Raw genomic sequence first — 72089 nt, 5'->3', positions numbered from 1 at the left:
ATGTCCCGCTCCCTGACCAATCAATACATCAAAACTCCCCTTCTTCTCAGCCTTCCCAACATCTTTTACCACTGATGTGTAATGTGTTGTTATTTGTAAATATTGTAGGTAATGGTGATTATCCATGTTAAATTTTTCCGATACCTCCGCCCAGCTCAGAATTCTCCCCTCCTCTGTTTTCAGTAAGTCACCCAACCTCCGTATCCCCCTCTGCTTCCATCCTTGAAATAATTTGTTTTGAGACCCTTGAATAAAATTTGGATCCTCTCACAACGGGGTAAATTTTGAAAGACAATAAGGGAGTCTATACAGTTTTCTCAGTGCTCTCCAGGCCCCCACCGTGTCCTTTATTAAACAGCTCTGTTTCACGTACGTTGGTATTTTATCTAGCTTCATATGTAGTACCGCTACCAAGTTAAAAGGGCTTGTTAGCTCCCTCTCCAGCTGAACGTTAAAAAAGAAGGTTGTCCCATTGATCCAGTCTTTTATATGTCTGGCAAGCGCCGCTAAATTGTACAATCTAATCATGGGCATTTGTACCCCTCCGTCTTTTTTCTGTAGACACAGCTTTGAGTAGGATACTCTTAGTCTCTTTCCCTGCCAAAAAAATTTACAAACGCTTTTTGCAACTTGTTGATATCGGTGTGTTTCAGCAGTAAGGGAATAGTTTGTAGAGGATAGAGCAAGCGGGAGAAGCTGATCATCTTTATCAGATGTGCTCTGCCAAATAGGGACAGGGAAAGATTTTTCCACCTGTCTAGCTCTTTAGTTATTTTTCAATTAGGTGTGGATAGTTAAGTCTATATAATGACATTGAGTCTCTGCCTATTTTAATTCCTAAATAAGTGATGTAGTGCGGGGCTATGGCTACTTCTATTCCCTCACCTTGCCTATTTCCCAGGGATGTTAAATATAGAATCTGACTTTTACTGATATTTATCCTGTAGCCTGAAAAGGAGCCAAAGTACGTCAGTTTGTCTATTACCTTCTTCAGATGGTTGTCTGGGTCTGACATAAATAAAAGCATATCGTCTGCAAAGCAGGTTAGTTTTATCTCACTATTCCCCACCTTGATTCCTGAGAAATGTTCTGATTTTATTAAGTATTGGGATAGTGGTTCAAGGGCCAAGTCAAACAGAAGAGGGGACAGGGGGCACCCCTGCCTGGTCCCCTTCTGCAGCTGAAAAGATTTTGACAGAAAGCCCATTGTGGAAATTCTAGCTTCAGGCGTAGCGTAAAGTGCCTCCATATAGTTCCGAAAAGTACCCATTATGCCAAATTTATCTAATACTAGCCCTAACCAATGCCAATTTACATTGTCAAAGGCCTTTTCCGCGTCTAAGGCCAATAACGCAGGGTTCCCCTTTATTAGGCCCGGTCTTTTTGTTCCATCTAGTACCGCCAACACTGTGCGAATGTTGAATACTGCTGACCTATTTCTAACGAACCCCACTTGATGTGGTCCTACTATCAATGGGAGGATCAATGCTAGCCGGTCTGCCAGGATTTTAGAGATTATTTTAATGTCTTGATTTATCAGCGATATGGGCCTGTATGATGAAGGGTCCGAGGGGTCTTTTCCTTGTTTGTGTATTACCTTTATATACGCCATATGGCCAGACTGTAGTAGAATTTTATTTTGGAGAGTGTAGTTGAAAACTTTTACCAAAGTGGGCATAACATCTTCCTGTAGTATTTTATAAAATTCCCCCGTCATTCCATCAGGGCCTGGGGCCTTGTTAATTTTAAGGTTTTTCACAACTGTTCTCACTTCCTCCTCGTTTATTGGGGCATTTAACATTTCCCTGTCCGATTCCGTAATTGTGGGTAATGACAGATTGTTTAGGAAGTTTCCTCCTTCTGTGTCATTTGCTGGCCCTTTTTCATATAGTTTTTTGTAGAATTCTCCAAATATGTCATTGACTTTCTTTGGGTCATTGTGGCTAGCCCCAGATGGGTCCCTCAAATGAGTTATGGATGTTAAAGGAGTTATTCCCTTTGCCATTCGTGCCAGAAGCGAACCTGCCTTGTTCCCGAATCTAAAATAATGTGATGCAATTCTCTGGCCCCTCATCTTCTGCCCTGTCCACCCACAAGTCAAATTCTGCTTTCTCTTTTATCCACTTGTTCCTATTACCAATAGATGGATTATTAATGTAGTTTGCGTATGCTTCTCTGGTCCTTCTGCTGGCTTCAGTGTATGCTTTAGTTGTTTTGTTTCGCAATGCTTTCACATATCCCATTATTCTTCCCCTTAGTACTGCCTTAGCTGCGTCCCAGTATAAATGGGAGTTCTCCTCATGTGCCTTATTATCCCATGTATATTCCTGCCACCACATTTTCACCAGTTTTTGGAAGTTCTCGTCCTGGGCTAAGTGTGAAGGGAATCTCCACAGTATGTCTGTTCCCTTGGGGTAGGTTTCTTCTAGGTCTAAGAGTAATGGGGCGTGATCTGATATCACCAGATCGTGTATGTTGATCCTCCTCATTTTGTTGAGTAGACCCTGTGTTAGTAGAAAATAATCTATTCTGGACCATGTGCTATGGACGTGGGAGAAATGAGTATACTCTCGGTCTGCCGTGTGTGAGTTTTGCCAAGCATCTATTACGCTAGTATGTTCTGTGAATAGATTCAGCACCCTGTCATGTGTCCTGGCTACCATGCGTTTGTGTCCTGTGCCCGACCTATCTTCTCTGACGTTCATTATCGTATTAAGATCCCCTCCTATTATTATTTTCCTCTCAGGGTCCTCCAAAACCTGCCTCTCCAACTCCTGGAAGAAAATCTTATTACTCTCATTTGGTGCATATACATTATAGATTTTGAGTCGTCCACATGGGATATCAAGCAAAGCTTTTTGTATTCTCCCATCTCCATCATTTTCCTGTGTTATTACCTTACAATTTGCCTGCTTATGGAGTAGTATTAACACACCTGCTTTATTATTTTGGGCTGAGGATCCCATCACTTCTCCCACCCACATTTTGCACATTCTGGTGAAATCCTGATTTTTCAAATGGGTCTCCTGAAGTAGGGCAATGTCTACTTTAAGCTTCTTTAAGTGCCTCAATATCATTCGTCTTTTGTGTGGCGACTGCAGGCCTTTAACGTTCCATGACACAATTTGCATCCTTATATATTACTTGAAATCTTACTTCTTATCCTATCTTAACTAAAACCTTCTTAAAACCTGTCCACCCCGTCTCTCTCTGGTGGTGCAAAAAAAAAAAAGTCAATTAAACCAAGAAAATAACACCGCTATCCTATATCCTTTGTAGGAAAACACAGTTGCGGACTTCACTTTTTTCCCGCATGTATGTAGGGACTCCTACTGATCCCTCTTTCGCTCCTCAAAATATGTTCACTTTCTTGAGCTTCCACACTTTACTTAAAGGCATGCTAAACATAGCTTCAGAAATATATACAAGTATCCCCAAACCCTGAGGACTGAAAGTAGGTTGAACCTCGACCCAGTATATAGAGGCTCATTCCCAGGAGAGATGAAGGAAAAGAAAAGAAAGAAAAAGGAAACAAGAGGAAGAAAGGAGAGAAGAATGGAGGAGGGATCCAGAGGATGGTTATGGGAAGGAGAAGGGTCGTAAATGTGGAGAGGTGTGAATGGGATGGGGGAGATGATTGGGACGGATGGGGTGGGAGGTAGTTTGTGGGTGGGAGAAAGTGTGTAGTCAGGGGGGGCAGGAGAGGGTTTGTTTGTGGGTGGCAAAGGGGGTGTGGGTGGGAGGGGGTGGAAAGTAGTTTGTGGGTGGGGGAGTGTAGTTGGAGGGAGTGGGAGGGGAGTGTGGGTATGGGGGTAGAGGGAGGCAGTTATGTGTTGGAGGGGGGTGCATTTGGGTGATGGGATAATAATGGGGTTGGGCAAGCCAGGGAAAGAAGGAGGACAGAGGAAGAAAGAAAAAGAAGAGAAAAAAAAAAAAAAAGAAAGGGAAAAGCGGGGGTATGGAGAGGGACTGTGGGTGTCTGGGTTATGGTAGAGTTAACGCTTTCAGGCCCACATCATGAACTCCAGACCCCCATACAAATCCCCCTCCCCCATCGCTCCTTTACAAACAGCATCAATACTCCACATTAAACATTAGCAATTTTGCCCCTGTATGGGCTATTTTATGTCCTCACCCCCTCTGGGGAGTAGCATCCCCACTCTTTGCCAGGGGCGACGATTTTGCAAAAGTCTTGTCCACATAGCGTCTTGCCTGATCAGGGGCCATGAATGTCTCTGTACCTCCTCCTGGGGCAAAGATTTTAAGGATGGCCGGGAATTGCAAAGCAAATTTTATCTTCTTTCTGAAAAGCTCTGTGCAGACATCACTGAAGGCTCTTCTTTTCTTTGTGACCTCCGCCGAATAGTCACTGAATATCAGAATCTTATGTCCCCTTACCACCATGGGGGATGTCTTCTTCCGAAATGGTTGTAAGATGTTAGTTTTATCCACAAAGTTCAAATATCTGACAATCACTGGTCTGGGTCTTGGAGGTGTGTTTGCACTTGTGTGCTGGGCTGGGGGTCCCACTCTGTGTGCCCTTTCAGCCTTGAGTGTATCAGCAATCCCCAGGGCGTGAGGTATGTCCTCCATGCATATCCCCATTAGCTGGTGAGGGGTGATAGTTTCTGGGAGCCCGATGATTCTTAAGTTGTTTCGTCTGGAGCGATTCTCGAGATCATCAATTTTATCTGCAAGTTGCTGGTTCAGCCTGGTGACTCTTTGCAGCTCGGCCTGCACCTCTCCCAGCTCATTCTCTGCAGTGCTGAGTCTATTCTCCACTGTAGCCAGTCTTTCTGATTGCTGTGAGATGGCTTCCTGCATTTGCTTCAGGGGATCAGACACTGTCTGCTCCAGCATTTCCTGAAGCTTGGGGGTTAACATCTTTACCACCTCATCTGCTAGGGACTTGTAAGAAATGCTGAGACCTGCAGTGCTTATCTCCTGCTCACCCCCTCCCTCCTGCTGGGTAAGCTGATTACCAGGTTCATTGCTTTTCCTGGGCTTGGTTACCTCCGGAGCCATTTTAGCATTAGCCCGGCTGCTCCTTTGTTGGGCTGGGGAAGATCCCTGTCCTGCCATCCTGTTCTTGTGCACATACCTCTCCATTATGTCTGAGGGGCATGCACACTGTCTTATCTCCTCTTTCCCACCTCTTATCAGATGGTTTGTGTGCTTGGGACTGCAGGGGCTTGATAAAGAAGCAGGAGCTCTTCTCACACGCTGCCTTCCATGCGAGCGCAGAACCCGGAAGTCCCTCGTTTATTTTTATTTTTATTTTCATTTCCATTTATTTTTATTTTTTAATTTTATTTTTGTGGTGCACCTGTTTTTGTGTGTACATGTAAATGGGAATCGCTCTCCCCTTTCTCTCTTCCTTCCTTTCTTCTTTTTCTTCCTTTTCTTCATGATCTTTGCAGCTCATTGCACATGTCTATGAGTCACCGCTCTGATACCATGTGGTTGTTTGACGTCAGAGCTGCTAATGTGGCAGTATAGAGTCTTCTATAAGTGATCAGGCTGTAAGCTGCATGTATGATTTCTTTTTCCCTGAAGAAGGAGACGGTCCTTGTCTCTGAAACGCGTTGGATTGACTAAAATAAAAAAGAGATTTTCATCTTACTGATATCAGTGATGCTTTAGCGCGGCATTAAACCCGTTTTTTCCTATATGATTTTTTCCCCCGCTGTTTCCTGAACAGGGCCGCTGCTGGGACCACGCGGACACTCACATGCTGAATAAGGAATTGTGACTGTCACAACCCCACCAGATGAGTGTACCTATCCTTACTTCTTGTACGTTTTATACCGGGTAAGACCCTATTGTGCCTTCTGTTTCCCCATTTTAGCATTTGCCTAGTCCTTCAGACACCGTGATCTGGCTTCCTGACCTCATCTCCTTGGGACATCTTCAGCAGAGGGCACCTAGACGCTATGGATTATTACAATAATCGCTTGTCATCCAGAGAAAGACTTATCCTACAAACTGTCGGAACTCCAGAGGATCTAGATACTGATGCCTGCATGGACCCCGGGATCACCTTCTCAGCAGAGGATACCTGATTTGTTGATCATCCCTGAGCTGTGTGTTACTTAATCAATTGTGCGGTTTACACATTGATTGTATGTATATGCTCACTATGTGGTTACATGCTAGCTACTTACCATGCGGCTGCTCTCCTAAATTTTAAATGTGTGTGTGTATATTTTAACAACTTTTTGTCACTATGTTCCAATAAAATAATATGTGTAATTTTGCAGTATTAACAAAAAAACACAAATCCCCAATAAAACACACTTTATTAATAGATCATTAAAATACACCCAAAATACACCAAAAATTATTGATGTAAAAATCAGCAAAAGGTCAGGATGACCAAAGCAGAGGGAATATAAAGGGGGGCCCTAATTAACCCTAAGGGGAATTTCCAGGCCGGCAATCCCTTTTCCTGTCCCTATACAAAAAAATAACCCTAATAAGAAAATAGATGAAAAGACACCAAAATAGGGTTAGTGTAAATCCCTCAAAAAATACAAAGAATTTTTATTTCTTAAATAATTTATGTATATTTACAAACTGATAATACATGAGGACTGCGTAGGGGAAAGTCCCCTTAGGGACTTATTGGAGATATGAGTTTTTTTGTTAATACTGTTTAGTACTCTGCCCGCTTCTACCTTTTTTGTTAATTCTTAATTTTGCACTATAAAAACTCAGAGACCTCTATGTATTTGAAATATCGTATGGAGTTTGTGCTATCCATGGGGTTCCACTATGTTGTAGACCCCGGTGAACCACATTAAATGGCTTTATGGAGCTTTTTCCTAAAGTCAAATTTATTAAGTGGTGTGTGCCTTTTAATTAATTTGGCTTAAGGCTACTTTACACGCTGCGATATCGGTCCAGATATCGCTAGCGTGGGTACCCGCCCCCATCTGTCAAATCGCTGCCCGTGCCGCACAACATCGCGCAGACGCGTCACACATACTTACCTGCCCGGCGACGTCGCTGTGACCGGCGAACCGCCTCCTTTCTAAGGGGGCGGTCCGTGTGGCGTCACAGCGACGTCACTGAGCGGCCGACCAATAGCAGTGGAGGGGCGGAGATGAGCGGCCGGAACATCCCGCCCACCTCCTTCCTTCCTCATAGAGGCCGGGAGGCAGGTAAGGAGAGGTTCCTCGTTCCTGCGGCGTCACACATAGCGATGTGTGCTGCCGCAGGAGCGATCAACTACATCATTACTGCTGCATTAACAATAATCGAGAATGGACCCCCATGTCACCGATGAGCGATTTTGCACGTTTTTGCAACGATGCAAAATCGCTCATCGGTGTCACACGCAGCAACATCGCTAATGCGGCTGGATGTGCATCACAAATTCCGTGACCCCAACGACTCCGCATTAGCGATGTCTCAGCGTGTAAAGCCCCCTTTACTTACCCACCATGCCCCTTCATTAAGACTGGCATATATGACGACGGCCTTAATTAATTAGTAATATTTAAACCCAAATTTTGTGCTTAGCATATTGTGGATGAAGCCACACAGTGCAGTGCACTTTTCATTCTACAATTTTTGTGCTAATTTAAGGATGACCTAAACTTTGTGGGACCATTGAAAAAGATCTCAGCACATAATTTGAATATAAACATAAACAATACTTTTTCATAATTCACTTTTTTCATAATTAAACAGTATGAAAATAAGCAAACTTTTAAATGCCTTACTTTTTTATTCTGCTATAGTTCTCATGCAAAGAAATTCGCCTTCATCTTTTATAGTATAAAGCTTCTTTCCATGGAGCTTGGCCACTAAACCTGTTAGCAGTGGGTTCTATTGTCCAACGGAAAAAAGGCAGAGCTGTCCTGTTTAAAGCTACAGCAGCCCAGAGGTTTCTTTCACATATTTCCACTTGCCTCAGAGCAATATAGTGAGAAAATCATTGTATAATTGGGTGAGATCCTGTTGCGGTGAAGAAGCAATGGCTAACAACCTCTTCTCACTACTTTTGTCTTCTTACAATTGCACTATTTATCATATGGAATAAAGGTTGAGCAATAGATAACATGTTGGTAAGCCATTGGTGGCAGTACACCACCGACAACAAGAACTGTCTTAAGAATTTATGATTTCTGGGTAAACGGCTTTAATTTTTCAAAGGTGCATCACTGCATGTTGAAATGTGAGACCTTGCACCCAGTTTCATGCAGAAACTGCTGTAATTCTCTAGTATTTTTTTCTTCAGGTTGATTTAGATTCACAAGCTAGTATGAAGCCTCAATGTACTGCAGAAGAGCACATTTTACAGCATATTCAGTCTGACAGTATTCATAAGTAGAGATGAGCGATGTTCGAGGTTCGCCAGTTTCATGTTCGAGTGATTTTGAGGGGTGTTTGAGTCGTTCGATGAACTCGAACGATTTGCTAAAAGTTCGGTAGTTCGAATTACGTTCGAGAACGGTTCGATCACAAAAAAGCGTACCTAGTTACTAGCTGGCTTTTCACTGTGATAGTGTGAGTTACTGTGAATCATGATATTATCAAAATTCAGCGTATAGTGTGCGGGGGTGACGGGGTTTAGATCAGTGCTGCTGCTGAGTGCTGAAAGAATGGTGATCGCCTTTTTTTTTTCCCAACCGCGCGACAGTGGGGCGGGCCAAGCTGTCAGCAAATCACAGACACACACACAGCAAAGTGGATTTTTGCCAGACCAGCAAGGCCATGTGTCATAGGCTGTGCATGTCACATGTCCTTGCCCTATAAGACCCGACCATTTTCCCCGTCGCCGCCATTATCTCTCTGCTTCGGGTGGGTGACAGTCACCGCTCCAGCCCCCGCTGCTGCTGTGTGCGCTATAGACATACAGTGCAATCTACACACCGCTTAAGGAATTAGGGACTACTTGTAATTTCAGCCCTTTTCAGGGCTGCATTACAGCCCTTCATAGCCATTGTTGCTAGGCAGGTCTATCCAAACGCTGTGCAGGGTTTGATATAACAGCGTCTTGCTCCATCAGCTCAGGCAATTCCTTGGTGCATTTTTTCATTGGCAAGGATAGAAAGTGAGGCTTCCTTTGCTGTCCAGCTACCTACACACCTAGGCAGGTCTGTGCAAATGCTGTGCAGGGTTTTATATAACAGCGTCTTGCTCCATCAGCTCAGGCAATTCCTTGGTGCATTTTTTCATTGGCAAGGATAGAAAGTGAGGCTTCCTTTGCTGTCCAGCTACCAACAGCACCTATGCATTCTACACATCTGCCCATTTTTGCTATGCAATTTTCATTGCAAGCAGTTCTGACACTTTTAGTGGCATACTAAAATTGTCTGGGATACTAACGTAGTGTTCCTTTGCTGTCCAGCTACTTACAGCACCTGTGCATTCTACACACCTGCCCATTTTTGCTACGCAATTTTCATTGCGAACAGTGCTGATACTTTTAGTGGCATACTAAAATTGTCTGGTATACTAACTTAGTGTTCCTTTGTTGTCCAGCAACCTACAGCATCTGTGCATTCTACACACCTGCCCATTTTTGCTACGCAATTTTTATTGCAAACAGTGCTGACACTTTTAGTGGCATACTAAAATTGTCTGGGATACTAACTTAGTGTTCCTTTGTCGTCCAGCTACCTACAGCACCTGTGCATTCTACACACCTGCCCATTTTTGCTATGCAAATTTCATTGAAAACAGTGCTGACATTTTAGTGGCATACTAAAATTGTCTGGGATACTAACTTAGTGTTCCTTTGCTGTCCAGCTACCTACAGCACCTGTGCATTCTACACACCCACCCATTTTTGCTATGCAATTTTCATTGCCAAACGTGCTGCCATTGTTAGGGCCATACTTTCATTCTCTTGGATAGTCAGTGTTGGCTCTTCTGCTGTCAATAAAGCTAGACCACCTCTGCATTGTACACCACCTCTCCATTTTTGCTACGACATTTTAAGTGTCCAATCTAGTCACAAACAAAATGAGTGTCAAAAGGACAGATGCTGGTGGAAAGGGGAACAGGCGTGTTGGAAAGGGAAAAAAAGTTTGTGTCCGTGGGGTAGGTGGTAAAGTTACAGTAACATCTGCTGAAGAAAGGCCATCTTCCAGCAAAAGTAAGATGTCTACTACTTTCCGTGGACAATCTGAGGTGAACTCTTTTTTTATGGAACTGAACAACTCTAACAAAGGTAGATGATGCACAAAAAAAGAAGATGCTTGAATGGATGTCAAGTGCTCCAACAAGTGGCCTCTCCTCCACCTCAACTTCAACATCCAAAAAACAACAGTCCTCTGAGTTGTTACCCCAACCGCTCTTGCTTTCTACCAGCTCTCAAGTCTTTACCCGCCCTGCAGAGTATGGTGTAACAGAGATGGGTGAGTCTGCAGAGCTGTTCAGTCACACTATAGCCTGGGAATCAGAGGTCTGCCCCCAAGCTACAGTGAGTACAGACCAGGAAATGATCTGCAGTGATGTCCAGAAGCTTTGAAAGTCAGATTCAGGCCCTGATGACCAAGTTTCTGAGCATAATGTAGACCCTCATTCCCAAATGGTAACTTGTATTGGTGGAGACAATGAGGAACATACTGATGACAATGAGACTCATATACCTGATTGGAATGACAACTTAACTATTCAGTCAGGGCACAAAGAGGTTAGGTCTGAGGACAAGGGAAGTGCAAACACACCTGTTGATGATGATGTTGTAGATCCCACTTAATATCAACCCACAGTAAGGCACTTGAGGAGGTCAGCAGAGGCGGTAGAGGAGGATGCGACTGACGACGAGGTTACCTTGCACCTTCTTGGACAGAGTCGGCGTACTGGAAGCACATCAACAACTGCATCCTCAGCCACAACTCTGCCTCTGAGCACAAGTGGGAGTGGCTCTGCAGGTCGCATGGGCTCTAATAGTTGCCTTGCCTGGTACTTTTTTGACATCGACAAGGATCACCCAACTGATCTGTAAAATGTGTCGCCAATCTGTAAGTAGAGGCCAAAAACTCACTAGTTTGACTACTTCGTCCATGAACCGTCACATGAATAACAAGCATAAGTCCCGGTGGGAAGCTCACTGTGCTACAATGCGGCCTAGCGGAGCACGCCAACCACCGTCTGCCCCTTCAAGTGCATCCGCGCGCTCTTCATCCTCTATGACTGTGGGGACAGCTGTCACACATGCTTTTCGACGCAGACCTTCCACCTCTTTAACCGCAACAGGCAGTTTGACTGGCAGGTCGTCCGTTGTTTTGGAAGGGGAAACAGGTGCTGGTGTAGAGCTCTCTCAGACATCGAGAGCACCAACTTTGGATGAAGGCAACATGATGTCTCCGCCTGCACTTTTCTCACAGACCAGAAGTTTTCCAGGGACACCCTACTCAACGCCGTCTCTGCACAGCAGCCAGATCTTGGTCCCTCAGATGTGGACAATTGAAAACCATTTCCTCCTAGCCATGACAAAGCTAAGAGGTTGACTGTCACCCTCTGAAAGCTGTTGGCTACAGAAATGCTGCCTTTCTGCCTGGTGGACACAGAAGATTTTCGAGACCTTATGTCCGTCACAATGCCCCAGTACCAGATGCCCAGTCGCCACTAATTCTCCAAGAAAGGCGTGCCTGTGCTACACCAGCATGTTGCACAGAACATCACCGCTTCATTGAGAAACTCTGTGTGTGACAGGATGCATTTCACCACCGATACTTGGACCAGTAAGCATGGACAGGGGGCATTACATGTCACTGACTGGGCACTGGGTAACTATGGTGAGAGATGGAGAAGGGTCTGCTGTACAAGTCTTGCCATCCCCACGAGTTGTGCGTCAATAATCTGTATGTCGAAGTTCCTCCACTGCTTCTTCTTCCTCAACCTCGTCTGGGTCCTCCACCTCCGTCCACAGCCTGTCTGGTCAGGCCACCCGCGTTGTAACTGCGCACAAGGAATTCCGCACACCTCCTTACTATGCTGGCAGCAGAGCTCAACGGCATCAGGTGCTCCTTATGTTGAAATGTCTGGGAAATAAGTGTCATACAGCTGAGGATTTGTGGTCAGCTCTGGAGAGCGAGTTGAGTATATAGTTGTCTCCACTCAACCTGCAGCTAGGGAAGGCCGTATGTGACAATGCTGCAAACCTGGGTGCGGCACTTTATCAACGCAAGGTGACACACGTGCCTTGTATGGCTCACGTGCTGAACCTTGTTGTCCAGCAATTTTTAACCCACTATCCCGGCCTAGATGGGCTTCTGCACAGGGCACGGTCACTCTCTGCTCACTTCCGCCGTTCAACCGCCACAGCTGACCGGCTTGCATCGCTCCAGAAGTTTTTCGGCCTGCCGGTTCACCGCCTGAAATGCGATGTGGCGACACGTTGGAATACGACTCTCCATATGTTGCAGCGACTGTGGCAGCACCGCAGAGCCCTGGTGCAATACGTCATGATGTATAGCCTGGGCCAACGAGATGCAGAGGTGGGGCAGGTCATGCTGCTGGAGTGGTCTCAGATCAAGGACCTATGCACCCTTCTGCACAGTTTCGACATGGCGTCGAATATGTTTAGCGCTGACAATGCCATTATCAGCATGATAATTCCGGTCATTTACATGCAGGAGCACACTCTAAACACTATTCAAAGTCAGGGGGTGGGACAACAAGAAGGGGAGGAAGTACAGGAGGATTCATATGCGGAAGGGATACCAAGATCTACAAGGTCCAGACGTTCATCATCACCAAGGCGGCAGGCATGGGCCGGTGGGGGAGAGAGATTAACAAGGGCGCATGGTAGCAGCCAAACTGTTGATGAAGTTGCAGGATACCAGGAAGAAATGGAGGACGAACTGTGGATGGGCATGGAAGACTCAGCAGATGAGGGAGACATTGGTCAAATTTCGGTTGAACGAGGTTGGGGGGAGATGTCAGAGAAAGGAAGCACGGTTATCACCTCGCCGCCACAAACACAGCAAGGACTTGGTCCGCATGGATGTGCAAGACACATGAGCGCCTTCTTGCTGCAGTACCTACAACATGACCCTCGGATTGTCTGAATTAGAAGTAATGATGACTACTGGGTTGCCACACTATTAGATCCCCAGTACACGTCCAAATTTGGCGAAATAATTCCAGCCATAGAAAGGGACGCACATATGGAGGAGTATCAGCAGAAGCTGTTACTCAATCTTAGCTTGGCTTTTCCACCAAACACCAGTGGTGCAAGGAGTGAATCTCCCAGTTGTAACTTGCCAAGCATGGGACTGTCTCGTCATTATCAGTCAAACTGTACCAGTAACACCGTATCTGGTGCTGGTAACAGCAATTTTATGGAATCGTTTCATAATTTTTTTAGACCATCCAATGCAAGGCCACAAGAAACAAGAAGTCTGACACATAGTCAACGGCTGGAGAGGATGATACAGGAGTATCTCCAAGTGAACATTGATGCCATGACTTTGCAACTGGAGCCTTGTTCATTTTGGGATTCCAATCTTGAAAAATGGCCTGAGCTTGCCACTTACGCCTTGGAGATCTTGTACTGTCCTGCAGCCAGCGCTGTCTCTGAACGTGTCTTCAGTGTTGCTGGGTGTGTGCTGACAGATAAGCGCACGCGTCTGTCCAGTGACGATGTGGACAGACTAACGTTCATCAAGATGAACAAGTCATGGATCCGCCAGGACTTTGCTACCCCTGTGTCATCCTGGGGAGAGTAAAGGGTGGTGTATTTTGGAATGTGCTTCATTTAAATCAACCTGTCAAGTTTGCAACTGGGGCACAAGTGATGCCATTGAAGTGGTGTGTGTGGCCCAATTTTTGGAAAAAAGGGAGACTCTGGTTGGAGTCCCCTTGCTGTGTTTATAAAATTGATCCAAGATGAACAAGTCATGGTTCAGCAGGACTTTGCTACCCCTGTGTCACCCTGGGGACAGTTAAGGCTGGCGTATTTTGGAATGTGCTTGATGCAAATCAACCTGTCAAGTTTGCAACTGGGGCACAAGTGATGCCACTGAAGTGGTGTGAGTGGCCCAATTTTTCGAAAAAAGGGAGACTCTGCTTGGAGTCTCCTTGCGGTGTTTTACATGATTTTAGAAGGGCATGACATACCTATATCTGTGTCTCCTCCTCTTTTCACTCTTCCAGCTCTTTTGTTTTCACATGAGTATATGTCCTTGTCACTTTCCCATGTGTTTGTGGTGTCTTGTGAGTTGTTTGTTACCTTTTGGACACCTTTGAAGGTGTTTTCTATGTGTTTGTATGTGTTTGTGTTTGCCTGCCATTGTTTTCAATGGGGTTCGAGTTTGTTCGTCGAACGTTCGAAGAACGTTCGACGAACTTGTCCTCCGTTCGACGAACCGAACTCGAACTCTAGGGGGGTGGCTCATCTCTATTCATAAGGGGAGCTTAGCTATTGCCAGCCCCTGCCAGATCAACTTCCAATTCCGAAACGTGACATGACATTACTGGTCATAAGAGGCCGCTGCAACCTGTGTCATGTGATGAGGACTGAGCGGACAGCGATGGTACCTCTCACAGGCAGACTTGGCAACAGATGGTATTTGGAAAAAAACCTTCATTTTCATCTTTAAATCAATGTGACCACTATACATTGTAGTGGATCACCTCTTTAAGTATGTGAGAACTCATAGCAGCAGCATAAGCAGCCCCAAACGTCTGAGCAGTAGTGATTTCAAATGGCTGATACTCTTTTACCTCTCACAAGGATATTAAGGGGGAGGAAGCAGAAGGAATCATGGAATATTTGACGTATCAATAATTACTGTGACAGAAGTATGATGTAACCTCTTACAGTGACACTGTCAGCTTGTGTTAAAGAATAGCCTGCCAGATCATATATGTCTAAGATTGATGATTTTTTTTCACTATTTTTTTCATTTTAAAAATATGAACAGCCTGTCAGTGCAGTGTTATTAAGTGGGCTATTGATTATTGCCGGGTTTCCATCCATTTCTATGGTGAGATCATTTTGACATTGCCAATGCCATAGTTGTTTGAAAGAGTTTGGAAGCTGTCAAATACAGTTCTAAGAGATCCTTTAAGTGTATTGAAGGCTTTACAGTAGTGATTCATGGCACAATGTTTGGAAAAAAATTGTTAATCCTAATGAATTGAAATTGTAAAATATTTGATCAAATCTAATTACAAGTTATGACTTTGTATTCTTTATTAGGATAAATATGTATCATGACCATTGAGGAAGGTAATTAAGTGGCAAAAGCTTCAAGCACCGAGTTGGGAAACATTGACACTAGGTTACATTGTATATATTTTCCATAGATAGTAATCTGTAACTTTTGCTGGAGAAGTCATCTAGAGCTGATATTATACAAACTGAATTTTAACTATGCTTGATAAGTCATTAGAGAATCACCTAAAATAATAAATGGAACTAATGTAGATTTTTGACTGTACCCAATGAATAGTTTTTGTATATATTGGTCAAATTATCTGTGTAGAACTGTTTTAGGATCAGTGCACAGTTCATTTAAATTCCAGATATGAGCCTTGGGATGCGTCTTGCTGGTTAACGACAGGGAAAATATATGGTTTATCAAGAGGAAGATGATAGAGTCATGGGGTGTTTTTCTATTTATGGGACGTTCTTGACATATGTAGTATTAGTTTAATGTGATTTTCTTTGTCTTGGCTAAAATGTGCGGTGGTTCTATGTATATGTTGGAAATGCGCAAATCTTACACCAAAAAATACAATACCATACTTCAATATTAATTTAATTGACACTTGTTTATTATGTCTTTGATAATTGTAAAATTGATTTAATGAATAAAACCTGTATTAAAATGGTAATAAATAGTTGAAAATTGGAAAAAATTACCACAAATTAAAAGCTTGGATATGTTAAGGAATATCAGTGCTTTTTACTTTTTACGCATAAAGGTTATAGTCAGAGGTTGTAGATTTCATGCAGAAGTTTTTGTGACTCAGCAATCCTAATCATATGAATGGGGGAGTTTCTGTGGTAAGCTTGAATGGCTCGTCTATTTGGACATATAAATAGATACATTCCTTGCTCATAATCCCCTCTATTAACCAGAGCAAGATTATTTCTGAAGTATAGCTCTAATTAATGCATAAATATTAATTGACATTTATCCAAATTCATTAAGGTGTTTAAGCTACAATTCTCAAATCTGTACAACAAATGTGCGACCTTTTATGGATTTACACCAGTACCAGCCAACTTTGTTAAACTCTGCTGATGCCCATCCTACAAATTCGCCAATATTTTATCCACTTTGATGGCATAAACTATGGCTGCAATGTATTCTGGTCCTTGGATGGAGTAACATTTACGACAGAGGCGCAAGGCAGTTGTAAGATGCGCATAATACATTAAATTGCATGCACTAGTTAATGAATAAGGGACTCAGGGAAGACCAATAACTTCTCTGGTATCTGTGATTTGTTTTTATTTATCTACAGTATGTATGCCTATGAGTAAGGAGTCATGTCTGAAATGCGTAAGGCGGGGGCCTTATTAGGTCCACATCATGAGACACATTTGATTTAATCATATATGTGATGTCTCAAAAAAAGTCCACTTTTTTATAGAAAATGTTGGTGCTGGACTTTTCCTTTTTTCGATCTGTGATCAACGCAGGCAGGCTCAGGCATTGATCTGCAGAGTGATAGTTCATTGGTGGGCTAGCAACAGTTAATCTTTGCTAGTATGCTTGTTAGTCTCCTTTGATCACATGTTATGGTGGGGAAGCCAATTACATCTGCTCCCCTCCTATATATGCTGGCTAGATCCTTCCTTCTATGCCAGCTATAGCTTATCCTAGTTGCTCTGCTGATGTGTTGTGATCCAGACTGTCTGGGGATTATGGTACTTGTTGCTGAGTGTGGTTGTGGAGTTAACCCTCGTTGCCTTTTGTATCTACCTTCCTGCTCTTCTTTTTCTCCTGAGTGTGTGGAGTGTGTCAGAGTTTTTGTTTCCCCTTGTCTGTCACCAGAAAAATATATCCACTTTAAATTCATGTTAAGAACCTTTTATTCTGCCTTTCACCTCGCAAAACAGATCCATTTCACCCTGATCTCATTATCCAACAATCCAAAAAACTCTTCAACATCTTTCACTCCCTCAGTCCGAAAGTTCAAGCCCCTATCACAGTACTTTGTACTGATTATCTGGCCTCCTACTCTACAGAGAAAATAGAAAATATCAATCAGGAAATCAGCTCCCAGCCACCAAATTTTGTTATTCCCATTCCTCCCCACATCTCCTCTCTCTCAGTCTACACATTTGATCCAGTCATAGAAGAGAGGAAGTCTTCAAGCTCCTATCTTTTTCTCATCCTACGGCTTGCACTACTGACCTCATTCTTTCACACCTACTTCAGTCTTTCTCTCTCCAGTTGTTACTACTCATCTAAATAAAATCTTCAATCTCTCTCTCTTCTGGTGTCTTCCCCTCCTCCTTCAAACAAGCTATTATTACTTCATAATTAAAAAAACCTCTTCTCTTGACCCATCCTGCACAAATTATTACAGATCATTCTTCAATCTCCCCTTTATCTCCAAACTCTTGAAGCACCTGGTCTACTCCAACCTCACCTGTTAACTCTACTCACTCTTTTTTTTTTAAAATCCATTACATTCTGGCTTCTGCCCCCTACATTCTACAGAAACTGCCCTCATTAAAGTGAACAATGAGCTTTTGACAGCAAAATGTGATAGTGACTACTCTCTGCTTATTCTTCTTGACCTCTCTGCAACTTTTGACACTATTGACCACCATCTCCTACTCGCTAAGCTCCACTCAATTGGCCTAAAGGATACCATTCTCTCCTATTTTTTTCTGTCTCTCTGAATGCTCTTTTAGTGTGTTGGCACCACTTTTTCGACTCTTCCTCTCACTACTAGGGTCCAGTCCTTGGCGCTCCTCTCATCTTTCTCTACCCGGTCCTAAAAGGGCATACTAGGAGCAAATTTGGCTTTCAGTACCATCTTCATGCTGAAGATACACAACTGCACACTGCACACTCCCCTGACCTTACCCTTGCTGGACTACAGAACACAAATGACTGTCTTTCTGCTGTTTTCAGCATCATGTCTGCTCTCTGTCTGAAACTGAACCTTTCCAAAATTGAATTTCTTCTGCTGCTGCATGTAGTAACCTCTCTAAATCTGAAATCCCCGTTTCAGTGTGCGGCACCACGATAACACCTCACTGTCTGGAGGTTATGTTTAATATCATTCTGTTCTTCACCTCCTACATACAATCTCTTGTCCACTCTTGTCATCTGCACCTAAAGAACATTTCTAGAATCTGCCACTTTCTCAACATGAAACCCCACAAAATCTCTCACTGTAGCCCTGATCCTTTCCCACCTTGATTATTGTAAAGCACTATTGATTGGCCTCCCCCTCACTAGACTTTCCCTTCTCCATTCCATCGTTAATGCAGCAGCCAGGGTAACTTATCAGGATAATCATTACTTGGACACTTCCATTCTGTCAGTCATTGCACTAACTGCCCATACATTATTGGATCATATTTATATTGCCTGTTCTCATTCACAAAGCTCTCCACAGTGCAGCACCCCTACATCTCCTCCTTCATCTATGTTTATCGCCATACCTGTTCTCTACACTACACAAGAGACTTTCCACTAACATCAGCACAAATCTGAACATCCTACTTCTGGCTCCAAGACTTCTCATGAGCTGCACCAATTCTCTGGAATGCTTTACCCCAATAAATTATGACTAACCACAACTTGCATTTTTAGGTGCTTCCTAAAAATACCAAATTTTAGGCTATCCAATTGCATTCCCTAGTCAAAGTCTTTCATATATAGTCCTTCTCTGAACAATTCTCCATCAAACATACGCTACAAATATTGTCTGGTGACTGGCTCATGCAGCCTTTTATCTATCCCCCATTTTGTTAAGATAACTGGACCATCAAAATAAATATCTGTACTTCTGTGTGTTATCTCCACCTCATTGTAGTTTGTAAGTTTTTATGAGTGGGGAGGTCATTATATTTGCTTTAATTATTGTATTATCTATAATTGATACTTGTGACTGTTTCTTTGTATATGAACCTTTGAATTGTGAATATGCTGGTGACATATAAAGATTATTATTATTATTATTATATGCTACCCATTGACTGTATCATTCGTTTTATGCAAAGACTTTAAACCCACTTTAAATAAATGCAAAAGATACTAACAATTTATTAAAAGAGAATATAATCCAAGATTTCGTGCAGCACCCACAAGCCAAGATTTTTTTTTCCTCCAGCTTGCTCACACATGTAGGGGAAGGGTGGGTCATTTCCTGAAAATGTCCAGTACCCTTTTGAAACTATGACATGTGTTTTTGTTAATATTTGGTATTGATGCAAGGAACAACACATTGAGAATCTTAGTAAAATTATAAATCTGTGAGTTTTTATGTAATAAAATAATATTATCAGTATTATTATTATTAAATTTCCTCCAGTTTATTTTTAGTTGTATTGGTGCAATACAGTTTTTTCAAATTTTCAGAAAATTCTTAAAAGAGAAAAGGGGAAAAGAGGGCACTCCTGTGTGCAAACAATTAATAGTAAAAAAGAAGGTGTAATGTATACACTCACCTAAAGATGTTGTACTCCAGGTACAACACCGTAAATGACGCTGCCGGAGGGTTCTGAACACCACGTTCACACTGCCAATGATCTTGTCCTGACATCCCTGCAGGGTTCTCTCGTGCCGCCGCTCGTGCTGTCACTTTCCGAAGACACATGTATATCCCGCGTTCTCAGATTGGCACCACACTGTGTCTCCTGCTCCGATACTGGAAAATCACCATGTGTGTCGGTGTCAGTGTCAGGCCAATCCCGTGGTGGAGCATCAAAGGGGTCAATTACTCCCACTTTGGCTGTAGCAACCTCGTGAGCTCCAAATGGAGATGCAGAATTAAAGTTCAAAAAGAAAAAAGTTTCACGGTGCTGGGTCGCGCTGGTAAAGGAAGAAATGATGGATATTATAGATGCTGAAAACATTTATTATCCTGAAGCCACAAGGCGCTTTGGGGGCATGCCCTCCCCCTTCCTCAGGTAGCAATAAAATGAGCATTAAAATATATATATATATATATATATATATATATATATATATATTTATCCAGAGAGAGAGAGTGATGACAATTCAAATCAATGAATAAAAATTACACCCCAAATTAATTAATTCCCAAGTAAAAAAAAAATGTAATCTAATCTTACCAAACTGGTTAAATTGCAGTTAGAGCTATAGTTTATGAATACAGTTAATGTTTACAAACATTTTACCCACCAAGTATAGCAGATATTCCAACCATAGCCATAAATTCCGTGCTCTTAGTATAACTGATTCCCTTCTATTTTTATGGTGAAAGCTTCTTTCCCTTTGACACACTAAATGGCCTCTTGTCATGGTTGCAGGCCCTGTCGTTGGCTCAGATCCAACATCTGCATGGAGTTTATATGTTCTTCGTGTGCTTTCACAGGTTCCTACTGCTCCACCCAGACTATAATCACACAGGTCAATTATCCCCTTCAACCTCAATGAGGATAAAGGCAGATGTTGTGAAAGATTATAATCCGTAATCACACTGTGTTGACTCTTTATAAATCAGACTTAATAACGACCTATTAAACAATGTTAGTAAATGATACGATCTTTCTAGAAAAAGTTGCTTTCCATTTTCCATGCTTTGTTATATCATTGTCAATCCATCAATATAAAAATGAGATCAGTGATCATTTGCGGTTTGGCTGTGTGACCTAATGATAAAAACATATTTTCTTCTGCTAACAACAGTCAAATATGGGGGAATAGTAAAAATAAATGTACAATGTGTCAGATCGTTATTGACAGCCCAGGGAAATTGATACTTCAGATGAGTTGTAAAAGAATTGAATAAATAAAACACCGGGGTGGAAGGGGGTGGTCATAATCAGAAACATGCATTTTCTTGGAAGACTGGACATAACAGATGCTATCAGAGTAAATTTTCAAGATAAATTGTCCTATGTGGTATGCTTGACCTGAGTCACCCCCTTTTCCTTCCTTCAGAAAGGATAGACGCTGCTTGACTCTGAAGCTCTTCCAATATTTTACAACTTTACAGCTGCTTAAAACCAATTTAAATGTTATTTCTAGTCAATGTCTTGTAAATTATGGCTCGACAAAAGCTTGCTGTAGACTTAGATGGCTCCTGCCCTCCCCCTTACAAAGATTATATTTCATTCTGAATGACCAACATTCCATATTGTTTGTTGATTTTGGAAAGATTATTTAAACACAAGATGTTTCACAAAAGAGGGACCTATTGACACACCCTTCATCAGTGAGCGAGGCAGGACAGACACTCATTGTTTAGAAGAGTAGAGCAAGAAAGTAAATGAAAGTAGGGCTGATTAGAGACATCTTGTGATACAAACTCAGGACCTGTTCTAGGAGAACAGGACAACTCTACTGTTATTACCCCGTATTAATATCAGGAAAACATGAACTGTTACTTAGAATTTACTATCCAAGTCATGTACAGTAAGTAAAGTTGACCTACTACCGCAACTGATGTTTTTCCTATTGAACACTGCTGCATAATCAATCTTGATCAAAAGGCGACATGCTGAGTGAGAGGGAAAAATATGCTTCCTCCCTAAGGTGTATTGCTTTTTCTCATTGCCTCTGAAATATAGTAATTTCCACATGGTATCACTCACTCCTTTAAATTCAGTAGTTATTTTCGTAACAGTGAGATTTTAATTTTGTGCCATTACAATCCAATTTTTCTGTACATTGGAGTAAGCCGAAACTTTGCAAATTGGAGAACTTCTAATGGATCTCTCAGCAAAAGAATATATCACTTTAAGATGCAAATTGCCACTTCACAGATAAAGAAGACTTGTACTCTAGAATTGGAAGTAGTAATCCTAAAAGTCAATATTGACCCTTTAATTAGCCTTTCCACATGACTAAAGCTGGTGTCACACACAGCGACAACGACAACGACGTTGCTGCTACGTCACCATTTTCTGTGACGTTGCAGAGACGTCCCGTCGCTGTCGCTGTGTGTGACATCCAGCAACGACCTGGCCCCTGCTGTGAGGTCGCCGGTCGTTGCTGAATGTCCTGCTTCATTTTTTGGTCGTCACTCTCCCGCTGTGACACACACACGAAATTAAGCGAGCAGGGAGCAGGAGCCGGCGTCTGGCAGCCTGCGGTAAGCTGTAACCAGCGTAAACATCGGGTAACCAAGGGAAGACCTTTCCCTGGTTACCCGATATTTACCTTCGTTACCAGCCTCCGCTCTTGCTGCCAGTGCCGCCTCCTGCTCTGTACACATGTGGCTGCAGTACACCTCGGGTAATTAACCCGATGTATACTGTAGCAAGGAGAGCAAGGAGCCAGCGCTAAGCAGTGCGCGCGGCTCCCTGCTCTCTGCTCTGTGACATGTAGCTGCAGCACACATCGGGTTAATTAACCCGATGTGTACTGTACCTAGGAGAGCAAGGAGCCAGCTCTAAGCGCGGCTCCCTGCTCTCTGCACATGTAGCACAGCGACGTTATGATCGCTGCTTCTGCTGTGTTTGACAGCTAAGCAGCGATCATAACAGCGACTTACAAGGTCGCTGTTACGTCACCGAAAATGGTGACGTAACAGCGACGTCGTTGTCGCTGTCGCTTAGTGTGAACCTAGCTTTAGGATGTAAGTAGATCCAACATCACCACCCAGTGCTACCAGGTAAGTGCAGGGTTTCTAGACAAACGGGTGGGCCCACTCATCATTACCAGGGCTGTGACAGTTTCCCGGGGACCGCAGTGCTTGGGTGACAGCCGCATTTTGCTGGCTGTTGGGCCTTTAAACCTGCACTTTCACTGCAAGCACGCACAGTCAGCACTCACTTCTGGATGTTGCGTGCATATGCATTGAATGACGGAGTTCATCTGTGATCGGACTTGGCACGCAATGCACTCTAGTCTGACAGATAAAGAGAAGAGTGGCAGCTGTGCTGTATGCCCAGTAATGTGTGTGCCCCCCCAGTAATGTGTATGAGCTCCCAGTAACACGCATGCCTCCAGTAACATGTACAGTTAGGTCCAGAAATATTTGGACAGTGACACAAGTTTTGTTATTTTAGCTGTTTACAAAAACATGTTCAGAAATACAATTATATATATTATATGGGCTGAAAGTGCACACTCCCAGCTGCAATATGAGAGTTTTCACATCCAAATCGGAGAAAGGGTTTAGGAATCATAGCTCTGTAATGCATAGCCTCCTCTTTTTCAAGGGACCAAAAGTAATTGGACAAGGGACTCTAAGGGCTGCAATTAACTCTGAAGGCGTCTCCCTCGTTAACCTGTAATCAATGAAGTAGTTAAAAGGTCTGGGGTTGATTACAGGTGTGTGGTTTTGCATTTAGAAGCTGTTGCTGTGACCAGACAACATGCGGTCTAAGGAACTCTCAATTGAGGTGAGGTAGAACATCCTGAGGCTGAAAAAAAAGAAAAAATCCATCAGAGAGATAGCAGACATGCTTGGAGTAGCAAAATCAACAGTCGGGTACATTCTGAGAAAAAAGGAATTGACTGGTGAGCTTGGGAACTCAAAAAGGCCTGGGCGTCCACGGATGACAACAGTGGTGGATGATCGCCGCATACTTTCTTTGGTGAAGAAGAACCCGTTCACAACATCAACTGAAGTCCAGAACACTCTCAGTGAAGTAGGTGTATCTGTCTCTAAGTCAACAGTAAAGAGAAGACTCCATGAAAGTAAATACAAAGGGTTCACATCTAGATGCAAACCATTCATCAATTCCAAAAATAGACAGGCAGAGTTAAATTTGCTGAAAAGCACCTCATGAAGCCAGCTCAGTTCTGGAAAAGTATTCTATGGACAGATGAGACAAAGATCAACCTGTACCAGAATGATGGGAAGAAAACAGTTTGGAGAAGAAAGGGAACGGCACATGATCCAAGGCACACCACATCCTCTGTAAAACATGGTGGAGGCAACGTGATGGCATGGGCATGCATGGCTTTCAATGGCACTGGGTCACTTGTGTTTATTGATGACATAACAGCAGACAAGAGTAGCCGGATGAATTCTGAAGTGTACCGGGATATACTTTCAGCCCAGATTCAGCCAAATGCCGCAAAGTTGATCGGACGGCGCTTCATAGTACAGATGGACAATGACCCCAAGCATACAGCCAAAGCTACCCAGGAGTTCATGAGTGCAAAAAAGTGGAACATTCTGCAATGGCCAAGTCAATCACCAGATCTTAACCCAATTGAGCATGCATTTCACTTGCTCAAATCCAGACTTAAGACGGAAAGACCCACAAACAAGCAAGACCTGAAGGCTGCGGCTGTAAAGGCCTGGCAAAGCATTAAGAAGGAGGAAACCCAGCGTTTGGTGATGTCCATGGGTTCCAGACTTAAGGCAGTGATTGCCTCCAAAGGATTCGCAACAAAATATTGAAAATAAAAATATTTTGTTTGCGTTTGGTTTATTTGTCCAATTACTTTTGACCTCCTAAAATGTGGAGTGTTTGTAAAGAAATGTGTACAATTTCTATCAGATATTTTTGTTCAAACCTTCAAATTAAACGTTACAATCTGCACTTGAATTCTGTTGTAGAGGTTTCATTTCAAATCCAATGTGGTGGCATGCAGAGCCCAACTCGCGAAAATTGTGTCACTGTCCAAATATTTCTGGACCTAACTGTATGCACCCAAAGTAACATGTTTGTGCCCCAGTAATGTCTATGCCCTCCAGTAGCTCATATGCCCCTACAGTGATGTGTATTCCCCCCAGTAATGTCCATGCTCCTTTGTAATGTATATGCTGCTCATGAATTTGAATGCCCCCCAGTAATGTGTATGGTCCCTCTGTATGGCCCCCAGCAATGTCTATGCCACCAGTGATGTCTATGCCTCCAGTCTCTGCAATATCTATGCTCCCTGCTCCCTGCTCCCAGCTCCCAAGCTAGGGAAGGAAGGAAAGGGAAAAGTTAAAAGGAAAGGGAAAGGAAAGGGAAAGGAAAGGAAAGGGAAAGTAAGGGGAAAAGTTCTATATTTCCTATTTGCATACGGCAGAGCTAATGCTCCCCTTCCTATAGCAGCACTATGGCTACAACAAGTAATGTACGCAGCAGTGATTACAGTATTTATGACATAGTTACATAGTGAATAGATTACAAAAAGACACATTTCCATCAAATTCAACCTTTCTCCACCAGTTACACATTCTCTACTGCTAGATAATTTACAGTATAACCAACAACACCATTTTTTGTGAGAATTGCTTCTACAGTAGCAGTTTTTTAAATGATATTAAAGTATCTACCACTACTACCTCTTATGGTAGGGCATTCCACAGTCTGACTGCTCTAACTATAAAGAACCCTTTCTTATCTACACCTGTGCTCAAAAGTTTACATACACCGGCAGATTTTTTGCTTTCTTGGCCTTTTTTCAGAGCATATGAATGATAACATAAAAAAAATCCCACTCATGGTTAGTGGATGGTTGAAACTATTGTCAAACTACTTTTTTCTCTTTTTAAATCAATGACAACCAAAAACATCCAAATAACTCTGATCAAAAGTTCACATACCCTGGTGATTTTGACCTAATAACATGTACAGAAGTTGACATAAATGGGTTTGAATGGCTAATAAAGGTAACATCCTCACCTGTGACCTGTTTGCTTATAATCAGAGTGGGTACATAAAATATGAGTGAGTTTCTGGGATCCAAACAGGCTCTTGCATCTTTGGTTCAGCCACTGATATTTCTGGATTGTGAGTCATGGGGAAAGCAACATAATTTTAAAAGATCTATGGGAAAAGATAGTTGAACTGTATAAAACAGGAAACTGATACAAAAAGATATCCAAGGAATTGATAATGCCAGTCAATCGTGTTCATACTGGGATTAACAAATGGAAAATCAGGGGCTCTGTAAAAACCTAACCACGATCAGGTAGATCAACAAAAATTTCGGCCACAACTGCCAGGAAAATTCTTTGGTATGAAAAGAAAAAAACACAAACAACATCAGCTGAAATACAGGAGTCACTAAAAACTACCATTCCTATTGTAAAGCATGGAGGTGGATCGCTGATGATGTGGGGATGTGTGAGCTACAAAGGCACAGGAAACTTGGCAAAAGTATAAAGAAAGATGAATGCAGTACGTTATCAGCAAATACTGAAGTCAAATTTGCACTCATCAGCCCAGAAGCTTCACATAGGAAGTGCTTGGACGTTCCAACATGACAATGATCCAAAACACAAGGCAAAGTCATTGGCTAGAGCAGAACAAAGTGAAGGTTCCGGAGTGGCCATCTCAGTCTCCTGACCTCAATATCATTGAGACACTCTGGGGAGAATTCAAGTGTGCAATTCATGCAATAAAGCCCAGGAATTTACAGGAACTGGAGGCTTTTTGCGAAGAAGAATGGGCAGCTTTACCATCTGAGAAAATAAAGAGCATCATCCACAACTACCACAAAAGACTTCAAGCTGTCATTGATGTTAGAGGGGGCAATATACGGTATTAAGACTGGGGTTTGTGAACTTTTGATCAGGGTCATTTGGATGTTTTTGGTTGTCATTATGATTTAAAAAGAGAAAACATACTAGCCATGAGTGGAAAAAAGTTTTTGTGTTATTCTTTATAATTTCTAAAAAAAGGGACAAAAAAACAAAAAATCTGCCAGGGTATGTAAGATTTTGAACACAACTGTATATACCAGACTAACCTTACTTCCCCCAAAAATTCAACCCCCTGCAGATTTAGCAGGTTTGATAAGATACAAATAAGTTAGAGCCTGCAAACTTCAAACAAGAGCAGGATTTATTAACAGATGCATAAATCTTACAAATCAACAAGTTATGTTGCTCAGTTAAATTTTAATACATTTTCAACATAAAAGTGTGGGTCAATTATTATTCAACCCCTAGGTTTAATATTTTGTGGAATAACCCATGTTTGCAATTACAGCTAATAATCGTCTTTTATAAGACCTGATCAGGCCGGCACAGGTATCTGGAGTTATCTTGGCCCACTCCTCCATGCAGATCTTCTCCAAGTTATCTAGGTTCTTTGGGTGTCTCATGTGGACTTTAATCTTGAGCTCCTTCCACAAGTTTTCAATTGGGTTAAGGTCAGGAGACTGACTAGGCCACTGCAACACCTTGATTTTTTCCCTCTTGAACCAGGCCTTGGTTTTCTTGGCTGTGTGCTTTGGGTCATTGTCTTATTGGAAGATGAAATGACGACCCATCTTAAGATCCTTGATGGAGGAGCGGAGGTTCTTGGCCAAAATCTCTAGGTAGGCCGTGCTATCCATCTTCCCATGGATGTGGACCAGATGGCCAGGCCCCTTGGCTGAGAAAAAGCCCCACAGCATGATGCTGCCACCACCATGCTTGACTGTAGGGATGGTATTCTCGGGGTCGTATGCAGTGCCATCCAGTCTCCAAACGTCATGTGTGTGGTTGGCACCAAAGATCTCGATCTTGGTCTCATCAGACCAGAGAACCTTGAACCAGTCTGTCTCAGAGTCCTCCAAGTGATCATGAGCAAACTGTAGACGAGCCTTGACATGACGCTTTGAAAGTAAAGGTACCTTACGGGCTCGTCTGGAACGGAGACCATTGCGGTGGAGTACGTTACTTATGGTATTGACTGAAACCAATGTCCCCACTGCCATGAGATCTTCCCGGAGCTCCTTCCTTGTTGTCCTTGGGTTAGCCTTGACTCTTCGGACAAGCCTGGCCTCGGCACGGGTGGAAACTTTCAAAGGCTGTCCAGGCAGTGGAAGGCTAGCAGTAGTTCCATAAGCCTTCCACTTCCGGATGATGCTCCCAACAGTGGAGACAGGTAGGCCCAACTCCTTGGAAAGGGTTTTGTACCCCTTGCCAGCCTTGTGACCCTCCATGATCTTGTCTCTGATGGCCTTGGAATGCTCCTTTGTTTTTCCCATGTTGACGAAGTATGAGTGCTGTTCACAAGTTTGGGGAGGGTCTTAATTAGTCAGAAAAGGCTGGAAAAAGAGATAATTAATCCAAACATGTGAAGCTCATTGTTCTTTGTGCCTGAAATACTTCTTAATACTTTAGGTGAACCAAACAGAATTCTTGTGGTTTGAGGGGTTGAATAATAAATGACCCTCTGAATAAACTTTTCACAATTTAAAAAAAAAAAAAAAAAAAAATAACATTCTTTTTTGCTGCAGTGCATTTCACACATCCAGGCTGATCTACAGTCCAAATGTCATAATGCCAAGTTAATTCCGAATGTGTAAACCTGCTAAATCTGCAGGGGGTGGAATACTACTTGTAGGCACTGTGTTTATACATATAAATGAGATCTAGTCTGAGATGTCTTTTTTCTTAGCTAAACATCATAGGAGAGACCTGCCATCCCATGTAATAATGTATTTTCACATCTATATATTCTAACTTCCAAATATCTTTTTTAAAACATGAAGCTGAAAACTGGATACTTTGATCTAGAGGTAGCCTTTCCTAGTGATTTAGATAGGGGTAATAATACATTTGGATCACAGGATTTTATCTCTTTTTACACACCCAAAAATCTAATTTGCTCTTCAGCTGCTTCCTGACATTGAGTACCACTCCCCAGATTTCTTGCAACCAGAATACCCAAGTCCTTCTCCTGTTCTATAGTTATATTTTATGCTTATGCAGTGATATAATTACCCCGGCCTAGGTGCATTATTTTACATCTATAAACCCTGAACTCACTGCCATGAGTTTGCCCATGCAGACATCTTCTAGATTCTTTTGTATTATTATTAGGGATGAGCGAGCAGTAAAATACTCTGGTGCTCGATGCTCGGATTGAGCATATTGAAATGCTCGGGTGCTTGACCGAAGCACCAAGTCCAATGTTAACCTATGGGAAACTCGAGCATTTTTCTGGCAGCACTCCTGACGGTAAGCAGAAAGCCTAAAAATGTCACAAATGTACAGTATAGGAACAGTGCTCAAATGGCATGGGAACAGTATGGGGAAGACCCCTGTAAGCATTTCTGACTCCTAGGTCACTGCAATGTTATCTAAGTATTAGGGGGAGGAAGAATCTTGTGTTCCTCCTCCTGTGTGACATGCACTTTCGCTTAGTAGCATAGATGAGGCAGCTTCTCTCTGCCTGTACATTCGCTGTACAATCAAAAGTAAACTGTAGAAAAAGACATAGCATAAGAACCTCTCTTTAGACACCTGGGACACGTCCAATCGGCTCTAGGAGCTCCCAGTAGTCCAGGCAAAAGCCAGCTTTAAATGATCAGCTGACGGCATCATCTGATCATTTAAGTCCAACGGTGAAAAGCCGGCCGGATTTTTACCGCCCAACTTTTAAACAATGAGATTATGAATCAGCTTATCGTTCATAAAAGTCGACCGGCTTTTCACCACTCTGCCGGTTTAAACAATCAGATGATGTTGTCATGTGACAGCATCAGCTGCTTACCGGTGGGTCCTGGAGCCGGGAGTCTGCAGAGAGTTGAGTATAGTTTTTTTTTCTACTGATGCATCACCTGATTGTTTAAACGGCTTTTAAATAATCAGCTGATGTGTGATCTGATTCAGGTCCCTGAACCTGACACATAATCTGTTCAGTTTGTATTCCGGCAAAGGGATCAGATGATATTGGATACGGATTGGAAATCGTGGGACCCTCGATCCAGGACTAGGGTGGAGGGAGGGGTTCTTTAGTTCAATAAAGATGGAGTTACTAATTGCGTTGTGTTTTATTTCTAAAAAAAATAATTACCCAGTGAGCCACCCGGCACCTGGGCCACTGGAAGAGTTGGATACAGCGCCAGAAGATGGCACTTCTATGAATGAGCCATTTACTGGGGCGGCTGCAGACTGCAATTCGCAGAGGTGGGCCCCAGAAAGCTTGGGCCACCCTGTACTGCGGATTACAGTACCCAGCTGCCTAGTTGTACCTGGCTGGACACAAAAAATGGGCAAAGCCCACGTCAGGTTTTTTTTATTATTTCATGAAATTCATGAAATAATTAGAAAAAAGGGCTTCCCTATATTTTTGGTTCCAAGCTGGGTACAAATATGCAGCTGGGGGTTGGGGGCAGCCTGTACCTACCTTCTGTACCTGGCTGGCATACAAAAATACTGGCTGCTAACCCCCACTCCTTGGTGTTTCCTTCACTGGCTATGTAAAATTCAAGAAAGCCCTTTTTTTAAAAGTTTTTTGTCATAAAACTAAAAAAAAAAAATATGACGTTGGCTTCGCCATATTTTTGTATGCTAGGCTAGAACAGCAGGCAGGTACAAACTGCCCCCCACTCCCAGCTGCCTATTTGCACCCGGCCGGGAACAAAAAATATAGGGATGCCCTTTTTTTTAATTAGCTCTTGAATTTCATGAAATAATTAAAAAAAAAACATGAAAAAACCCATGACTGGATTCTGCAGCGCAGGGTGGCCCAAGATGTTTGCCCCCCCCCACCGCTGCGAATTGCAGTCTGCAGCCACTTAAGAAAATGGCACTTTCAAAGAAATGCCATCTTCTGGCGCTGGCACTGCATCCAAGTCTTCCAGCGGCCCTGGTGCCAGGTGGCATGCTTGGTAATAAGGGGTTAATGTCAGATTTATTTTACCAGCTGGTGTTAAGCACCAGATTCTTAATGTCAAGCCAAGTTTGACCTGGCCATTAAGAATCTCCAATAAAGCATAAAAAAAAGACACCACACAGAGAAAAAATACTTTATTAGAAATAAATACACAGACACACTTAGGGACTCCATCTTTATTACTCCCTCTCACCCCTCCACAATCCTGGTCTTCTTTCTTTTGTCTTCTTTCTTCTGTCTTCTTCAACCGATGCATCTCTACTATATTAGAAAGCACGGGGAGAGGAAGAACGCTTCTGCTCCCTGTGCTGTCTAATCACTCAATGAGTGAGCAGAGACTGTGGGTTGGTAAGCGGTAATGTCACTTCTGCCATTGTTGCCATAGTAACCTAATGAGCGGGGTACTGTAGCAACGGTAATCTCCGATCACCTGATTCCCAGCTCCTGCATGAGCCGGTGAATAGCAGCGCCTATAAACAGGGAGTTAACTCCTGCGGCACCTGCAGGAGTCGGTGAATAGCAGCGCCCTAAAACAATGGTCCCTCACCCCGCAGAGAATACCAGCACTCACCTGCCTAGTTTTACCTTGGCTGGCAATTAAAAATTGAACGAAGCCCACACATTTTTTTTTTTGCCAGCCAAGGGAAAATTAGGCAGCTGAGGGTGGCAGCTTGCAGCTGTCAGCTTTCATCGGGCTGGACTTAAAAATGCTGCAAAGCCCCACTTGGATATTTTTTTTTTTGTATTTTTTTAAATCTTGAATTTAATAAAAAAAACAAACATATATGTAGGTGGCCTGTACTATTCTTAAAGAGCCATCAGCCGGCTATTCTTTGTTGTTCCCATTATTACACAGTTGGTCTCCTATACTGTTATTGAATATGCAGTGTGTTCCAGGGCTGCCAAAAATTGGGAGGCACTCCAATGCCCCTTGGAAGAGATGTGTAGGAGGGCCTCATAAAAACAACGTTACCATTACAAAGGAACAGGTCTCCTATACTTGTAAGGCCCATGCACAAACTATGGACTGACAAACATTTACCCCTGGGGGTATAAATGAATATACTGTATAACTTTTTTTTCTAATGGGCATCATAAACACCCTTTAAAAATATTATGCAGGTGTTGCATCATGGACCATGGTCACCCTGATGATATGGTGTTGGAGGATGAGGAGAAGGAGGAGGACTAGAGAAAATAGATAAAATCAGGAAGCGTATACCCATGTTTGTGGGTGGAAAGAAGCATGGGAATATACCTCCCAAAAAAGACACCAGCTTTGAGTTTATATTACGTTGCTATCATTTTGTGGTGTTGAGAGTTCTGGCCCAATCCAGCCTTTGTTCATTTTGAGTCAGTCTGTCAGCATTTTCAGTTGACAGGCGTGTGCGCTTATCAGTAATAATTCCCCTTGTGGCACTAAAAACCCACTCTGACAAAATGCTAGCAGCAGGGCAGGCTAGGACTTCCAAGGCGTAGAGAGACAGTTCATGCCACGTGTTCAGCTTGGATACACAATAATTATAAGGCACCGAGAAATCACGGAGGACTTTGGTACGGTCATCAAGGTACTCCTTCAGCATCTTTCCAAACTTTGCACTCCTTGTGAGAGTTCCCAGCCTCTCAAGGCCTGTACCATGGGAGGGGCTGAGAAAACTCTTCCAGAACTTTGACAGTGTTCTCCTGCCTATGCTGGATTGAAGTTGTGTCTCCTTGGTGGTTCAACGAACTGGGACCTCTACCGCCAGCATTTTCAGACGTGATTTTTTTTAATAATTCCGCAACAAGGGCCTTCGCTACTGCCCCATTTTTGTAGACGTCTCCGCCTCGGGAATAAGATATATAAAGTTCTCTTTGTAGCGTGGGTCTAAAAGTGTCACCAACCAGTAGTGAGTATCACCCAAAATTTTGAGAATGCGAGGGTCACAGGACAGACACCATAACATAATCTCAGCCATGCGAGCCAGACTGGTAACAGGCAAGACTTCCATGTCCTCACCAAGAGGACGACTGAACATGCTCTCCTCCTCCTCCCTGTCCTCTGGGCATCCACGCTGAACAGATGGTATGACAGTTGTGCAGGTACTACCGTCTATAGCGTATGAAACTAGTTCCTGTTCTTCCTTCTCCTCCTCCTCATTGTCCCCTGAGGCTGGGCTGTGTGTAATCACCCTGTATGATTCCTTGCTCCATCTCATCGTACTCTGCCTGCAATGCATCCTCTTTGATTTTGAGCAGAATGCATTTCAGAAGAGAGAAAAGCGGGATGGTGATGCCAAAAATGGCATCATTGCCGCTCACCATCTTGGTGGAGTTGTCAAAGTTTTGGAGGATGGTACATATGTCAGACGTCCATGTCCACTCCTGAAGTCTTATGTGTGGAGTCTGAAACGAATACCGATGGCCTTGTTGATGCTTGTAGTCAACAACTGACCTCTTCTGCTCACAAATCCTGACCAACATCTGCAGTGTTGAATTCCAACATGTGGGGCATCACACACCAGTCTGTGAGCCGGAAGCTGCAAACGCTGCTGAAACCCGGCAAGGGCGGCCGAAGCAGTAGGTGACTTTCTAAAATGAGCACACAGGTGGTGTACTTATAGAGCAGATCCGACAGCTCTGGGTAGGATTTAAGAAACCACTGAACCACGAGGTTGAGCACATGGGCCAGGTATGGTACTTGTGTGAGCATGCCTCGCCTGACACCATGTTCCAGCCATTGTCACACATTACCATGCCTGGCTGTAGGTTCAGCAGTGTGAGCCACAGAACTGGCTGCTCTTTCAGAGCTGTCCACAACTCTTCAGCATTGTGCAGTTTGTCACCTACACATATTAGCTTCAGCACAGCCTGTTGCCGCTTGGCCAAGGCAGTGCTTCAGTGCTTCCAGCATCTGACTAATGTGGAGGCTGAAGAAGTGGCTGAGGAGGATGACGTGCAGTTCTAGCACCCACGGGGCAAGGGGTTAACTTTAGTTATCACCTGGCTTGGTGATGTCTGGTCTGGGGATGTCATGGATGGCCCTTGCCCGGTTTCATGTCACCGTTGTGTACAATAAAGAAGGGGGGGTGATAATGGAGGTTTGTTTTGTGACACCACCTGCAGTATGCGGCCAGGGATTAGCCGCCGCTGCTGTTACTGTCCTCTGGGGCTGATTTTCATAGCAGCTAAGATGTTTCTGCTCCCGACAGGTGGAGCGCACCCCAGGGAGGATGATGAGGGGAGTAGTAATGGCGGGCGGCAAAGCGCGGAGCGCCGGCAAGGACAGGCAGACACAGTCTCTGCGGGTTCAAGATTTTCTTTACTCACAGTCTTGGTTTACCCGGGAGATGCCGGTCACCACCGTAATGGGCCCCAGACGATCCTGGGCCCCAGCCGATCCCGGGCAATTCGAGGTCACAACCAGTGTTTTCACTGTGAGTCCATTCTGGTCGGGTCCTTCCAATCCCAGTGTAGGTGGAATATGGAACGGGCTGTGGGTGTTTCCTGAACTCTTAGGACACCCTGGAATCCCGTGTAGCTGTAGAGAACCTGAGCCAGGCAGCTTGTTCCAAGCCATGAGTCTTGCAGTGCTCCAAGAAGTGTGAAAGTAGAGAGAAAATGTGCCTGGACCGAAGTCCTGACTGTGCTCCTCACCCCAAGCTGTGCCCAGGGCTATCTGTCTATGTGTGAAGATGCTCCTTCCTTTTCTCCAAGTGCCCCCCCCCCAGGTGGTTGTCCTAGTGACCCAGAAAGTCCCATGTTTCGTGATGCCCAACCCCCTATCTACCCCAGGCCTTTCCCACTGGGGGGAAAGCACCTAACTGTGTTTTGTGTGTGAATGTGAGAAACACCAGTGATTAACCGCTCCATACCCGGGATGAGTACTACATCTTAAAGGAGAAGCAGTACCCTGTGGTGACTAAAGCCTCAGGGGTGCACACAAGAGCTGTAGATTGTGGGGGCAACAATGATTGAGTTAGTGCCCACAATCCTAGACGTCCGGAGGACGTTTTCCGTCCCAAGGTCCGACTGAGTCCTGGCTTCCACTATGTTAACCCAAATGTGCCGTCAGCGAGATGTACCATCCCTGCCCACATGTCCGTGATTAGGTGGACTTTCCTGGTAACTGTGTTGTTAAGGGCATGGCTAATGTTTTGGGACACGTACTTGTGTAATGTGGTGACAGCACACCGGGAAAAATAGTGGTGGTTGCGACCGAGTAACGAGGGAAGGCAGCCGCCATTAGGTTGTGGAATGCTTCCGCCTCCACTAGCCTAAAAGGCAATATTTCAAGCACAAGCACTTGTGAAATCTTCAAATTCAGTAGTGTGGCCTGGGGGCATTGGCTGCGTATTTCCGCTTGCGTTCCAAGGACATGGACGTGGTTGCTGATCATGGTATTTCAGATTGTGCAATGACAGGTGCAGGAGAGGAGGCATGTTCACATGCACTATGAAAGGAGGATTGGCTTGCATGAACAACAGTGGAAGAAGCAGTGGTGTCACCCGCAGACACTGATCCTGGACCCTGGGGTTCAGGCCACAAAGTCGGGTGCTTTGCTGCCATATGCCTGATCATGCTGGTGGTGGTCAGGCTGGTAATTTTGCTACCCCTCCTGATGCTGGCATGGCAGGTGGTGCAAATGGCCTTTTTGGAATTATCGGCAGAGTCCTTAAAATCAACGAGACTCGGGAAGACCTAACAGTTTTACTTGCAACTTCCGTCATGTTGGTGTTACGAGGAACGATTGCCCACTTTCTGTCTGTGACCACCACACTGCTTCTTCCTGCCTGTTGGGATGCTAAACTTCCCTCTCCCTGTGCACTACTGTCCTTGGTCTGGATGTCCTCCTGCCAGGTTGGGTCAGTTACTTTATCATCCACCACGTCCTCCTCCTGACTTTCTGGCAATTGTGTCTCATCATCGTCCGCCTCTTGTGACACTTTCCTACCGTCGCCTTCATGTGACCGTGGCTGCTCAAATATTTGGGTATCACTACATACAATCTTCTCTTGCCCCCCTTCAAGGGGAGCGGGTGGGAGGCCCATATCTATAAATGGAAAAGTGAACAGCTCTTCAGAGTGTCCAAGGGAGGGATCACTTTTGTCGGGCACTCGGCATGGTGGGATGAAGTAGGATCAGAGGAAGGAATTTGCGGTCCAGACTCATGGCTACTGAGACTTGACCATGTGTAAGACAGGGTAGTTCAGGTGGTGGCAAACTGACTAGAAGCATTATTCGCTATCCAACCAACAACTTTTTGACACTGCTCTGGGTTTAATAGTGGTGTGCTGTGGTCCCCTAGGAATTGGGATAGGAAGGTTGGGCGAGAAGATGTGGGTGTTTGTTGTGTCACAATTGTAGCTTGTCCACAGCCTCGGCCTCTGCATGCACCATCACCATCATGGTTCCTCGTCACTTGCCACGTGCCTTGTGCATTTTAAACATAGGACAATATCTTCCACGCTCAGTAGAAATGGCTACATTTAGAGCAAAGTTATAAATGATCCTTGCGATGAAAAAAACACAGTTTTAAGTAGCTGATTTTCTTAGAGATGGATAATATATGTGTAACACCAGATGTGACTGGAATGGAGCCTCCTGTGCTATACACACCGCACTCTGCTATATACCCTGCCTATATACAATGCCTGTATACAGCTAGATTAATCCTGAAAAGGCTGTTTTTTTAGAGATGGATAGTATATGTAACAGGCTACACCAGCCCCAGACGTGACTGGAATGGAGCCTCCTGTGCTATACGCACCACACTCTTTATTATACCCTGCCTGCCTATTTACATTGACTGTATACATGTATACAGCTGGATTAGTCCTGAAAAGGACTGTTTGTTCGAAAGTGACGCACATCCGGCGTCACTTGCGATGTCGTAGTGTGTAAAACCTAGATGATACGATGAACGAGCGCAAAAGCGTCGTTATCATATCATGGGTGCAGGCTCCGACATTTCCATAATGCCGGTGCAGCGACAGGTACGATGCTGTTCCTCGTTCCTGCGGCAGCATACATCGCTGTGTGTGAAGCCGCAGGAGCGAGGAACATCTCCTTACCTGCCGCCGGCCACAATGCAGAAGGAAGGAGGTGGGCGGGATGTTTACATCCTGCTCCTCTCCGCCACTATTGGCCGCCTGCTGTGTGACGTCGATATGACACCGCACGACCCGCCCCCTTAGGAAGGAGGCAGGTCGCCGGCCAGAGCGACGGTCGCAGGGCAGGTGAGTGAATGTGAAGCTGGCGTAGCGATAATTTTCGCTACGCCAGCTATCACAAGATATCGCTGCTGCGACGGGGGCGGGGACTATCGTGTGCGACATCGCAGCATCGGCTTGCAATGTCGCAATGTGCAAAGCCCGCCTTAGTCTTTCCCTAGCTCAGCAGCACTTGTCCCTACACTAGCTGACTGTGGATTAGAGTACCGAGCACAGCGTCGTCAGGTCTTATATAGACCTGATGACGCTGTGCGGCCAGCCAATCACTGTAATGCCACAACCAACATGGCTGTAGCATTACAATGTGTGGAAGCCAATTCCTGCATGTGGGCTTACTCTGTAAGTAGAGCCCACATGCAGGGAGGGGGAGCCGAGCATGCATCCGGGCATCTCGCCAGTACTCGGCGCTCGCCGAGTATACCGAGTACTGAGATACTCGGGGGAGCATCAAGTACCGGCGAGCATGCTCGCTCATCCCTAATTATTATATTATCAAGCTCAGATTTTATTTTCCTACATAGTTAGGAAAAACTGACAGTTTAATCTCAATATTATCCATAACGTCTTATGAAAAAGATTAAAAAGTATTATTATTAATAATAATAATAATAATAATAATAATAATAATAATAAAAAACTTTGGGATAAGATCTTGAGATGGATATAACATTTAAAAAATGTGCAATTTACAATATATATGTTTCCTGTCTCTGAACCAGTTTTGGTTTTTTTCCCATATTTGCATATATTGTTCCCTAGTTCCTTCTCTTGAAACTTCAGTATAAGGCTGCTGTGTGGTACAGTATCAAATGTCTTTTCATCAGTTGCATGATCAGCATTAAGATTTGCTTTTATCTTCTGATAAAAACCCAACATATTAATTAGACACAACATATCTTTCATGAAACCATATTTCTTAACTTTCCTAATTCTTTGCGCCCTTGGACATACAGATACATCCTATTTTGCTGTGCCTTCCCAAGCTGGGAAATACTGATGTGTTCTGGCAAATCAGGCAGGGTACAGGAACTGTGCAAGCACAATTGACTACAGGAGCTTGGCTTGTGTGACAGCTGAGCCCTGGCTCTCACAGCCAGGAGTGGTCCCTGTGCCACCCCTGGCTGTTTAACCCTAGCACGCACAACCATAGAAATCTACAATAGAAAACAAGTAACCTAGCAGGCCTGCGAGGTCCCAGTTAAGCGTTCTAGGGTTAACCGCCTAAATGCTGCAATCAATAGTGATCAACATGATCACAGGACCCTATCATTGCCATGGCAACCTCCTGGTGAGCCAGCTATGGCAAGAATCTTACACCATGCCAGAGCAGGGTCTGAGAGGCTTTTGTCAGTGTGAAACTGACAAGTATAATCCATTGCAATCCTGGTGCATTGCAATGGATTATATTAGTAATCAGAGTAATAAAAGTGAAAGTCCTGATGTATGTGTACTGAAATGTATTCTTTCAAACTGTATTGCTAAATATCAATGTCTTGATCCTGTGTTTTTTTTTTATATCTGAAACAAAGTATTTCTGTAAATTTATAAAAAAAAATTGTTTAAAAGAACTGAAGTCCTCAGTGTTTGATACCTTTTAATGGCTAACTGAAAAGATGGTAATAATTGCAAGCTTTCGAGACTACTCAGGTCTCTTCATCAGGCATGGTATAACACAAAATCTGAAGGGTCACATATTTATACACAACAGGACTTAGAATAGTGCAGTAAAAAAAAAAAAAAAAAAAACCCAAAAAAACAAGTTATATGAAACAGAACTATCACTATGGCAGGGGGGCAAACTATAAAACTTTCACACTGAACTGCAGCAGTATTTATGGCCCCACAACAGTTTGCCCCCCTGCCATAGTGATAGTTCTGTTTCATATAACTTGTTTTTTTTTTTTTTTTTTTTTTTACTGCACTATTCTAAGTCTTGTTGTGTATAAATATGTGACCCTTCAGATTTTGTGTTATACCATGCCTGATGAAGAGACCTGAGTAGTCTCGATAGCGTGCAATTATTACCATCTTTTCAGTTAGCCATTAAAAGGTATCAACCACTGAGGACTTCAGTTCTTTTAAACAATTTTTTTATCTCTACTGGCTAACACGGTACAAAGATCTATTTTACTTGTAAATTTATACACCCTTAAATAAAATGAGTTTTAAAAAAAAAAGTTAAAGTCCTATAGAGGGACTAAGTTAAAAGGTAAACAGGAAATGAGCTACAACTATCACATTCCTTGTGTCAAGTGACCAATAGACAATGCCAGAAGATCTTACCTGGGCTAAGGAGAAAAAGAACTGGACTGTTGCTCAGTGGTCCAAGATGTTGTTTTCAGATAAAACTAAATTTTGCATTTCATTTGGAAATCAAGGTCCCAGAGTCTGGAGGAAGAGTGGAGAGGCCACAATCCAAGCTGCTTGAGGTCTAGTGTGAAGTTTCCACAATCAGTGATGGTTTGGGGAGCCATGTCATCTGCTGGTGTAGGTCCACTGTGTTTTATTAAGACCAAAGTCAGCTTCCCTCTGCCGACAAGCTTTTTGGAGATGGAAATTTCATTTTTCAGCAGCACTTGGCACCTGTCCACACTGCCAAAAGTACCTATAATGGTTTAATAACCACAGTATCACTGTGCTTGATTGGCCAGCAAACTCGCCTGACCTAAACCCCATAGAGAATCTGTGGGGTATTGTCAAGAGGAAGATGAGAGACACTAGACTCAACAATGCAGACAAGCTGAGGCTGCTACCAAAGCAACCTGGGCTTCCATAACACCTCAGCAGTGCCACAGGCTGATCGCCTCCATGCCACGCTGTATTGATGCAGTAATTCATGCAAAAGGAGCCCCGACCAAGTATTGAGTGCATTTACTGTACAGAATTTTCAGTAGGCCAACATATTCGAGTTGAAAATAATTTTTTTAGTTGGTCTTATATAATACTTTAATTTTCTGATATTTTGGGGTTTCCATTGGCTGTAAGCCATAAAATCATCAACATTAACAGATATAAACACTTGAAATAGATAACTCTGTGTGTAATGACTCTATATAATATACGCGTTTCCCTTTTTGTATTAACTTTTTGATGATATTCTAATTTATTGAGATGAACTTGTAGATGCTCAGCATAGAGGACAGGATAAATGCAAATGATCCAAAATGTTCTGTATGCAAATTGCCCCCACTCAGGTTCGTCAACAGTTATATAGGGTGCTTCTACATTACTGGTAACACAAAACCTCTGGAAAAGCGCTATGTCTCTCCCTAAAAAGTAAAACAGCAAAATCTTCACTCCCAAATGCAAATTTCCCCCTTTCTTCTGAGCATCACAATGTGTTTAAAATGGACTAGTGCAATGTGCTAAAAAATCGCATTGCACTTGGATCAATGTTAGTCAATTAAGGCAGAGAAATCCAATGCTACCGTGTTTCCCCGAAAGTAGGACCCCCCCGAAAGTAAGGCAGGGTGGGGGTTTCGGGGGGGTCCGCCAATGTAGGGCACCCCCCGATTGTAAGGCAGGGTAGCGGGGGGGGGGCCGGGGAATGTAAGGCCGCCTATGGGTGGTGGTCGCGGCGTAATGTAAGGCCGCATATGGGTGGGGGTCCCTGGGGAAAGTACAGGAACTTACCGCTGCCGCTGTTCCCTCGCTCCATCCAGGCCTTCTCCAGTCTCGTGCCACCCGTGGTCCGCCTCCGGTGAATGGCCCCCGCAAGGCTCCCTGCTGGCCATCAGCTCGAGCTGTGATTGGCCAGTCAGCCGGCTCGCAGCTGATTGGCCCTCAGCTCGAGCTGCGATTGGCCAGTCAGCCGGCTCGCAGCTGATTGGCCCTCAGCTCGAGCTGCGATTGGCCAGTCAGCCGGCTCGCAGCTGATTGGCCCTCAGCTCGAGCTGCAATTGGCCAGTCAGCCGGCTCGCAGCTGATTGGCCGAAATCAGCCGCGACGTCACCGCCTGCAGGCTCGCTCCGATTTCGGTAAGTTCCGAAACTCTGTGTGTGTGTGTGTGTGTGTGTGTGTGTGTACGGTATGTGTATGGGTGCCGTATGGGGCTGTATGTGTCAGTGTGTGTGTGTGTGTGTGTGTGTACGGTACCGGTACGATATGTGTGTGGGTGCCGTGTGGGGCTGTACCGGTACCGTATGTGTCAGTGTGTGTGGTGGCAGAGTGGGGGGCAGAACCACTGTATGGGGAGGCTGCAGGGGGGAGGATGGGGTGGATGCCGGATCTCAAACAATGGGGAGGCAGCAGGGGGGAGGAAGGGGTGGATGCCAGATCTCAAACAATGGGGAGGCTGCAGGGGGGAGGAAGGGGTGGATGCCGGATCTCAAACAATGGGGAGGCTGCAGGGGGGAGGAAGGGGTGGATGCCGGATCTCAAACAATGGGGAGGCTGCAGGGGGGAGGATTGTCATTTTTTTTCCAATGTAAGGCCTCCCCCGAAAGTAAGGCAGGGTGGGACTTTTGGGGGTAAAATTAATGTAAGACAGGGCCTTACTTTCGGGGAAACACGGTAGTTATTCCTCAGTTCAAATGCCTGAAGAAAAAAATTGCAGCTTGTTGCAATTCCGCTTGTCTATCGAACATGATTTGTCAAATGCAAGTTAATGGGTGCAAGTAAAAATCGGATGCCACATGCATGGCTGTGTGGTGTCCATGTGATATCCATTTTTTATGGATACATTACCATTCTGTAGAATAGAACACTCAAAATGGTCCTGTAAATGACTGTAGAGTAATAGTTGCTCAGAAAAAGAAATACATCATACGGATGTCATGCAGATGTCATACAGATGTCATATGGATGCTGGGTGAGAAAAAAAAAATTGCACTCCCGCACTTGCATAGCACTCATATGACATATAGAGTACCAAACAGATTTCAATTTTTCTACTTTTCTTGATGAAAATGGGACCAATATTTTCATACACCAATGTGAAAGTATCTCTAAGCAGAGTTAATGTCCACATATTTGGCATTGTTGCAGTGAGGACAGCCAGCTTAATTTGCTGAGCATGTTTCTCCAGAAGTACATGCTAGGCATAATTTATGGGCACTTTAATGTACTGGGCATTACAAGGAGTCATTTGAATATTTTTATTTTGCAACATTCACTGCGTTTCACTCATGGGTGTTTTCCAGAGACAAAATCGTCACTACACCCATAGATGAATTACCATAAGTGAAACAATTCCAAAATGTGATCAGTGTTACTTGAGGGGGTTTCCACTGTTTTGGTTCATGTGTAACGAATTATGGAACCTTTTTTACCTATTCTACTTGTGAAAATTGGAAATCTGGGGTTAAAATAACATTTTGGTGGTAAAAATGTAATTATTTTTTTGTTCACTGCTCAATAGCAGAAAATGTTGTGACAGACCTGTGGTGCCAATATGCTCACTATATCCCTAGATGATTGCATTGAGGTAGGAAGTTTGTTAAATGGGATCACTTGCCATTTGTGGGGGGAGGGTGATTCCCTGGCATGTCAGGAGCTCTGCCAATGTGACATGGCACCCCCAAACCATTCCAACTAAATCTGAACTCCCATATGACGCTCTTGCCCTTTCAACCAAGCATGGGGTATTGTCGAACTCAGGAGAAATCGCGTAAGTAATGTTTTGGTCCATTTTCTCCTATTACTTCTTTTGAAAATGATAACTTTGGGACCAAAGCACCAATCTGGTGGAATTTTTTTTCTTATTTTTGCAGCACAATGTTATACATTTCAGGGAATCTCCTAAGGGTTAAAATTGCACACTGCACCCCTAGATTAATTCCTTAAAAAGTGTAGTTTTCTGAATATGTTCACTTGTGGGTGTGATTCGGCTGTTTTGGAGTGTCAGTGGCTTATCAAATGGGGCATAGTCCGCAATCTATGCCAGCCAAAATGGAGCTCCAAAATTCCAATAGTGCTCCTTCCCTTCCAAGCCCTGATGTTTTCCCAAACAGTAGTTTTCTACCACAAATGGGAAAACAGTATATGCAGGGTAAATTTCACCAAAAAAAGTGTATGGTAGATTTTCTCCTGTTACCCTTGAAAAAATACAAAATTTGGTGCTAAAACTACATTTTTGTTGGAAAAATGTGCTTGTTTTTTTTATTTTCACAGCTGAATAATATAAAATTCTGCGAAGCACCTGGAGATTAAAGTGTGCTTAACCACACATCTAGATACATTCCTTGGGGGCTCTAGTTTCCAAAATGTGGTCAATTGTAGGGGCGTTCCACTGCTTATGAACATCAGAGGCTCTACAAACACAACATGGTGTCTGCTATTGATTCCAGCCAATTTAGCGCTCTAAAAGTCAAATGGTGCTCCTTCCATTCCGAGCCCTATCGTGTGCCCAAACAGTATTTTTCCATCTTGACATACTAAGGAGAAATTGTACTTATGATTAATCATCTATTGTCTCCTATTACTCATGTGAAAATAGATTTTTTATTTTCATGGCTCAACGTTATAAAACTCTGTGAAGCATCTGGGGGTTCAAAGTGCTACCCACTAGTATTGGGTAGACTCAAACTATAAAACTCTGGATCCGTGCGGGTTCAAAAGAACTTGAGCACCGACTCTGGGCCCAGAGTTCTCAGGTAACAATCTGAGTCCGGCAACCCGAGTAATTAAAAACAGGAAAAATAAAGAAAAAAAGGAAACAGGTGCGTTAGACTTACAGAGTCTCTCACCAGGCTGTAGACTGCTTCCAATATAAGGCATTACAATTTGATGAAAATATAGGGGACTTTATTAACAACAGCAAACAGTTCAATCAATAAGACATTTCAGCCAATGTGTTGACCTTCATCGGTATTAACTAGATGTGTGTATGCAGACAAAAGAGAATAAAGCAGGATGGTAAAAAGTTGAATATAGAGCCAGAAATATGTAATGTAATATCAGAAGATAGATGAAGCACAAAAGGCTGATAATATTTGAATGTCTTATAGAATGAGGGTATAAGGAGATGGGCAGAAACAGCTGTTTATCCCTAAAAGTTTATGGGAAATTATGGCAATGGTAGCTAAAGGGGTTAAATTGAACATAATGACACAGGGATGCGCAGGAATGCATGTGATATCTGTCGATTGTGCATTAAAATCGGAAGGAAATACCATTTTTGTGCAGTATGTTATGTAACAGAAAATGCTAAGCGTTGGTATAGAACAATGACACTGAATATGCTGGTAAGTGGTGACCACCGTTAATGGGTGTAAAGCCAAGAAGTTGCCAATATCAAAATGCTAGTTGCAGGGGGAATCAGAACAAAGGCACGTGGACCTCACAACCACTAGGTCACGTGGTAGCTGTTATCCTGGTATATTTAAGGGAGCCTTTAAGAGAGACTTTAAAGTTCCGGGAGTTCTTAGCTGCTGGGACATCTCAAGGGTGTGAACTGTTACCAGAGTTCAAAGCCTCCAGGTGTTCCAATAGCTGGAACTTAAGGAACATTAAAGTCTCTCTTAAAGGCTTCCTTAAAGTTACTGGGTTAACAGATGCCGGAAATCTGACAATCTAGCAGTAAGGTCAATGTAGGTCACCTTGGGGCTCCTCGCTGCTCTTAGTGAAAGTTGAACCTGCTGCCAGATAGCTGTGAGTCTATGTAATGCAAGTCAACAATCTGGCAGTCTGGCAGCGGGTTCAACTTTCACTGAGGGCAACGGGGAGTTTGAATGAGAACTCCGGTGACCTGACTGCCAGATTGCCAGACTACTCTGGCATCGTGTCCCACAATCTGACACTCCAGCAGTCAGGTCACTAGAGGACACAATCCCAGCTGCTCTCAGTGAAAGTGGAACCTACTGCCAGGACACGGCCACATGGGCAGCGGGGAGTCCTGAATGTGACCTCCGGTGACCTAACTGACACCATCACTTCTCACAACCGGGTACCCCCACTGCTGTCAGTGTTTCACAGAGTCTGCAGTCACCAGTCATGTTATTGGTCAGTGCAGACTGTGGATGCAGCAGAGCCAGAATTCATCATGGGGCATTGTGTGGATTACATCGGAACTGCAGGGGTGTTTTGGGAGTTTATGAATTTGAGAAAGAGGGTGTTTTTTAGTGTTATGTTTTTTTCTTTTGACTTAAAGGATTAGTAATGGGGGTTCTCATAGACCCCACCCCATTACTAATCCAGGGCTTGATGGTAGCTGTGAATTTTTAACAAATCACTTTTGTCATTAACCCCGATTGCCACTGCACCAGTGCAATTGGGGTGACCTGGACAAAGTGCCAGAATTGTAGCATCTAACGGACGCAACACTTCTGGGGGGGCTGCAGGCTGCTATATTTGTCTGGCAAGTGCCCAATAACCATGGAACTTTTCAGCCTGAGAATACCATCCCCCACCTGTCAGCTTTATCTTGGCTGGGTATTAACATTTAGGTTGACAGCACACTTTTTAAAATTTTAAAACTATTTAAACAATTTTATAAAAGCAGCGTGGGGTCCCTTGTTTTTTGATACACAGCCAAAATATACGGGGGACTCAACATCATTTTTTCCAATATTTTATTTATTTTTACACTCCACCAATCACAGATGCCAGGAGAGAGGGTGGGCAGTGTAGCCAGTGCATATACATGAGATCTAATGAGTGGACCTGGAATTACTGACAGCCACGAGGAATCTCAATAAGTATAATTCTCTTGCTTTTAATCCACATAATACTCTGACAACATTATTCCCAGAAACCAAATGCGAGTCAGAAATGCACCCAGGAAGTTTCGTCATGCTGTTTCGATTCAGTTTCAGCACTTTTCAATCCACTGGAGCATTTTTACAGCCCTCCCAGATCAACTTCCAAGGTTCTCCTGAAAACTATTCACGTTTCCATTGACTTGCATTAGGTTGGTTATTCTTGGTGAATACACGATTAATAGAAATTATTAGGCTCAAATAATCCAAAGCCAAATATTTCACTCTTTGCCTATCTCTACTTAGCATCTTAATGTAAGGCCAAGACTTTCAGCTATGAACAGGCCCAAAAGTTCATTCACATGCGCTTTGACCTTAGGTCTGTGATGTCTCTGCACATTGTGAGGTGACGACGACATTGTTAACATCATAACATTTGCTGCCATGTACAATGCCCAGGAACATCCCAGGCCTAACTGGAAGATGCCCGGATTTACAATGCACGGCAGTAGCAAGAAGAGGTGCTGAGGACCGTACGAAGGTAGTGAAACACAAAGGTGAGTAATAAGATGAGTATTTCTTTTTCTACATCTTATATTTATTGGGCAGGGATTTCTCCAGACAACAGATCATAATAAGGGTCAATTAATTCAAGGAGAATAAGTTAGCTTCAAATTGAATTTCCCAGTAAATTCTGCAAAATTTGTTGATCTCGAATCACATCAGATCCACGATCTCTAGATATTACCAGTCCCTTTAATGCAACAAGAAATAAAGAAAATTAATTAGGTTTCTGTAACTTAGCTAACGCTACATCTTTCAGTCTTTGATATGCATGGGTGACCAACTATCTGTTAAAAGCCCATTCATTCACAAAATCATTCCAAACCCCTATAACAATTGTCTGACATGTAGTCTTTAGTGACAAATCCCAAGAAAGGAGAAGTAATTGAGCCCTGTATGGTTTCATAACTGCATGTTGTAAATTAAACATGTTCTTGTATTACCTGATCATGTGTCTTTAGTAAACATTTCACTTGCAGACTTAATGGTGCCAACATAGCCATCCTTTCACCAGTTACATGACAGTCCACTGAATTTGCTAATTTATTGCTCTAATTTAATGTCCAAAACATTCTTAGGTTTCTTATGCTTCATAATTTATAGCTGTTAGTCAAGAGGATGTTATAGTACAGAAGTCAAATAAGAAAACTTTTACTGATTGGTTAATATCTTGTAAAGAAATTAGGAACATAGAAAAAAAGACAGCATGTGATGGACAGCCGAGACGGAGTATTCATACCAGACACTTTATATATAAAATAGGGGTACTTACTGCCACCAACAGAACATGGAGCAGCTTCAGAGGGTGAGATTTCCAATACCCAGCAGGTATTGGCTATAACACACAGTTTGGACCTGCCTCTAAAAGCCACGGATAAAGCGGAGCTGCGTCTGTTAACCTGTTAAATACCGTTGTGAAACTCTGACAGCAGTATTAACAGTGCTGTCATGTGGGAGTGTCATTCTAGGCTCCCATTGTTTCAAAGAAAAAGCTGGGGAAAGGAGCTCACGATTTTAATATATAGCAGCACTGATGTATTACTGTGTGTACTACAAGCAATTACACTATATTATCTTTAAGAACCCTAATAAGAATATAAAAATAGTGGAAAGTTAAAAAAAATTCAAAAGTTTAAATCACACCCCTTTTCTATATTAAAAAAAGGTAATACAAAAGTAAAAAATAAATACAGTATATGTGGTATTGTCACGCCTAATATAGTCCGATCCATCAAAATATGAAAATAATTAATCTGATAGAAAAACACCCTAAACTTAAAAAAATAAAAAATGCCAAAATTGCGTGTTTTTTTGCTCTCTCCAGTACCACTACAAATGCTGTATGAAGCGATGAAAATGTCATATCTATCTTCAAATAGTTTCAATATAAACATTGTATTGCACTGCAAAAAATAAACCCTCATGCAGCTCTGTTGTTTGAAAAATAAAAACATTACGGATCTTGGAAAATTGTGACACAATCAAAATAATTCTTTTTTTCAAATTCCTATTTTCCTTATTTTCAAATTCCTTATTTTAAATTCCTCTATTCCTATTCCCCACTACAATAATAAAGGTTGGTATCGCTATAATCATACTAATGACGAGAATGAAATTACTAGGTAATTTTACCACACAATGTAAGCAGTAAAAACAATTCCTAAAAAACAATGGCAAAATTGTGTTTTTTCCACAATTTCAATGTACTTGGATTTTTTTCTTATTTTGCATTGCATTACAATGCCCTGGAAAAGTATTTGTACCCTTTGAACTTTTCCAACTTTTAAATTATTGCCACAAACTTAAATGTATATAATTAGGATTTTAAACACACAGTAGTAAGTATTTGTGAAGTGTAAAAGATTTTCTAAATATTTTAAAACTATGAAAATAAAAATTATGATGTGCACTTGTATTCAGCCAGGGCTGGCATCAGCACCCGACACACCCGGGCAACTGCCGGGGTCCTGGATAGCCGGGGGGGCCCACTCACCTTCGTCAGTTCTGCTGCCCCCGGGCCAAGTTCCGGGGACCGCAGTTCTCCGCAGTAAACTGCGGCTGCTGTCCCTTTAAGGTGCGCAGTCCAGAGCATTCGCTGTGTCCTCCTGGTTTGAAGTTCATCTGTGGTCAGAGCTACCATGCAGCATGCTGCTCCAGTCCCACAGATGAAGAGCAGTCGCAGCGCCAGCCAGTGACCCCCAGCACACCCCTCCCCCCACCTGATCTGTATGTGCCCTCCCCGCCCCCGATTTATGGGCCCCAGTGAGCTGTATGTGCTTCCTCCCTAAGATGTATGTCCTGGCCCCCTCAAGAGCTGTATGTGCTGGCCCCCGGAGCTGTGTGTTTTGGCCCCTGAGAGCCATGTGTGTGGGCCCCTCAGAGCCATGTGCATCGGCCTCCCAGAGCCGTGTGTGCACATTTCTCAGCTGCACCATCATAAGTTACAACCCCTACATTAAAAGGAGATAACTACAACATAGTGTGTCTGTCTGTTTACAGCAGAGCTGTGTGTGTGTCTGCCTGTGTGTGTGCAGCAGAGTTGTATGTGTGTGTCTGTGTGCAGCAGAGCTGTGTGTCTGTGTGCAGCAGAGCTGTGTGTGTGTATGTCTGTGTGCAGCAGAACTGTGTGTGTCTGTGTGAAGCAGGGCTGTGTGTGTCTGTGTGCGGCAGAGCTGTGTGTGCATGTCTGGCTGTGTGCAGGAGAGCTGTTTGTGTGTCTGTATGCAGAGCTGTGTGTGTCTGTCTGTGTGCAGCAGAGCTGTGTGTGTGTCAGTCTGTGTGCAACAGAGCTGTATGTGTCTGTGTGCAGCAGAGCTATGTGTGTCTGTCTGTGTGCAGCAGAGCTGTGTGTGTGTCAGTCTGTGTGCAGCAGAGCTGTGTGTCTGTGTGCAACAGAGCTGTGTTTGTGGATAAAAGGAGAAGGCAACAGATTTAACAGTAATATCATATGGTCAGCCACTCAATATAGGGATACATAGATAAACAAGAAAAATGAGTTTTACATGGCCATTCATTATGAAAAAAACATAAAGAGTGCACCTTTAGAATATTTATAAGTTTATTAATTCAAAATACATAGAGGGGCACTGTTATAATATGATGTACAGAAATAATAATAAAATACAACAGTGATTGGAGATACAGAAGAATCAGAGGTATCCCAGTCTAAGACCTCCACAGCATAATATATAGGGTAATCCCATGAACTACATAGTTAATAACACAGGGGGTCACAATGTTAAAAGCCCTAAAAAGCATATAATAAGGAAAAATTCCATGCCCTGTGGAATAACGTGGGACAATTACTTACCCATACTAATGTGCAAGTGCAGATGCTGGAGTGGGAGTCCTGTAGAGAGGGGGGAAGCCCCGACGTGTTTCGGTAAGAGTGCTTCCTCGGGGGGCAGTATATGTGTTTGTGTCTGTGTGTGTGCAGCAAAGCTGTGTGTCTGTCTGTGTGTAGCAGAGCTGTGTGTGTCTGTGTGCAGCAGAGTTGTGTTTGTCTGTCTGTGTGCAGCAAAGCTGTGTGCCTGTGTGCAGTAGAGCTGTGTCTCTGTGTGCAGCAGAGCTGGGTGTGTGTCTGTCTATGTGCAGCAGAGCTGTTTGTGTGCGTGCAGAACTGTGTGTATATATGCAGCAGAGCTGTGTGTCTGTCTGTGTACAGCAGATCTGTGTCTGTATGCAGCAGAGCTGTGTGCATGTGTGTGGGAGAGCTGTGTATGAGTGCAGGAGAGATGTGTATATATATTTACTCTTTCGGCAGCAGAGATGTGTGTGTGTGTGTGCAGTAGAGCTGTGTGTATATATACTACTTGGGCAGCAGAGATGTGTTTTTGTGTGCAGTAGAGCTGTGTGTATTTACTCTGGCAAGCAAAACTGTGTGTGCAGCAGAGCTTTGTAAATATATACTGTTTGGGCAGCAGAGCTGTGTGTGCAGTAGAGCTATGTATATATATGATGCACCCCAAGGCTATGGGGTACTCGGTCCCGGGCAGTATATTTACTGCTTGAAAGGGGTTATGTACATGGCAATGATAATAAAGTTTGTGTCGTGACGCCACTTGCGGGTTGCGGCTATTTAGATGGAGCCACTGCTGCACAGTTTCTCACTACTGGGGCTGATGTTAGTGGCAGCCTGAATGTTGGGCCGTCCGCAAGTAGGGCCAGGCCCCAGGGATTAGATGATGGTGTTGGGCGCAGAAAGAAGGTAGGCCACACAGGGATTGCAGTATAACTGGTTTCTTTACTCACATCGTTGTTATGGCTGGCAATCCGATGAAGGCTGGTCCTCACCACTGGTCCCATTAGTTCTAGTGCCGGTGTGGTGACCTGGTGGCTGTCTTCCCCTGCACCTGTCTCTGGTTGGTGGGTCCTAGTGGCTTGGAGCATCTAGGGTCCCCTCCTGGTCATCTTTCAGTCTTAGTCCGTATGACAGGAAGCTTGAACCCTGTGGGGTCGGTTTCTCTGTTCCTGTTCCCCGGTTCTCCCGTTGCTACTGTGTTCCGAACTTTACAGTCAGTGAGGCTGGATGGTCCCCTCACTGTGCAGATTTTATCAGGTCTGCCTGGAACATTTTCCTGACTTAGGGCTCTGTACCCCGTTGGTGCTATGGTTCAGGGAGTACTCCACCGTACTCCACCGGCAACCACATGCCTGGGCCCACAGATCACCGCTACACTCTCCTGTCAGTACGGTTACGTCCGTCTCCTCTCACTTCTACTTACTGACTGTCTGACCCCCCCCCCCGGTTGTCATCTAGTGGACTGGATCGGTTCCACCCATAACTGGCCATCCATTGGGTCCAACCCTAGCCTGTCAGCAGTCCTTGGGAATGGGAAACACGGGGATTAGAATGTATGTTTTGGTGTTACCGACACTGGTCTTCTGGGTCCCTGGGGTAGGCCCTGCATCTTTGATAGGATGCAGTTCACTGTAGCTCCTGATGGCTTCAGGGGTGATACATATACTCTTTGCAGTAGAGATGTATGTGTGTGCAGCAGAGCTATATGTATACTGTATATACTCTTTGGACAGCAGAGATGTGTGTGCAGCAAAGCTGTGTGTATATATACTCTTTGGAGAGCAGAGATGTGTATGTGTGCAGCACAGCTGTGGGTGCATATATATATATATATATATATATATATATATATATATATATGCACCAGAGCTTTGTGTGTGTGTTTGTGTCTGTACATATGCAGCAGAGATGTGTGCAACAGAGCTATCAGGGTGTGTTTGTGTGTGTAGCAGAGCTGTGTGAGTGTGTATGTATGGATCAGAGCTGTGCATGTGGCCCCCATAGCCATCTGTGCAGCCCGCCAGAGCACTATGCAATCCACACCAGTAATCTATGCCTTGAGTAATGTCTATGCCCTCAACCCTTCCTGGGATGTATATACAGCAGTGTCAGTGTGCACTGTGCATGGCCATGTCTGTTAGTGACAGACATCATGCAGCACAGCCACTTACCTAGGAGGAGTTGGATGGAGACAATCGGAAATGTGTCTGTATGCATGTATGATGTGTATCTATGAATGTAACTGTATATGACTCTGTATAGATTTGTCTGTTTATATGTATTTTGTCTGTATGTGTACATATCTGTGTATTTGGGTGTCTGCGTATGGATGGGGCCCCACTGAGACTCTTCCGCCCAGGGCCCATAAAAAGATGGAGCTGACCCTGTATTCAGCCCCCCGGAGTCAATAGTTTGTAGGATTACTTTTACCTGCAATTACTGCTGCAAGTCTTTGGGTATGTATCCACTAGTTTTCCACATCTAGAGGCTGACATTTTTGCCCATTCTTTTGTGAAGAATAGCTCTACCTCAGTGAGATTGGATGGAGGCATCTGTTAGCAATTTTCAGGTTGTGTCACAGATTCTCAATGGGATTTAGGTCTGGACTGTGACTGGGTCATTCACACACATGAATATGCTCTGATCTAACCGATTCAATTGTTGCTCTCGCAGTAGGTTTCGTTTTCTTGCCCTGCTGTGAAGTTTTAAGATTTTTTCATTCTCTATATTTTTTAAAAATTTTTTAGACTATTTAAGAGACTTTAATTTGTGGTTGTCTGGTCACATATACAGTTAGGTCCAGAAATATTTGGACAGTGACACAATTTTCGCGAGTTGGGCTCTGCATGCCACCACATTGGATTTGAAATGAAATCTCTACAACAGAATTCAAGTGCAGATTGTAACGTTTAATTTGAAGGTTTGAACAAAAATATCTGATAGAAATTGTAGGAATTGTACACATTTCTTTACAAACACTCCACATTTTAGGAGGTCAAAAGTAATTGGACAAATAAACCAAACCCAAACAAAATATTTTTATTTTCAATATTTTGTTGCGAATCCATTGGAGGCAATCACTGCCTTAAGTCTGGAACCCATGGACATCACCAAACGCTGGGTTTCCTCCTTCTTAATGCTTTGCCAGGCCTTTACAGCTGCAGCCTTCAGGTCTTGCTTGTTTGTGGGTCTTTCCGTCTTAAGTCTGGATTTGAGCAAGTGAAATGCATGCTCAATTGGGTTAAGATCTGGTGATTGACTTGGCCATTGCAGAATGTTTCACTTTTTTGCACTCATGAACTCCTGGGTAGCTTTGGCTGTATGCTTAGGGTCATTGTCCATCTGTACTATGAAGCGCCGTCCGATCAACTTTGCGGCATTTGGCTGAATCTGGGCTGAAAGTATATCCCAGTACACTTCAGAATTCATCCGGCTACTCTTGTCTACTGTTATGTCATCAATAAACACAAGTGACCCAGTGCCATTGAAAGCCATGCATGCGCATGCCATCACGTTGCCTCCACCATGTTTTACAGAGGATGTGGTGTGCCTTGGATCATGTGCCGTTCCCTTTCTTCTCCAAACTTTTTTCTTCCCATCATTCTGGTACAGGTTGATCTTTGTCTCATCTGTCCATAGAATACTTTTCCAGAACTGAGCTGGCTTCATGAGGTGTTTTTCAGCAAATTTAACTCTGGCCTGTCTATTTTTGGAATTGATGAAAGGTTTGCATCTAGATGTGAATCCTTTGTATTTACTTTCATGGAGTCTTCTCTTTACTGTTGACTTAGAGACAGATACACCTACTTCACTGAGAGTGTTCTGGACTTCAGTTGATGTTGTGAACGGGTTCTTCTTCACCAAAGAAAGTATGCGGCGATCATCCACCACTGTTGTCATCCGTGGACGCCCAGGCCTTTTTGAGTTCCCAAGCTCACCAGTCAATTCCTTTTTTCTCAGAATTTACCCGACTGTTGATTTTGCTACTCCAAGCATGTCTGCTATCTCTCTGATGGATTTTTTCTTTTTTTTCAGCCTCAGGATGTTCTGCTTCACCTCAATTGAGAGTTCCTTAGACCGCATGTTGTCTGGTCACAGCAACAGCTTCCAAATGCAAAACCACACACCTGTAATCAACCCCAGACCTTTTAACTACTTCATTGATTACAGGTTAACGAGGGAGACGCCTTCAGAGTTAATTACAGCCCTTAGAGTCCCTTGTCCAATTACTTTTGGTCCCTTGAAAAAGAGGAGGCTATGCATTACAGAGCTATGATTCCTAAACCCTTTCTCCGATTTGGATGTGAAAACTCTCATATTGCAGCTGGGAGTGTGCACTTTCAGCCCATATAATATATATAATTGTATTTCTGAACATGTTTTTGTAAACAGCTAAAATAACAAAACTTGTGTCACTGTCCAAATATTTCTGGACCTAACTGTATGTTGTAATGCCAAAGTATTGCAATGCATAGTGAAAATTCCCTATGACGCTATCCTGTGGCTGAGCTTCACAGTCATACCAAGATAGCAGTGACAGCAGTCTTTAGCAGGCACCCAGCTGCCAACGTAACCTGTCAGTGCCCCAAAATGGCTCCTTTTAAGTATTGCTATCAGAGACTGGCCTCTTTGGCTGCCCAGTGATGGGTAATAATTGACTACAGGGTTCATGTCACATTCCAATGGGACATAGACTATGCCATCTAAAAAGGGGTAATGAAATACTGCTGTTAAAGGGGTTATCCGGCTTCTTTGACTTTTTTTTTTTATTTCCCTATTGGGCTACATTGGGGCAGGTAAGTAGATAGAGACCACTTACCTGCCCCGCTGTCAGCCCCCTCTCCCCCGGCTCAGAGCGGTCATGTGACCGCTCCTGCCGCGATTTTGCTGCTTCCGGTCTTTGCACGTCTACATGGGCAGGGCCATGTTGACATGCAAATGTGGAGCAGCATGTCACCTCCCTGCTTGGCGACTACAGTGCGAGTAGTCACCGCCCCCCTTCCCTGCACCCTCCCACACATTCCCCTGCACCTCCAGTAACCTCCCCCTGCACTGCTGTGGGGTCCGTGATTTGGGGGCGGGGCCTGGCGGCAGCTGCCGTAGTGTCAGCTCCAGCACCGGGCCCCCTGCCCAGGATCGCACATTCAAATGTACCGGCATCACAGATCACCGATGCCGGTACATTTGAATGTGCTGATGAGAAGTCACTGTCCCTCCCGCTGTCTGTGCGCTCTGCAGCACAGCGGTGACGTCACTACTGTGCTGAAGAGAGCACAGACAGCGGACGAACGTGCAGGAGCGGCGGGGACCGAGGACGGGTGAGTATGTACTCCACATGTGTTCCCGATGGGGATGGGGGGGTTGCAGAGACATGTGTGTGCGTGTGCAGAGCCATGTGTGTGCGTGTACAGTGCAGAGCCATGCGTGTGCAGAGCCATGTGTACGGTGCAAAGCCATGTGTGTGCGTGTGCAGAGCCATGTGTGTGCGTGTACAGTGCAGAGCCATGCGTGTGCAGAGCTATGTGTACGGTGCAAAGCCATGTGTGTGCGTGTGCAGAGCCATGTGTGTGCGTGTACAGTGCAGAGCCATGCGTGTGCAGAGCCATGTGTACGGTGCAAAGCCATGTGTGTGCGTGTGCAGAGCCATGTGTGTGCGTGTACAGTGCAGAGCCATGCGTGTGCAGAGCCATGTGTACGGTGCAAAGCCATGTGTGTGCGTGTGCAGAGCCATGTGTGTGCGTGTACAGTGCAGAGCCATGCGTGTGCAGAGCCATGTGTACGGTGCAAAGCCATGTGTGTGCGTGTGCAGAGCCATGTGTGTGCGTGTACAGTGCAGAGCCATGCGTGTGCAGAGCCATGTGTACGGTGCAAAGCCATGTGTGTGCGTGTGCAGAGCCATGTGTGTGCGTGTACAGTGCAGAGCCATGCGTGTGCAGAGCCATGTGTACGGTGCAGAGCCATGCGTGTGCAGAGCCATGTGTACGGTGCAAAGCCATGTGTGTGCGTGTGCAGAGCCATGTGTGTGCGTGTACAGTGCAGAGCCATGCGTGTGCAGAGCCATGTGTACGGTGCAAAGCCATGTGTGTGCGTGTGCAGAGCCATGTGTGTGCGTGTACAGTGCAGAGCCATGCGTGTGCAGAGCCATGTGTACGGTGCAAAGCCATGTGTGTGCGTGTGCAGAGCCATGTGTGTGCGTGTACAGTGCAGAGCCATGCGTGTGCAGAGCCATGTGTACGGTGCAGAGCCATGCGTGTGCAGAGCCATGTGTACGGTGCAAAGCCAAGTGTGTGCAGAGCCATGTGTGTGCGTGTACAGTGCAGAGCCATGCGTGTGCAGAGCCATGTGTACGGTGCAAAGCCATGTGTGTGCGTGTGCAGAGCCATGTGTGTGCGTGTACAGTGCAGAGCCATGCGTGTGCAGAGCCATGTGTACGGTGCAAAGCCATGTGTGTGCGTGTGCAGAGCCATGTGTGTGCGTGTACAGTGCAGAGCCATGCGTGTGCAGAGCCATGTGTACGGTGCAAAGCCATGTGTGTGCGTGTGCAGAGCCATGTGTGTGCGTGTACAGTGCAGAGCCATGCGTGTGCAGAGCCATGTGTACGGTGCAAAGCCATGTGTGTGCGTGTGCAGAGCCATGTGTGTGCGTGTACAGTGCAGAGCCATGCGTGTGCAGAGCCATGTGTACGGTGCAGAGCCATGCGTGTGCGTGTGCAGAGCCATGTGTGTGCGTGTACAGTGCAGAGCCATGCGTGTGCAGAGCCATGTGTACGGTGCAAAGCCATGTGTGTGCGTGTGCAGAGCCATGTGTGTGCGTGTACAGTGCAGAGCCATGCGTGTGCAGAGCCATGTGTACGGTGCAGAGCCATGCGTGTGCAGAGCCATGTGTACGGTGCAAAGCCATGTGTGTGCGTGTGCAGAGCCATGTGTGTGCGTGTACAGTGCAGAGCCATGCGTGTGCAGAGCCATGTGTACGGTGCAAAGCCATGTGTGTGCGTGTGCAGAGCCATGTGTGTGCGTGTACAGTGCAGAGCCATGCGTGTGCAGAGCCATGTGTACGGTGCAAAGCCATGTGTGTGTGTGTGCAGAGCCATGTGTGTGCGTGTACAGTGCAGAGCCATGCATGTGCAGAGCCATGTGTACGGTGCAAAGCCATGTGTGTGCGTGTGCAGAGCCATGTGTGTGCGTGTACAGTGCAGAGCCATGCGTGTGCAGAGCCATGTGTACGGTGCAAAGCCATGTGTGTGCGTGTGCAGAGCCATGTGTGTGCGTGTACAGTGCAGAGCCATGCGTGTGCAGAGCCATGTGTACGGTGCAGAGCCATGCGTGTGCAGAGCCATGTGTACGGTGCAAAGCCATGTGTGTGCGTGTGCAGAGCCATGTGTGTGCGTGTACAGTGCAGAGCCATGCGTGTGCAGAGCCATGTGTACGGTGCAAAGCCATGTGTGTGCGTGTGCAGAGCCATGTGTGTGCGTGTACAGTGCAGAGCCATGCGTGTGCAGAGCCATGTGTACGGTGCAAAGCCATGTGTGTGCGTGTGCAGAGCCATGTGTGTGCGTGTACAGTGCAGAGCCATGCGTGTGCAGAGCCATGTGTACGGTGCAGAGCCATGCGTGTGCGTGTGCAGAGCCATGTGTGTGCGTGTACAGTGCAGAGCCATGCGTGTGCAGAGCCATGTGTACGGTGCAAAGCCATGTGTGTGCGTGTGCAGAGCCATGTGTGTGCGTGTACAGTGCAGAGCCATGCGTGTGCAGAGCCATGTGTACGGTGCAGAGCCATGCGTGTGCAGAGCCATGTGTACGGTGCAAAGCCAAGTGTGTGCAGAGCCATGTGTGTGCGTGTACAGTGCAGAGCCATGCGTGTGCAGAGCCATGTGTACGGTGCAAAGCCATGTGTGTGCGTGTGCAGAGCCATGTGTGTGCGTGTACAGTGCAGAGCCATGCGTGTGCAGAGCCATGTGTACGGTGCAAAGCCATGTGTGTGCGTGTGCAGAGCCATGTGTGTGCGTGTACAGTGCAGAGCCATGCGTGTGCAGAGCCATGTGTACGGTGCAAAGCCATGTGTGTGCGTGTGCAGAGCCATGTGTGTGCGTGTACAGTGCAGAGCCATGCGTGTGCAGAGCCATGTGTACGGTGCAAAGCCATGTGTGTGCGTGTGCAGAGCCATGTGTGTGCGTGTACAGTGCAGAGCCATGCGTGTGCAGAGCCATGTGTACGGTGCAGAGCCATGCGTGTGCGTGTGCAGAGCCATGTGTGTGCGTGTACAGTGCAGAGCCATGCGTGTGCAGAGCCATGTGTACGGTGCAAAGCCATGTGTGTGCGTGTGCAGAGCCATGTGTGTGCGTGTACAGTGCAGAGCCATGCGTGTGCAGAGCCATGTGTACGGTGCAGAGCCATGCGTGTGCAGAGCCATGTGTACGGTGCAAAGCCATGTGTGTGCGTGTGCAGAGCCATGTGTGTGCGTGTACAGTGCAGAGCCATGCGTGTGCAGAGCCATGTGTACGGTGCAAAGCCATGTGTGTGCGTGTGCAGAGCCATGTGTGTGCGTGTACAGTGCAGAGCCATGCGTGTGCAGAGCCATGTGTACGGTGCAAAGCCATGTGTGTGTGTGTGCAGAGCCATGTGTGTGCGTGTACAGTGCAGAGCCATGCGTGTGCAGAGCCATGTGTACGGTGCAAAGCCATGTGTGTGCGTGTGCAGAGCCATGTGTGTGCGTGTACAGTGCAGAGCCATGCGTGTGCAGAGCCATGTGTACGGTGCAAAGCCATGTGTGTGCGTGTGCAGAGCCATGTGTGTGCGTGTACAGTGCAGAGCCATGCGTCTGCAGAGCCATGTGTACGGTGCAAAGCCATGTGTGTGCGTGTGCAGAGCCATGTGTGTGCGTGTACAGTGCAGAGCCATGCGTGTGCAGAGCCATGTGTACGGTGCAAAGCCATGTGTGTGCGTGTGCAGAGCCATGTGTGTGCGTGTACAGTGCAGAGCCATGCGTGTGCAGAGCCATGTGTACGGTGCAAAGCCATGTGTGTGCGTGTACAGTGCAGAGCCATGCGTGTGCAGAGCCATGTGTACGGTGCAGAGCCATGCGTGTGCAGAGCCATGTGTACGGTGCAAAGCCATGTGTGTGCGTGTGCAGAGCCATGTGTGTGCGTGTACAGTGCAGAGCCATGCGTGTGCAGAGCCATGTGTACGGTGCAAAGCCATGTGTGTGCGTGTGCAGAGCCATGTGTGTGCGTGTACAGTGCAGAGCCATGCGTGTGCAGAGCCATGTGTACGGTGCAGAGCCATGCGTGTGCAGAGCCATGTGTACGGTGCAGAGCCATGTGTGTGCGGTGCAGACCCCGATGTGAGGCTGTTATTTGCAATGCTGTAGTGATACCAGGTCAGGTGCTGGGGAAGAATATACTGACAGGGACTGTGTGTGCAGGGGGCGAGGCTGGACACTGGGGAGGGGCTGGACACTGAGGCTGGGCGGTGACAGCTCTGACTGAGGTTCAGCACAGGAAGTTATCATGTTTGCTGGATCTGAATGTAAACAAGAAGCTGCAGAGAATAAAGGGATAATTCAAGAGGAACAAAAGTTAGAAAACAAAAAAAAACAATGTAGGTGTGATTTATATGACAATACAGCACAGATAAACTCAAAAATTTTTGTTAAGCTAATGTCGGACAACTCCTTTAAGGGAAATTAAAAAGGTAGTTCAAAGGCCAAATCATTTTTTATCTAAATCCCTATGTAGTGCCATCTAATATACTTGCATTAAAAATTCCTCCCTCTTTCCTGACTTCACTATTTTATTGCTGTTGTATTTTTTCCCCCTACTTCCAATCAGATGGGGTTTTGTTTGAGAATCCCTTGCATGCTGGGATACTCAAACAAAAAGTCATTAGAGGGAAAAGGCTGCAGTTAGGGTACTGTATCACTAAACGACGTACCAGCGATTCCGACCACGATATGACCTGGTCAGGATTGCTGGTGCGCTACATGGTCGCTGGTGAGCTGTCAGTCAGAAAGATCTCACCAGCGACCAGCCACCAGCGACTCTGCGCTTGGTAACCAGGGTAAATATTGGGTAACTAAGCAAAGCGCACTGTCATGTCATTGTGCACAGTGCACAGCTCGCAGGGACTAGCCAAGCCCCAGAAACAAGCGTATATTACGATGCTTAATTTCAGGAAAGCGTCAGAATATGCAGCATTGACTGAAGATTCTGCCCATTGATGTTGCTCCATTTGAGTAGTCCATCATGTACTGGGTTCTCAATGAACCATTATCAGAGAGGAAGTAAAGGAAAAAATACAATAGTAGTTAGATTGTGTAGTTAAAGGGTAACCTGTCAGGTGCAATATGCACCAAGAACCATGAGAAATTCTGCTTACATATTTCTAATTCCTGCCTAAATGTCCCTGTATCTAGTAGCCTAGGTAAAGAGATCTTTAGAAAAAGTATTTCTAAAGATCTTTTATCATATGCTAATGAGGTCAGGGACTAGTCCCAAGGGCGTTAATTCCTGTGCTCATGCCACCCTCTTAGCATGGTAGCACCCCCACAGGGGCATGCTAACATGGCATTCAATGCAGTGTCATCAGCGGTGACGTGTGTACTTGTGTCCATTGCCACTGCTGATCAGAAGTCCTGGCACTTCTGATCATGCGCACTAGACCTCTCTGAACCTGAGATGTGTACACCCGTCGTCATACTGACCGGAAATGCTGGGCATTCTGATCAGTGTTGACAGTGGATATAGGTACGCTCATCATTGCTGATCATGCTGCATTGAACAGAGCAGAATTTGCACAGGAACTAACGCCCTTGCAACTAGTGCCTGTCTCTTTATGTTTGCTACTACATGCAGGGAAAGTTAGGCAGGATTAGAAAAATGCACCCAGAACTACTCGTGGTTCTGGGTGCATATTACACCTGACAGGTTCCCTTTAAGGTAGGATATGGAATTTTGAATGCAAGTATATTAAAAATTAGTTTACATTACATCACTAAACAGACAGATTTTGATGAAAATTACTTGGCTTTCAGACCACCAAATTAAGGACAATAGTCAATCCCCATCTGCCTGGTGTATGTAATTAGAAACTCCCTTCTTCCCTTTATTAATTGCTTTTAACCATTTGCTTTGCTGACTTGGTATTGTCTATATTTATTGTAGGGTTTGGTATCATTATATAATTCCTGAATATTTACGAGTAAAAATAATTTTCAAAAATATGAAATCATAGTTTTGTTTAAAACGTAAGTCCTATAAATAAATAGGAATTAAATCACTATTGTTTTAATTTTTATTTTATAAATCAATAGTGTACATGAAAATAAACAACTTTGTAAAATTAAATTTGGCCTAAAAATGACATTGGGTTAAAAAGTAGCCATTTGCTTTAAGAATATGTGGTTCAGCTGTCTTCAACATGCACCTGACTTGCCCGAGGGCTATGGGATACTCGATCCCGGGCTGTATATTTATGGGGACAGTTCACTGGGTGGCCGTTGCCAAGTTTCGTGACCCTAGCGGTTGCTTGAAAGGGGTTATGTACAGGGGAATAATAATAAAGGTTTTGTCGTGATGCCACCTGTGGTGCGCAGCCAGGTAGCGGACCGCCACTGCAGGGTTCTTCTCATCAGGGGTCAATGTTGATTGCAGCCAAGATGGAGTCACTCCTTACAGGCGGAGTGGGTGCCCCGGGAGGATCGGGTACAGGTGTTTTACGCACTAGTAAGGAGATTGCCCAAGAGTGTCCTGGTTCACTGCTGGTAAGTCTCTGCAAGTTTCAGGTGGTTATCGGTGTCAGTGTAAATGTCCTGTTTGTCCAGCTACTGGCAGAAGGAACCTGGACTGAGCTCCTGCTCACAAGCCCCAGGCTCTGCAGTAGAAAGATGAGCTGTGTTTCGTCCCACCAGCATTGGTGCTCTCCAGCATCCAGTCTGGTCTCATGGGACGTCCCTCCAGGAAAAATCTCACTATGGGTCATGGCTACCTCCTCTTATAGAAGAAAGAAGGAACATCCAGCGAGGAAATCCATGGTCTTTATTTTAGCATGCAGACAACGGATGACATGACTGGATTTTTATAATTATATATTGCAAAGTTGCTTATTTTCATGTGTACTATTAAGTTATGAAAAAAAAATAAAACATGGGTAAAACTTTAAGGTCTTATAATAAATCAAATACAGCTGCATGTTGGTGGCAGCGGAACACATATACCGCCCTTAAAGTGAATGCCTACCTTTTAACCCAATGTTATTTTTAGACCAAATTTAAGTAAACTATTCTTGAAGAAAGGATCAGAATTGCTCTTTTATGTTGAAATTGTCTCTCCAGGAAAGGAGACAAAACTCTAGCGCCACCTATTGGAAGCAGCAATCCTAAAAGTCAAAATTGGCCTTTTAACAAGCCTTTTCATGTGACCTAGGATATATGCCAGATCAGAATCCCAATTTGCAGACACGGTGTTTCGGGGGGATTGCCCCTCGTCAGTGCAAAGTGTGGGTATCTGATCTGGCTGTATGAGAAGCTATGTGGGGACCACAGGGGAAGACTATTCTCCTTATGGAGACCTGACAAACCAGTCTGGCTGTCAGTGGTAAGGTATAGCTGCAATGTCCCTCTGGGAATTATTCAAATTGTCTCTCCAAGAAAGGAGACAAACTCTAGCGCCACCTATTGGAAGCAGCAATCCTAAAAGTCAAAATTGGCCTTTTATGTTGGTCTCTGTAATTCATGAGGTTCTGACAGGGGCAAAATTAAAATGAAGAAGTCATAGGTCCATGTTCACACATCATCACAAGATTAGGAATTATAGGAGCTGACATGTAAATGGAAAACATTGGAACAAGAGAGTTGAGGTATTTCACAGAAATGTATGACTTCTTTTATCTTTTATTTATCTTAACTAAAAAAATGTAAAAAAAATTCTCATCCTTTGTAATATGTTATTTGACAGATTTTAAGTTAAGTTTAAGTTCAGCTTTTAAATAATAAGCTTCTGATTTTCCATTAGTTGTGGCAGACAATATTTTATCTGTTAACTGTCTCTTGGAGATTTGGGATCTACCATATTTTTGGGATTATAAGACGCACTTTTCCTCCCAAAAATTTAGAAGGAAAGTGAGGAGTGCGTTTTATAATCTGAATGCAGCTTACCAGGGTAGTGGAGAGGGGTCGCAAGGGGCCGGGGGAATTCTGCGGTGGCTGTGCAGGGGCTGCGGTGGCGGGGCTGGTGCAGGGCCTGCGGAAGCTGGTTCTGGGGCAGCTGTGCAGTGTCAGCAGCTGTAGTATGGGGTTTCCAGCTGCTGCAGCGGGGTCTGCGCGTGGTCACTGGCGGCTGCAATGGCTGTGTGGAGTCTGCCCGTGGTCTCCAGCGGCTGGGCTGGTGCTGGGGCTGCAGGTCGAGCAGTGAGGACTTCAAATAATGCCGCCCGGAGTCGGCGCATGCGCAGTTGGAGCTCTCGGCTCGAGCTCTCATCTGCGCAGGTGCCACCTCCGGCCCATTGATTTCCCTCCAGCAGACTTCAGGAAAATGGCTGCACCAATACCGCTACTGCCCCCTCCGGAAAGACACCATCAGATTATAAGACGGACCCCATTTTTTTCCCACCTTTTCTTGCTCTGAATTTAGGATGTGTCTTATAATTCGGTGCGTCTTATAAAACGAAACATACGGTATATCAGAAAACATGGCTGCCGATTATGAAGATAAAGTAATTTCTTTAATTATTTTACACAGTAAGATAAATATACTGCATTTAGAGAAGAAAAAGGATATTGGTGCTTGAGGATTGACAATTAAAAAAAAAAAATAAAAACCCACACTGCATAGTTTTCTATAGTTAAATTAAAACCAGTGAATGGATGAAAATAATCTGAAAGAGATTTACAATTAAACTGTTCCATATATCTTCTGTCATGTGTACGTTTAGGGCCCATTACACTCTATTAACCAGACAATCCCACTGAAACCAGAAAGAAATCCGTAATGAAAACACATGATACATATGTAAAAGGTCAAGTAATGAGTTATAATCTAGTTGACAATTTGATTTATGTTTGTAAGGAATCCAAAGGATGTGTCCATTCCAGCTGAGTGACACCAGCATCTCCTCCACAGCTTCTGCTAAATGTCATTGTTATTAATGCATCTACCTCTTATTAAACTAATGGTATACTTGTCTTACAGAAAAATAAGTTAATCCAATCAAACTTTTATTGAAAGCAGCTTTCTCATCAAAAACAATTCGGTAACAGATTGTATTCCTAATAGGCAGAGGCATAACAAGAGTCTGATGGGGCCCAGTGCAAATTTTGGATCTGGATACCCACCAGCATACTTTGTCAAATTTCGCATTCTAGACATTAGAGATCCTATAAACACATACAGCAGATGAAATAAGTATTGAACACGTCACCAATTTTCCAAGTAAATATATTTCTAAAGGTGCTATTGACATGAATTTCTCATCAGACATTGGAAACAACACATCCAATCCATGCAGGCATAGAAATCAAACCATAAATGTCCACAAATTGTTAGGTGTAATAATGTGAAATGACAGAAGAAATTAGTGAACATGCTAACTAAAATGTATTTAATACTTTGTACACAAGCATCGGTTTGTTTTGACAGCCTCAAGATCGCTCCTGTGGGGAGAAACTAATTGCATGCATTGCTCAGGTGTGATTTTAGCCCATTCTTTCATACAAACACTTTTGAAATCCTGAAGATTCCATGGGCTCCTTCTATGAACTCTGAAGTTCAGTTCCTTCCATAAATGATTTTTTGGATTCAGGTCAGGTGATTGGCTAGGCCATTCTAATAGCTTCATTTTCTTTCTCTGAAACCAAGAGAGTTTCCTTGGCTTTGTGTTTAAGTTCCATTGTCTTGTTGAAATGTCCACCCAATTTTCATTCCATTATCCTGGTAGGTGGCAGCAGATTTTTATCAAGAATGTTTCGGTACATTTGTTCTATCATCTTTCTTTTAACCATATGAAGTTTGCCATTGCTTTATGCTAAAAAATAGCCTTACGCCATGATTATCCCACCTCCAAATTTCACTGTGGGTATAATGTTTTTAGGGTGATATATAGTGCCTTTTAGCCTCGAAACATGGCAGCCAAAGATATTAATTTCAGTCTCATCTGGCCAGATTATATTCTTCCAGTATTTCACAGACTTGACTAAATGTCATTAAGCAACTTTCAAATTCACTTGGATAGGCTTTTTGTTCAGCAATGGAGTCTTGTGTTGTGAGTGTGCATCCAAGCCATGGAGGTTGAGTGCTTTGCTTATTGTTTTCTTTGAAACAACTGTACCTGCTGATTCCAGGTGTTTCTGTAGGTCTCCATCTCCACAAGTAGCTATTGGAAACCTCTTCTTATAATTTTTTAACTCTTCTGTCTTAAATCTTATACGGAGCACCTGGTTGTGACCATTATATGGTGACATTATGTTCTTTCCACTTCTGTATTATGGCCCCAACAGTGATCACTAAAACCTAGAGTAGTTTAGAAATTCTTCTGTAACCAATGCCATCAGTATGTTTTGCAACAAAAATGTTGCAAATGTCTTGAGACAGCTCACTGGTTTTACCCATCATGAGATGTTTCTTGTGTGGCACTTTGGTAATGAGACATTATTTTATAGGACATCATTTGGACCAGCGGATATTATTTTTCACCATGTAGCAGGATTGATTTCTAATTACTGATAGTTTTCAGCTGGTGACCTGACATTCCATGGCTTTTGCACCTTTCTTTCTTTATATGTTCAATACTTTTTTCCTGTGTCATTTCTCTTTATGACACATCAGTAGATGTATAAACATCTATGGTTTTATTTCTAAGTTTGTGCATATTGGATAGGTTATTACTGGCATCTGGTGAAAAATTCATTTCAATAGCAGCTTTAGAAATATATTTAGAAAATTGGTGACCTGTTGAATACTTATTTCACCCACTGTATATGTTCACTCTCCCCTACCCCTCAATTTCCTTGTTAAAAAATAAAAATAATACAGATAAATCTCAAATAGATATAAATGAATGAAAGAGATAATCTAAGAAAATATAGCAATAAGATAATTTACCAAGTTATATTTCTAAATAGCAGGAATACATTTACCATATAACAAATATCACTGAACAAGTTGACTATGCCAATACAAATATATCAATGATAAATCACATAATGAGTATAAATATCACCTTAGAATGACCATATATTAAAACTACATACTGCCTGTCTATAACCAGCATCCTGTCAAACAAAATTTCCTATACTAATACCAATATACCAATAATACCGTCTACACGGGTTAAATACGACACTATGACTGGAGCACATATTGCCACTACATTGCAAGCAAAAATACTACCATATCATTATCAAAAAACCAAAATACTAACACTAATATTACCACTAGTGACATGTATATACAGAAGTTCTTTAGATTGCATGAGTGTATATAGTTCAGGTAAATCCAGGATCTTAACAGTTTTTTTGGCATTTGCAGTAATTAATTTTCACTTTTCTTTTGCATTTGATAGAGACTAGTAACACTTTTTCAAGTCAGGACTCGTCTTTTAAGAAAGTAACACACATACAAGTACATCTCAATAAATTATAATATCATCAAAAAGTTTATTTATTTCATTAGTTCAATACAAAAAGAGAAGCACATATATTATATAGTCATTACAAAGTGATCTATTTCAAGTGTTTATTTCTGTTAATGTTGATGATTATGGCTTACAGCCAATCAAAACCCAAAAGTCATTATCTCAGAAAATTAGAATATTATATAAGACCAACTGAAAAAAAGATTTTAAACCTAGAAATGTTGGCCTACTGAAAAGTATGTACAGTAACTACCTCAATACTTGGTCGGAGATCCTTTTGCATGAATTACTGCATCAATGTGGCGTGGCATGGAGGCGATCAGCCTGTGGCACTGCTGAGGTGTTATGGAAGCCCAGGTTGCTTTGATAGCAGCCTTCAGCTCGTCTGCATTTTTAGGACTGTTGTCTCTCATCTTCCTCTTGACAATACCTCATAGATTCTCTATGGGGTTCAGGTCAGGCGAGTTTGCTGGCCAATCAAGCACAGTGATACTGTGGTTATTAAACCAAATATTGGTACTCTTGGCAATGTGGAAAGGTGCTAAGTCCTGCTGGAAAATTAAATTTCCATATACAAAAAGCTTGTCGGCAGAGGGAAGCATAAAGTGCTCTAAAATTTCCTGGTAGACGACTGTGCTGACTTTGGTCTTCATAACACACACTGGACCTACACCAGCAGATGACATGGCTCCCCAAACCATAACTGATTGTGGAAACTTCACACTAGACCTCAAGCAGCTTGGATTGGGCCTCTCCACTCTTCCTCCAGACTCTGGGGCCTTGATTTCCAAATGAAATGCAAAATTTACTTTCATCTGAAAACAACATCTTGGACCACTGACCAAAAGTCCAGTTCTTTTTCTCCTTGGCTAAAGTAAGATATTTCTGGCATTGTATATTGGTCATGAATAGCTAGACACAAGTAATGCAACAGTTGTAGGCCATGAGGGTGTGTGTGGTGGCTCTTGAACACTGATTCCAGCAGCAGTCCACTCCTTGTGAATCTCCTCCAAATTTTTTAATGAACTTTTCTTAATCCTATCAAGGATGCAGTTATCCAGGTTGCTTGTCCACCTTTTCCTACCACACTTTTTCCTTCCACTCAACTTTCCATTAATATGCTTGGATACAGCACTCTGTGAACAGCCAGGTTCTTTAGTAATGACCTCTTGTGGCTTACCCTCCATGTGGAGTGTGTCAATGACTCCCTTCTGGACATCTGTCAAGTCAGCAGTCTTAATCATGATTGTGTAGCCTATTGAACCAGACTAAGGGACCATTTTAAATGCTTAAGAAGCCTTTGCAGGTGTTTTGTGGTAATTATTCTAATTTTCTGAGATAATGACTTTTGGGTTTTCATTGGCTATGAGCCATAATCATCAACATTAACAGAAATAAACAGTTGAATAGATCACTCTGTAATGATGCTATATAATATACTTTATGCGTTTCCTTTTTTTGTATTGAATTACTGAAATAAATTAACATTTTTATTATATTCTAATTTATTGAGATGCACTTGCACATCTATGGCTGATCAGTGATCACTTTTAAAGTACCCTCCAGACTTTTTGGCCCACTTCTACACTTGCCAGATTAAGAAAAAAGTTTCTTAATAAACCAATGGGCCTTGTGCAGTATCAGTACATCCCTTTTTTTCCTTTTTATCACCATAACAGTATCCACCAAAATATATTATATTACACAGTACAACAGTGATATCTCCCTTTCTGACCGCATTACAGTGTAAATGCCTTTCCACACCGTACAATATGAATTTGTATATCCCTTTTTGAGGGATCCTTGTAGTAGTAAAATTATTTTATTGTGCCCAGATACAGTAGAGTTTCTGTTTTTGTCCTGAAATACAATGGCAATACAGTGGTGGGGTGCATTCAGACCTCCGTGCATCTGATGCACAACAAGATAAACACACTAAAAGGGGGCACCGGGAACACAAAGACAATGGAAGGCCCTCAAACTAGTGAGAGGGGTAGGTGGGCGCCTCCTGACCTCACCTGCAACTGTCCTTTCTCTCCTCACCAGTCCCTGTATAGTCTCCGAAACTGTCATTGAACAGGAACCTGGGATTCTCAGAAGACCCCACAATAACCCTGACTGGTGAGGAACAGGTGGGGTTCACTAGACCCTATTGCTGCACTAACAACACACCATGAAAGTAAAGACAAACAGGGGGAAAATTAACAAACAAAAGGATATAACTTAGGCACAGAAACATGACTTGCAGAATCTTACTCAAAGGAGGAAAGGAGGCCAGGACACAAATGAGTTTTCGTCTTCAGCAGGGAATGCTGGGATACACCACTATTTAAAGTTAAAGGGTGTGACTACTTAGTAAGTACAGCTGATCACTCAGCAAGGAACTGCTTCAGAAAAGCTGCAATAGCAAAACTGGCACTTAACCACTTCAGTGCAAAGGGAAATGAAACCCACCATTTAAATGAAGAGAACCAGATGAGAGGCTCCAGTCCAAAGGCTGTCACTGGCCTCAACTTGCAGGGAGATGATCATGACATTACCTCTCCTTTAACGAGATACCTGAAAATGCTCAAAACAGGTATGGTCATTTCAATGTGAACAGGTCCCTCCGGTTACCAGTAGAGGACAACACACAGTTCCAATACAGGGACCAGTGGACTACGTCATAGGTGTTTAGTTCCAGGGGTAACTCCAGCCGTACAGCCATAGGATTTAGAATGTAAAGAACCCTAAAGGGATTGATCATTGTTGAGCCTAGAGCCCCAAACCCATGCTTCCACCTGGTTTTTTGGTGGACACCCATACAGTTATTTTTGCACAGGTCTGGATCTGGGCGTTTATTTACATGCATGCCCTGGATGGTAAAGGAAGAACTCCTGGCAGAGCCAATAACAGAGGAGTCTTCCCGCCCATTCAACAACTTACACTCTGGAACCGCACACTTAAAGGGAATGACAAAGCTCCCCTGATCATCTCTAGCAAAGCCACATGGAGATCTACTCTTCCCCTCAGGCGAGAGTAGTATACTCTTACTTTTATTTGACATTTTAGAGGTCACTGCTGGTGGACAGGGAGGTGAGTGCTTAATAAGTACCATGGTAATGGTAGCAACCAGGCACTTAGTCTCACAAAAACTACCGAACTGACAACTTCCCCAGACTTCCAGTCTATCACATGGTTATACCTCTTCTGTAATTGACACTATAACAAAATCCCCCACACAAATAGTATACAGGTAAGGTCATGTGACATACATCAGCCTCTACAACAACGTTGGCTAAGCGTCACCACTGAAATCATATTAACTCATCCATAAGCTGTCTTAGGCCTAAGCCACACGGCGAGAAAATCGGTGCGAGTGGAGTGCGATAAAACATCGCATTCCCCTCGGACCAATTCTAGCCTGTGTGACAGCACACATGAGCGATTATTTTCTCAGCCCTAATCGGACCGAGAAAAGAATCGCAGCATGCTGCGATTGTAAGCTAAGACTCTTTCTCTCGCACCCATTCAAGTGAATGAGGCAAGAGAAAAATCGCACTGCACTCGCGGTACACCGGTGTACCGCTAGTGCAGTGCGAGAATGGCAATAGCCGACTACGCAGGAGAGAGGGAGAGAAATCTCTACCCTCCCCTCCTGAGAGCCGGCCCGCCCCCCGCAGCTGAGGTTTGCTTGCATGAACGGACCTCAGTTGCAAGGACACATGCTTGACACTCGGCTCTGCTGTACTGCCAGCACGAGCCGAGTCTCATGCAAGGGGATTGCAGTAGTCCCCGTGTGACCCCAGCCTTATACTAAGAATGTCCTTCATTACCTAGTACAACTAATCAGAGCTCCTATTATTAGCCTAAAGCAAAATAGAAGCAAAGCTGTGATTGGTTGAAAGAGGCCACCTGATAAATATCCTGGGAAAACAGCCAAGACAGTATATATTACCTCGAACATCCAAACAGTAAGCAAGCGTTTTTTTTGCGAATAACTGTAAAGCATGGGTTGACAATTTCCCCTCAAAACATAGTCTATGATGTTCCGTGAGTCAAATGAGGTGGCTGGATAAAATTTTGTGATTTTAAATGCGATGGTGCGGATTTCTTTAGCCAACATACACACACACACACACTCAGCTTTATACATTAGATATCAACACAAAGTAGCAAATAATATTACCCTGTATTGCACATTGTGAAACGTAATATAAATGATTGATAAAATGATACATTGTTTTCTAAATGTTTTAAAAATATAAATCTGAAAATTGTGGACCTGCAGTCTAGAAAACAGATAGTACTATAGCAAAGGGCCCATGGCTCCTTGTTCTACCAATTGGTTTAACTGTACCATCCCTATGCACGCCAATACAGATTAAAGTTGCAGTTGTATGTCCCCAGTGAGTGATCATTCCCGTTGCCCCCAACTATCTTCACTACTATCTGGTAGACAAGAGATACTAAATTGGGAAAAAATAAAAATTTTAGAACATTTACTTTTAACATTGAAATTCATATTTGGACTTATTGCTATCAAAAACCATTAGTTTTTATGTGGATGATACTGTGGAATATTCTCTGGAGCTACATTCTCTTACCATACATAAAGGTACACAGAAATTCATGTGTAGGATTTACTACTAAATCACACATTTAAACGTGAAAAACTATATAAGCATCAATGTTTTTAGTTTTACTGTCTTTAATTTCAAGCACATTTCTTAAAGAGATCTTCAGCCAACTACATTAATGCATATAAAGGAATAGAAATTATTGTGTCCAAAACAAACTCTATACAATGCATTTTGGCAGCTGTACTTAAGAATAAAGTAGTTATTGTAAAGAATATAGACTCCTTTGAGAGCACAATACATTTTGCTATGTATATTATTTCAAAGGTCAACATAACAAAGATATGTTTTTGAAAATATTCTTATTTTAACTGAAAGAACTTATCCCCACCTTAACTTTTCTCAATACATAAAAAAATAGAAAATCATCTTGTGTTATTTTTAACTGTAAAACGATAGTCATTCCTCCCAACTGGCCCAATTTGAACCCAAAATGGTTGAGCTGAGAGGTTTTGCATACTTCCTGAGGAAGGATCTCATAAATTGGCATTCAAATTAAAATACTGCTACCTTCTTGACTTTTGCAGAAGATGAAGTTTCAGGATCATACTTACAGTAGCTGTCTATTTATATTTTGCATTATATGTTACAAACTCTAAAAAAAATAAAAGAATATGAAAAAGAAAGACATTTGGCAACTGAAGTGGTCAGCTTAAAGGTTATTAAAGCTGTTTACAAAAAAAAAATATATATATATATATATATATATATATATGCATATATATATGTCGCGGGCGGGGAGGACGCCACTGCGCTGCGCTCGCTAACGCTTGGGTCCAGTGCTGCTGCGATGGCTGCTCGGTGGCTCGAGCGGTGGGCCGGATCCGGGGACTCGAGCAGCGCTCCTCGCCCGTGAGTGAAAGGGGTGGTTGGTTTGGAGGATTTTAGTCCGTGACGCCACCCACGGGTTGCGGTGAGGTTGGGCACCACTGCTGCTGGTGACGGGGATCCCGGGAGCAATGGTAGGGAGCAGCTGGGATGTTGTTTTCCCCCTCCGTGGGTAGGGGTTGGTGGTCCCGGGGCCCGGTGAGGTGACAGGGAGGCAGGGCTGGCAAGGTGCAGGGTCGCCTGGACTGCGCAGCGCGGTGCCGGATGGCATGGTTGTACTCACTCAGCCACAAATGTACGCAAGGTCTCTGGTAAACCAAACGTCTGGATGGATGGGTCCCGCAGCCGGCTGCTGTGGTTTCTCCCGGACGGTTGGTGGTGGCTGCCTTTCCCTGCACCTTTGTGTATGTTCGGTCCCGATGGCTTCCCAATGGTAACCCGCTCCCCAGCGTGTATATGTGCCGGAGGAGCCCTTTTGCCCGCAGGCTCTGGCCCTTGGAACTCTAGCTGTGGCGGTAGCTGTATTTGCTTCTACTGGTTGGACGGTTGCCTTCTATCGGGTCTTGAATTTTAGGAAACCCCTGGGGTTCCAGTCACTAACGGATTTGACCTCTTTACGTCGACTCCAAGCCTGGTCAGGGTCCGCAGGCCCTGCCGGTGTGTGCTGGCTTCAC

This window comes from Anomaloglossus baeobatrachus, chromosome 6 (genome assembly GCF_048569485.1).
Source record: "Anomaloglossus baeobatrachus isolate aAnoBae1 chromosome 6, aAnoBae1.hap1, whole genome shotgun sequence".
In the NCBI taxonomy this organism is placed as follows: domain Eukaryota; kingdom Metazoa; phylum Chordata; class Amphibia; order Anura; family Aromobatidae; genus Anomaloglossus; species Anomaloglossus baeobatrachus.
This window is presented reverse-complemented; position numbering follows the sequence as displayed.